Consider the following 72,089-nt stretch of genomic DNA (forward strand, 5'->3'; position numbering starts at 1 on the left):
AAATAGTGGTTTTAGATGGCGTTCTAGTTGCATTTTTCTATCTGAACTCTCTGATTGACATTATTTTGGTTCTCCTACCTTTTACGACCCTATAACTAATGCCCTTGGTGTGTATATTCATCGTAAACAAAATTTTCTCTTTTCTAACGAATTCGTTTTCATGTAAGTTTGTATTTTGTTGCTGGATAATATCTTTCATCAAACGGTCGTATTCTTTCTGTGGCACTTCGCTGCTTCTTTAGTTGTACTGTTTCTGTGGCACTTCGCTGCTTCTTTAGTTGTACTGGGTGAAATCCAGGTATCTATGTGTGTCATTACAATTTTTAAATACCTTAGTAATGATTGACCAGTGTTATTGTTAATCACAGTCATAACTTCTATTTTGTTAACTTCGTATTGCACAAAGCAAGGATCAGTCGTTTATGACTGAACTTGTGTGGAAACGAGGATATTTTGTTGTAGGCAGTTAGGAAAAATGTGAAAGGAAGAGCTTCTTTATTGAGACTGAAGTTTTGGGATGAATTGACAAAATAAATCAAATCATCATGAGGAACAGAAGTAGTTTATTTCCAATAGAATTGTGGAAATTAATATTCGTGCGAGTTATTTCTGCATGTGGTGCTGTTATTACTCGTATTATTGAAAGAGCGACAGATATCGTAGCAAATAATCTGCATTTATTAGTGAAGATGTTATCATTTATTACGGTGGTGAACAGCAACAGACCTGGAATTGTCAGTAGCCGTTGTACGTCAGTGAGGTTGTTGGTTGGTAAGAGCTCATCCACCTTCTTGCGTCGTGGTTTAGCCCCTAGATGGACGAAGCGTTGGACGCTAGAGAGGACAAGAAAAAGAGCTTGGTTATTACTTTGTTTCTATCATATCTCGAGCCATCATCACGTTCCACAATTAACTTCTTATATCAACGAATGTAGCATAAGAATTGCAGAGAATACACAAGGACCTGTATGTTACGTTTGCAGGAAGTGTCTCCTTAGCTATTTTGTTGCTGTGCACGTCTATAGCAGAGAGATAGGAACAGCAACAGACCGTCTGTACACTCGTAGTGCACAAATGTCAATCAGTATTTTATAAATGGGGTTGTTTGCTTCGTTCTCACCCATCGTTGTTGGCAAAGTGTATGAATACTGCATAGCTTTCAATTGCGAAAGGCGGCATACAGCAATAAACGTTTTTGACCAATGCATAGTCTTTTGATATCTCTTCTTAGTTTGACACAACAGAAAGTCTATGTGTCGAGGAGGCATCACAGAAAAACTATTACGGTTCAAGTAAGTGTTGTATTATCGTCGTGGGTGAAGAGTTAACAATTAACTATTTCAAACTGACAATAGGCAAAGATTCATGATTTACATTGTGGAAACGTCAAGAATTATGCCGCGATGGACATGGTACCGTTCCAGTGGTGCCGGATTTTAATTTATTATTATGTTCAAAAGCTTATTGTGTGATTTCTTTTCCTGTTTACCGTCTCTGAAGCTTATCTTATTGAGGAGTTGAATGACCGCGAGGTTGTTTTTGTACCAAGCAGTGGATTTTAATAAATATAGCGAAACCTAACACACACACACACACACACACACACACACACACACACACACACACACACACTATATATATATATATATATATATATATATATATATATATATATATATATATATATATATATAAAAAACCAACTCAGTACTACCACTACTACCACTCTCCTTGGTTGGGTTCTGTAGTGGCAGCGGTGTGTGGTTGAGAACACTATGTGCCTTATATTTTATAATAGCTTTACATTCTATTAATTCTATGTTTAAGATGTGTGGCCGGCGTTCTATTTGAAGTGGTCTGTTTCACCGTGTCTGCCTCAGAGCTGTTACGTTTAATGCTTCGAGGAAAGTAAAACTGAGTTCAGAATTAAAAATAAGTATGAATGTTACTATGTCGGAAGTTTAAATGAAGTGTTGTATCAACCGGCATTGCTGCCGACGTCGGGCGGGGAATGTATGACTACAGCCGTGTCTGTTACTGAAATGTCGTTTGTAGACAAGTTGACATTACTTTCATTCTTCGAAGAACTGGAACCGTCCTCCCTACAACTAAATTCCTCCGGCACCAACGGGGAAGGTGTACTTTACACCCATCTCTCGTAAGTACTATAATCTAGTCATGTACTTCATATTTAAAAATTTTGAAAAAAATGTATACTGGTTCCCAAGAATGCTTCTGCCATATTCTACAGTACTTTTAAACTTTTATCATTGAAAGTTAATTCAGAAATTTAAGTTGTAGTGATAAATGTAGTTGTAGTAGTAAACTAGTAGTCCAGGCGACTTGCTACAACGACAGTCATATTAAATATTTTCAACTTCTGAACGCTAGTTACACGTCATCTACACTCCTGGAAATGGAAAAAAGAACACATTGACACCGGTGTGTCAGACCCACCATACTTGCTCCGGACACTGCGAGAGGGCTGTACAAGCAATGATCACACGCACGGCACAGCTGACACACCAGGAACCGCGGTGTTGGCCGTCGAATGGCGCTAGCTGCGCAGCATTTGTGCACCGCCGCCGTCAGTGTCAGCCAGTTTGCCGTGGCATACGGAGCTCCATCGCAGTCTTTAACACTGGTAGCATGCCGCGACAGCGTGGACGTGAACCGTATGTGCAGTTGACGGACTTTGAGCGAGGGCGTATAGTGGGCATGCGGGAGGCCAGGTGGACGTACCGCCGAATTGCTCAACACGTGGGGCGTGAGGTCTCCACAGTACATCGATGTTGTCGCCAGTGGTCGGCGGAAGGTCCACGTGCCCGTCGACCTGGGACCGGACCCCAGCGACGCACGGATGCACGCCAAGATCGTAGGATCCTACGCAGTGCCGTAGGGGACCGCACCGCCACTTCCCAGCAAATTAGGGACACTGTTGCTCCTTGGGTATCGGCGAGGACCATTCGCAACCGTCTCCATGAAGCTGGGCTACGGTCCCGCACACCGTTAGGCCGTCTTCCGCTCACGCCCCAACATCGTGCAGCCCGCCTCCAGTGGTGTCGCGACAGGCGTGAATGGAGGGACGAATGGAGACGTGTCGTCTTCAGCGATGAGAGTCGCTTCTGCCTTGGTGCCAATGATGGTCGTATGCGTGTTTGGCGCCGTGCAGGTGGGCGCCACAATCAGGACTGCATACGACCGAGGCACACAGGGCCAACACCCGGCATCATGGTGTGGGGAGCGATCTCCTACACTGGCCGTACACCACTGGTGATCGTCGAGGGGACACTGAATAGTGCACGGTACATCCAAACCGTCATCGAACCCATCGTTCTACCATTCCTAGACCGGCAAGGGAACTTGCTGTTCCAACAGGACAATGCACGTCCGCATGTATCCCGTGCCACCCAACGTGCTCTAGAAGGTGTAAGTCAACTACCCTGGCCAGCAAGATCTCCGGATCTGTCCCCCATTGAGCATGTTTGGGACTGGATGAAGCGTCGTCTCACGCGGTCTGCACGTCCAGCACGAACGCTGGTCCAACTGAGGCGCCAGGTGGAAATGGCATGGCAAGCCGTTCCACAGGACTACATCCAGCATCTCTACGATCGTCTCCATGGGAGAATAGCAGCCTGCATTGCTGCGAAAGGTGGATATACACTGTACTAGTGCCGACATTGTGCATGCTCTGTTGCCTGTGTCTATGTGCCTGTGGTTCTGTCAGTGTGATCATGTGATGTATCTGACCCCAGGAATGTGTCAATAAAGTTCCCCCTTCCTGGGACAATGAATTCACGGTGTTCTTATTTCAATTTCCAGGAGTGTATTTAAAATGTAGGCTGTTAGTAAAAGTCCACAACAGCTAAGACTATCTGTACTTTTTTTTAACTTATTGTTTTCGTGGTGCTGTTGATGAACAAGATAGAATCGAGTTTAATAAGCTGTAGGTAGAGACAACATTGGGTAAGGGCGGTAATGAGAATTGAATTAGTGCAGAAATGTTTCGGGTGAGTGAGTACCAACCATGTTAAGTGAGTTTGCCAGTTGGTACGTAAGGGAAAATGTGCAATGTCTTAGTGACTAGCTGCACGGAACGGAAACTGTTTTAATTATTATGTCTGACATGTGCAGTAGGACAGCAGGATTTACTGCTACTGTTCCCTTCATTTGCGTTATATGCGGAAAAAAGCTGTGTATGCTTGGACTCACGCAGTTAAATTTCCCTAGTCAGCGAGAATTGTTACCGGAATAACGATTCAACTTGAAAAATTCCATCATTGGTTTCAGATGTGGGTACATGTAAGATGGAAAATTCGGACGAGATGTTATTACTAAGCGACTCCGATTAAATACCACTATTTAACTTCAAATTCCGCGTGAGAGGGGGACGTCATTTAGCAGTATCGCAAACTTTGGCTGTTATTTGATAAAACATTCGAGCCAGAGGGTAGCTTTACAAAGCACAAACATGTAAATTTTGTGAGCTTACGATATCATTGGTAATTCCGTTGGGGGCAAGGAAGACGTCGAGATCGATCACTTGTCAACCGAGGAGGCCATATACTTACTGGATTTCTTTCCTGACGTTCCCACTGATGACTTGGGAGCGACGAAACTGATGTCAGTTATAACGTGAAGAAAAGGTAACAGTCATACCGACTCTTACCCTCACGGATGACATAACCTTAGCCAATATCGGTTAGATGCTACGTGAAGGAATAATTAGACTTTGTGTCATCATTATATTGACTAATAATTTTAGTTCTGAAAAGATGAGGCGGGGTTTGGCCAGCAGCTGATTAAAGAGACCTGAATTACAAAGTAATCCTCCAGTCTATTTCACTACGAGACTTCCACTCATGTTTTCGTGCTACGATAAGTCAGAGATATTTATTACACTGGACCTAAACCAGGATTATATGAGATACCGTTTGCAGAAGCGTCTAAGACAATCACAGCCTTCATAATGCACTAAAACTTATATGAATTTAACTGAGTTTTGTTCAGGCCTTCAACAGGAGCTGCGGTGTTGTTACGTCTCCTGGGCAACATTTTTTGACACAGCTAGGTGTTGTGCCTGCATTTACCATAATGAAATCAAGTCAGAGTTACACAGATACGGTTCCAAGATTCCTTTATAAATAGCCTTTAAAACGCGATTACATTCACTTTATTGTGAATACGAGGAAGTCATTGTAACTAGAGACTGATAAACGATCTTAGTGATACACTTTATACATAACATATAATAACATAATTTTTTTTAGAGTCATTCCTGTCGCGATTTGCATATTTTTCAGCATCGATCAAGATCGATTCAAGAGTGTTTCACGTGCGCATTTCAAACATCGCTGTAATCATTTTCGTGACTACTAGATTTTTAAAAAAGAAGACACTATAGCCAATTTATGAAGCACATGCAGCGGTAGACCACTTCTGCGAGAAATGTTTCTCAGGTTTCACTTCAGCATATGCACTTACTGAGTCGTTTAAACAAAATAAGTCTTTAGAATTATTTCACAGTAAAGGTTCAGCCTCTTATTCATTTACACAGCATCACTTCTAGTCATTTCTTTCCCTGTTGCACTCGCAAATAGATCGAGGGCAAAACTACTGTCTACAAGCCTCCACACGAGACCCAGCTTCTGTTGCCTCATCTTCGTGGTCCTTGCACGAAACGTACGATGGCGGCAATAGAATAGTTCGGCTGTCAGCCTTAAAACCGAGTTCTCTAAATTTCTGGGATGGTGCCTCGAGGGAAGTGCGCCGTCTGCCCTCCGAGGTTGTCATTTGAGTCCACAAAGTATATTTCCCTGCTGATCGAACCATCCGGTAACAAATCTAACAGCACGAATCTGAATTATTGCGATGTTTTCCTTTAACGCGACCTGGTGAGTATCCCAAGCACATGAGCAGTACACAAGAAAGGGTCGCACCAGCGTTCTATATGCCACCTCCGTTATAAATGAGCTACATTTACCAAAAATCCTTCCAATAAACCGAAGTCGATCATTCGCCTTTCCTGCTAAAAACCTGACCTGATCGTTCCATTTCATATTGCTTTGTAAATTTTCGCCTAGATTTTGAATCGATGAGTGTGTTATGCAGCACACGACTAACTCTGTATTCTAAAGTTACAGGAATTGTTTTTTTCCTACTCGATCACATTATCTTATATCTTTCTAAATTTAAAGCACGTTGCAACTCATCACACCAACTAGAAATTCTGTTTACGTCATCTTGCGTCGTCCTACAGCCAGTCAACGTCGACACCTTGCCGTACATCACAGAATCATCAGCAGAAAGACGTAAATCTCTGTAGCCTGTCCGATCACTTACGTATATAGAGAATAAAAGCTGTGAAATCATGCTCCCCAAAGACATTCCTGACAATGCACTTGTCTCTGGTAAACGCTTGCCGACAAGGAAAACGTACTGGGTTGTATTACTCAAATAGTATTGGCTCAAATGGCTCTGAGCCTATGGGACTAAACATCTGATGTCATCAGTCCCCTAGAACTTAGAACCAGTTAAACCTAACTAACCTAAGGACATTGTAACGCCGGAAATGCATATCCTCCTATTTCCATCTGTTGTACTATTATTTTTTTTCCTTGTTTTGTTACCTCAAGATATGACATTTCTGTCTCTTTATATATTGTAATTGCTTTACTGTTTGGATATATATATATTTATGCACTTATGTCGATGTATAATTGGTTTGTTTCGTAAATATTATTTGTATTTTTACGCTGGGTCTTGCCTAGGGAAAACTGCTATCGAACGATTACATCGATAGGTCGTGTGAAGAATCAAAGTGTGTAGGATCTTTGGTAGTGTTAACTCTGCCGCGTGGGGCGCGGGCAGGGGGAGGGTCTGGCGGGAGTAGCGAGTGGAGCAGGTGTTGTGTGACGCTCCCGCGAGTTGCCGCGCTTTCGGGGTTTGGCAGCAAGTAATTGCGCTCGACTCGCGATGATAGTTTCTGACATGGTGTCGCGGACGGGAAGCATTAGCTGGCGCACATCAAGAGCCCGTTTCGCCTGGTGACCGTGCCGAGAAGAAGGCGCGCCAACCTCCAGCTTCTGCAACAGCGACGGCCGACAATGAGTGACTGTCGCCACCTCCTCGATCGACGGCTTCAAACCTTCAATCAACCAACAAGGAAGACTAAAATCACGTAAAGTTTCAGAACTGTATGGCAGACCTCAGCTTTTCAAATTGTTCCACTTGTCTCGCAAAATTACAGCAACTTAGCATGAACCTTTGTTGCTTATTGTCCCAATTGCATTGCCAAGCAGGGTCCCTTCCTTTTCCGAAATGAACCCGAGTGTCGTTGAAATTCAAACGCCAGCATTAAAGTAATATAGCTAACTCGTTTTCACTGCTTTAATTTCAAAGTTCAATTATGGCATTAATAGCTGGCTACAATAGTTAGATTACACAAGCACAAATTAAGAGTGCGAGTTTTGTTACCGTATTTTAGCTTACCTGTGACTGCAGCTCAGCTTGGTACGTACTAAATTTTACTATTGTTAATTGTTCAGAATCGTTTAATTCAAGTTCAAAGTTAAATCTCTTATTTCTAAATTGCGTAGATTCAAGTAGTTTTTTGAAATGATTGATGAGGTACTCCAAGACTAACCGTATTTTACTGGATTTCGATGTGCTTCAGAAAGAAAGCTCACTATTAACTTCAGTCACTAAATTAACTTTCGATTTTCCGGTTTTATTAATTCTTTTGCTAAATTAAGTCAGAGTGTAGCGAAATTTATTACTTCTGACAAACTTTCAGTTTTCACACTACACGTGTCAACCTTCAGTTGCCACGCTTCTAGTGTTAATTATGTGTAATAACCTTTCTTTTTCAGTTACTATAGTAATTGTCCTTAGGACTGGCGACCGTGATTTCCCCCAAATCTCAAATATCTAATTACGGCTAGTTAATTGTTAACGTAACGGCCGCACATTTACTTTCTTTATTAACTTTACCCCTTTTCAAAATTAATTTCCACCAGTTTCATTTGCATTTTTCCTTTCATTTAGATGTAACCCTTTCCTCCCTCTTTACCGACAGGTTAACTTCGGTGACGATTGCTTTTCCAAAACTCCCATTAGGTACACGCGGTTTCGTTTTTCACTGTCATTAAGGTCGGTAAGTGAGGGGGAGGTTACACGTGGCGACCTGGTGACAGGACAATTTTCGAATTTGAGGTTGTTCTGGACACGAATTTTGCATTGTGCAAATCTCGTAACAAAGTACTGGTTACGAAATGGTCGTTACGTCAGCGAGAATAAATAGTGTGAGGAATCCTAATTAGATTTGAGATTTGGTATTTATATTGAAAATTATTAAAATGAGTGAAGGCAACAATTACCAAAATTTGGTAGACTTGGATACGGAACAATCGGTCGAACAGTGGGAAACGCGCACGGCGGTTCCCATTGTTCAGGGGCAGGCGGCTAGCATGAAAGACGCGACCGCCGAAACGCAACAAAGAGCAGAAATGGAATTCCAAACTTTAGAAAATGTTTCGGAATCGGAAGCGAAAATCAAATCTGTACCCCTTGATGATGAATACGGGGGAACATGTATAGAGGAACCAGCTACGGAAGTAAAACCGGTAGTCTCCGGGAATTTAACTGATTTATTGAATGTTTTGATTAATGAAATCAAGAGTCAATCGGCAGAAATTATAGCTCTGTCTGCCAAGCAAGAAGCTCAGTCTGAAAAGATTGAACGAAAGCTAGACAATCAGAACAAAGCTATTAATGTTGTTAACAACAATGTTGGAGTTGTTAATACAAAAGTTGATAAAATCAAAGAAGATATTGTTGTAATTAATACCGAAATCGGTAATCTTAAACAGGAAATGATAGGCGTTCAGGCGGAAATTGCGAGCATAAATACTCGTTTTGATTCCGAAATTAGCAGAATCGAGAAAAGTGTAGGAGAAGCAGTTGCTCCGATCATCGAGAATAAGGTGACGGAACAAATTCAATTAGTGAAAAAAGAGGATCAACCGAAACTTTAAAGGCTTTAGTGTCCGAAGTAGACACTAAAGTGAGGGAGCAGGCTAATACCTGCGAAGAGAAAAAGAGGGAAGTGGAAACGCTTGCGACAACCACTTGCCAAGTAATTACGAGAGTGTCGGAATTAGAAAAGAAACTTGACGAAAAACAGAGCTATGTGCCAATCTGTGCACATAGTTCGGAATTGTTGACGAAAGAGGAGCGGTTCGACCCCTTGAAAAAAGGCGGTATACACGCGACGGATTTCATTAAAAATTGTGAAAGAGTTTTACCCAGATCTTGGACTAATGAGAGAAAAATTAATGCGGTTATTGATGTGCTGGCTGGTGATGCCAAGCGTTGGGGCTTAAACCTCGACATTACGAACCTGACTTTTGCCGAGTTTAAAAATTTGTTTCTGGCTGAATACTGGTCAGAGCAAAAACAGCAAAGTGTCTGGCGCGAATTTGTCGTATCGAGGCCTTTCGATGCGAATTCGCGCGGTTCGATGAGGGAGTTTTGTGAGGGCTGGATCCGCAAGTTGGAATATTTGCGTGATCGCCGCACGGAATCCGAAATAGTCTGGGAACTCTACAAGAAGCTTCCAGATGATACAAAACGCTACGTAGGAAGCAATTATAGGACAGTCAATGATTTCCTGGAAAGAGTTGAGGACGAGGACAATTGGCGCAATAATCGCGACAGTGGTAGAGGCCGTGGTAACAACAACGGGTACCACAGCAATCACAACAACGATAACTATGGGAATAATGCATACCGCAATCTTGGCAGCAATAACAAAAATGGTTCGGACCGTAATAACAATCGGTACAATGCAAATAATAACAGGAATGACGGAAACCAGTATCACACTAACGTGATACGGGCTTCACAGAATAGTAATAACGCCAGAGGGTGTGATCAGCCGCCTCAGCAGCATCCGGGGAGCGTATCTGCTGGGACGAGACAGGGAAACTATTAGCCGCGCCGGTGAGGGGCCGAGCGGGCGTGGAGAAATTTTGGCGGCCCAATAACAGGAGAAAACCCAGGTATCGTCATTATGAAAATTCCGTGTGGAATAATCAACGGCGGGAGAGTGTGCCAGTGTTAAGAGAAAAGAGTGCGCCCACAAGTAGTAGATCAGCTGTATACACGGCAGTAGAAAATACATTCGCTGTCAGTGAGAACAATTTAAGTAGTGTTCCGGAAATCGATCATAAAGTGGCAGCTGTAATACCCACAGCGGAACTGGAGATTGAGTTTAAGAATGATTCGCAATTGTTGAGAGAAAATCAGATGTCGGATAAAACGTCCGTCATTGAGCGAGGGGATGCAGAGAGGGATGAGGTCTGGTTAAGGCAGTTCGGTCGCTTATACGACGAACTAAGAGATTATAGGGGTCTGTATGGGAGAAGTGTTTATGGGGAGCGCGTGCAGTATTTGCCGCGTCTCGTCCCACAGGAAGATAGTATTTGTGAAATGATAGAAAGTTCTGGCCCTAACCGGCAGACTTTACCAGAAACAGTTGATGTTAATGGGGAGCACGATCAAGATGCGTCGGGTTTCGTCCCGCAGGAGTTGAATGTTGAAGTAGTAACGGAAAGTTCTGGCCCTAACCGGCAGACTTTAGCGAAAGTTGTAATGGTAGAAGTAGCCGACCCATCCGACGCGAACATCCAGTTTAAACATTGCGAGAGTATTAAGGAGAAAGATTACGAAAATTTTAGTGATAGCCGGACACGATTGGTAGAAAAGCACATAGATTACAGCTTGTATGAGGTTAGAGCTGACATTATACAGTCAGACGATAGCAGTGTGGGTTGCGCAGATCCAGAGGAAGTAATTTCAGATGCTACTGGGCACATTCCTCCAGGTAGATTGGCAGATGAGATCAATCTGACCAAAGTGGAATCAACGAAGGTGACAATTAGTGAAGTGATAGCAAAGCAGCACTCACTAGTTGACGAGTTACAGGAAAAGGTTTCGGCATTGGAGGCGAAGCTACAGACTAAGCCTCAGGACAGACGTGTTGAAATTAAAACTGTATGTGAACAGAGGCTGAAAAAGCCGCCAGATAAACCGGATTTGGGATCAAAGCCGGATGGTTTTTTCTGGAATGACCGGGATATAGACGAGGATTTACTGTGGGAAAATAAAGAAACAGTCGAGGACAAGTGTAGACAGATAGTAGTGTCTGTTAATATGCACGACCTACAACTAAACGTGTTGATTGACACCGGTGCAGAATTGAGTGCTGTATCTGGGAAAATATTTGAGTTACTGAAAGACAGTAACAGGAGTGAAAATTATCGGTGCTACTGGGAAGGCCAGTAAACCGGTCATAAAACAGATTTTTGTCAACTTCGAGATATGTGGGGCACGATTTGAACAAGAGTTTGTCGTCGTGCCAGACTTAACTACGGAAGTAATTATCGGGTTAGATTGGCTATTAAAGTACCGTGCAGTGATTAACTGCGAAAGCAAAACGTTGACATGTACGTCCCAAGATAAAGCAATAGTAGTTAGTTTTGACGAGGCAGGAGACGGTGTGCATAGGCAATACCAGCCTATACACATTGTTAACTGGCCGGATGGTATTGACGTAGGTATGAATCTGAACTGCTGTAATGTGAAGAATCTCGGCATTGACAATAATGTAGAAAGTGAATTGGAAAGTATTGTAGAAGGTGTGTCAAACGTAACACACGAACAAAGACGAGGCCGACTTTCCCGTACCTACTGCCATCACAACCATAGGGCATGGGGCAAATATGAAGCAGAATTTAAGAGAATTATGAACACCTTGAGACATGAATCTACGGGATTTTCTCCAGAGGAAATCCTGTTGGATGACAGAAGTAAAAGTTTAGTGGAAGTGATAATCAAATTCCCTCCACGGATTGACATTAGTATTGGTGTGAAAAAAGATCGTTTGCAAGAAGTAACGAAGCTAAAAGCTGATGCTCGCATACGTCGTCATGACGCTAAAGCGCGTTTTGCTAAGTTTGCAATCGGAGACTTAGTACTTGTAAAAGCTCATGAGAAATCGAGCGAGATAGACCATGAAATCTCTAAATTTAAGTTTCTTTATAAAGGACCATATAAAGTCATTGGTATACCTCACACAAATGCTTATTGCTTAGAGTATCCAAGCTCTGGAAAGCTATTAGGTATTCGAAATATAGTAGATTTGAAATTGTACCAACCTAGGATCGATTAATACCACACAATGGGTAATTTGTACAATATGTAAATATAGAGTGTAAGATTTAAGGTTTGCTAGATTGCCATGCTTTTGACTGACCAAGGTCATTAAAGAAGTTGTAATTAATAAGTAATTAATTTTGATTAATCAATTTAATTTTAATCAATTTAATCATGATCTAATCAACTGAAAAATCCAAGCTGCTAGTTTAAGTTTTCAGCTGAGTCACAGTAGATTAAGCAATGTAAATATGATTTTGTAACTAGCTGTAAGATTTCATGAATATGTGTTTTACTAGTCATTGCCGATGTACTTAGACGCTGTTTTAAGTTTCAGGCTTGTACATGTGTGATGATGGACAGTGTTGAGTTATCCACTGTGATAGTGTTTATGGACTCCTTGAGATTACTCGGGAGTGAGTTTTTCCGAAAGAATTCAGTGGAACGGACGTTCTGGAAACGCCGTCACAAGGGCGAGTGAGATCAAGCGTGCCGCACACGCGGGCGCAACAATACTGGCGAGGCGAGCCGCTGTCGGCTCTTGTGCCGCTGTTGGCTCTTGGGCCGCTGTCGGCATTCTTTGTACTTGCGAGTACGGAAGGCGGAATTGTTTTTCTTCCTGGACAGCTGAAAGAATTCTACTGTCAATATTTATGTTTTTTTCGATCTGATGTATATTATTTTCTTGTTTAGCGTTAATTGGACATGACGAGAAAATTAATTATGAAAAGGTTACAAAAAAATGTGTATTCTATGTAATTAATTATTAGTTTGCGTATTTTGATATACCTGTTTTTTATGACCATGCACTCTGATAAATTTTGCAAATAGTATTCCATTTCTTATAGTGTTACGAATTTTAATGATTTTAGAATAGCTAAACCATTTTCTATGTTTTCTATGAATTTTAATATGTTGTCAACCTGTTTTATTTTGTGCAAGATGACAGAGTGGAATAAGATTAGGAGTGTCTCCACTCAATTATTATGGTCTAAAAAAAAAATTGTTTATGCTTAATTAGACGAATGCTAAATTTTGTTGATGTTTTGAGCATATGCATTTCCGCTGTTTCTTTTTTGGGACATTTTCTGAGTCTGTTTACGTTACACGAACATCCTCAGCCTTACTTGTAAGAGGCGGATACGTTAAGAGTTAGTTTGGTTGTAGTTTGGTGAGTTTCCACTTTTACTAATACATAGCAACGATTACGATAAACCGGGCTCAGGTAATACCTGTTAAGTGTGCAACTTATTCGGCTATTGACGGTGTTAATTGTTACCTGTGATAACCATTTAACCCATGTTATAATCAATACCACGAGGCAGCTGTGTTTATTCGAAACAGCTTAGACCGATTTGTGGACACTAATAATTACCAACTATAAGATAAGTAACTGAAGTGTGTTGTTTGCCTTACTATTTGGTATTCTTTGATGTCAGAATTTTACTTTCTTGCAAATATAGTTTCACAAGTTAGTGTCAAAATTTTTTTCTAGGGCACTTCTTTCCGTTTTAAAGGTGCTGCAAATTTTATTTAATTAATAGTCGTGCTCAAACTGTAAGGACTGACATAAATTCATCGCTTGAAAATAAATTCGCTGATTAAAAGCAAAGTAACATATGTAATTTTTCATCATAAAAATATGACCTGGAAAATATATTTAAAACTTAGCAGTAAATGTTTTAAACTACCACAAGCACCAACAAATATCAGTACTTATTAATTGTATAAAAATAGCAACGAAGAATTGAAAAGAATATGAGCATAAAAATCGCATAGTTTTTGGAATACTCAATTAATTTTCAAAAATATTTCTTTTAGTATATTTTTCAGACATATGTAGTGCTAATATACAAACCAAACTGCTGTTCGTCTTCTGCAACCGGAGGCCCTCCTGCCAGCCCTCGGCACTCCTCGGGACATACCACCTGTGCAGAGATGGCTCCTGCGCAAAGGAATTGTTTTGTAGTTTTAATATGTTTCATACAACGCAATTGCACCAGTACATTCATCATTCACAACAGAAAATTGAACTTATTTAGATGAGAGACCTAAACAGATACTAAATGTTCACTTTACACATCAAAAGTCTCACAGTACTATATCTCGATGCTTTTCCTGTATTTACTATGGTCTACTGACCTCTGAGTTATGAGAAAACAGTTCCAGAATCTGTAATAATTTACCAAACTGTCATCCATTCAATGGGAATTACATTCACTTCTGTGTCTATAAGAGTAATTTAACTTAATTCGAGGCGTGAACAGAAACTTACTACGAGAGACTCTCTCCATAATATAGCTAAGAAGATTGTGTAGTCGCAACATTTTGAGATTGTTGCTGCTACACCCCACGCATCTCACTGCATGCAATAAACACTTACAGATGTAGAATGAGAATTTCACTCTGCAGCGGAGTGCGTGCTGATATGAAACTTCCTGACAGATTAAAACTGTGTGCCAGACCGAGACACGACATCGGGACCTTTGCCTTTCGCGGGCAAATGCTCGACCAGCTGAGCTATCCAAGCACTGCTCATGCCCCGTCCTCACAGCTTTAATTCTGCCAGTACCTCGTCTCCTACTTTCCAAACTTTACAGAAGCTCTCCTGCGAACCTTGCAGAGTGAAAATCTCATTCTGGAAACATCCCCCAGGTCGTGGCTAATCCATGTCTCCGCAATGTCCTTTCTTTCAGGAGTGCTAGTTCTGCAAGGTTCGCAAAAGAGCTTTCGTAAAGTTTAGAAAGTAGGAGACGAGGTACTGGCAGAAGTAAATCCGTGACGACGGGGCGTGAGTCGTGCTTGGGTAACTCAGATGAAAGAGCACTTGCCCGAGAAAGGCAGAGGTCCCGATCGAGTCTCGGTCAGGCACACAGTTTTAATCTGCCAGGAAGTTTGTTACAGAGGTAGCTGCAGCGAAAGTTTGACAGTGTAAAAGATATGGTAATACTTAAGCAACAGAACTCTGAGGGCATAATTTAATATCCATTGTCTACTCCACACAGCACAAATTTTGTCACACAACTTGGAGGAACGTTAGATATATCGATCGTGACAGTCCAAAGCGGACTTCCTACAGCATGGTTCACAAAGATATGCAAATATTTTAATATGTTACTCTGCAAGTACAAGTAAAGAAAAAAGTTCAAATGAAGATAGGTCCGCAAATGTTTATTTACGGCTAATAATAGCTTTTCCGTGTAATTTAGCAAGTTCGTTAATGTGAAACCGTAGCAATACCTTTTTTAGATTAAAGTAAGGCACGATTTCAGATTTTTGTTGTTGTCATTGGTCTCCTGAATCTAATAAAACATGTCCCAGACGTGCAGTAGTTTTCCAGAACATCCAACATGAATTCACAGGTGCTATTGTATTGATGAAAGTAGATTATCAGACATATTCACACAGTTTCATTTAACGTTATTACCCCGTTTTTTTTTTTAAATTAAGTTCTCTACTACTTCTGTTGAAAACGTTGTGCATAGTCTGGAATTTAAACAACGAATTAGGCCAAGTAGTTAATAAATTAAATTTTACGAAATTACGTCTTCACTTCTCTGGATGTTATGGAAAACTACTGCAGATAAACGTCTGGTACATGTTTTATTAGATCCACTTGATCAATAAAAACAAAATGAATGGAAATCACGCTTTGCTATAGCCTCGTACAGCCATGGCTTCATATTAGCGAAGTTGCTAAATTCCCGACAAAATATTTTACTAGCCACAACGCCGTAACTAAACATTTTCGGACGTGTGTTTATCTGCACTGTTTTTTTAGTTTCACTTATAGAATAACATAGGAAAATATTAGCATATCTTCGTGAATCACCCTGTGGAAATACAAAGGCTATAAATAAACAGTGCTTCCAAGAAAGTTGCTAAATTTTTGAGCTTCTGTTTCATGGCTCCATACAAAAAACATTCAATTCAGTATAACAATACGAGCCCTGCGTCCTGTTAAAGGAATTCTGTAGCTTTGGTAAAAGTCAGAAAAAATCAATAGCTGTATATCACATCATAGCTGATAAACTTGTACAACTTATACCGCAAATATCAGTCGGAATTAAGTAAGCACCCGGTACCAACTGATGACCTGAGATATGCCACTGACAAACGTGCGGCTACCATAACGACACTGCTTGAGTTCGGCAAAGTATTTGATGCACAAGAAATTGGTCCAGCGCGTGAGAAAAATAGACAATTACATACACATACTTCTGTAGCAACTCTGATTTCTCTTACTTTATTATGATGGTCATTTCTCTCTATGTAGGTAGGTGGCTCTAAAATAATATCACATTAAGGGAAAATATTGGTGACTGAAATTTCGTGAGAAGATCCCGTCGCAGTGAAATCGCCATTCGTTTAATGACTTGCAAAGAACGTATAAGGGTACTGTAAGCAGTCTCTTTAGTAGAAATTTTATACCTTCTAAGTCTTGGTGAAGTACAGTCCATGTGGTGTCTTCCCCATAACATTACCTATCTGGTTTTTCCAATTTAAATTGTCCTTAACGGTAATTCACAGATACTTAGTTCAACTGGAAGCTTTTAAATTTGTGTAATTTCTGGTGTAACCAAAATTTAATGGCTTTCTTTTCTTACTCATTTGGGTGACCTTATAGTTTATCTATTCTGAGACCATTGTCACTTTTCGCACAATGCTGATACAGTGTCGGTTTTGGAAATGGTTTGGATATTCTAAAGACTTCACTAGAGGGCAAACGATAGCTTCTTCTACAAACAGTCTAACAGGACTACCAAGATTGCCTCCTAAAATGTTTACATAGGTTAGGGAGGGCAGAAGACTATAACTCTTATTTTGGGAAAGCCAGATAATAGTTCTGTTTTATCGAAACCGGACGTGTTTATCTTCATAGAGTTACCACAATCGTCACTGAAGAAAAAGAACGAGATTGAATTGAAATAGTTCTATTTTACTCGATGATTTTCTGTAAATTACTACGAACTGTGACCTATTTGATAGGAACGCACAAGTCTAGTCACGTAACTGAGGTGATACTTCATAGACAAGCAATCGTTTAGAAGTCATTTATGAGGAACAGTGTTAAAAGCCTTCTGGAAGCCTAGAAATATGGAATCAATTTGAGATCCCTCGTCGACAGCACTCATTATTACTTGCGAATGAAGAGCTGGTTGTGTTTCACAAGAACGAATTTTCTGAAAACGCGCTGACAAAGCGTCAATGAATATCAGGCATATGAATATCGATCTTTCTTCAGTGTTCCAAAAACTACAACTTGGAGTACGTGTGTTGACGTCGCAGGTATTTTTTGTAACTGACCAGAAATTATTAACTTTCATGTTACACAAACTACTGATTTCGTTTCATCTTGACGGTATCCAAATACCATGTATCAGAAGATGGTAAAAATGAAGAGTGAAATTTCGCAGCGGCAGCTCAGCTGGACAGAAATGCTGTCGCCACATCCAAGAAGACGTACATTACGCAATGAGTTATTAGAACGAAACTGCCCTATTATGATGTAATCCATACCGGCACCAGTAGTTGTAATGCTAGATGATTAGAACTGACCATGAACGAATGTGTGTTACATCCAACTTGTCCTCAATATGAGCACGTCAGTGCTTCGCTGCCCTGTTAATGATTTCGTCTAAACAAGTTACGTGACTAACATAACCTTTGTCTACATCACCAGCTCCCCAGGGTGCAAGCACACTTTTTACCTCGTGTGACGTCGTGTGCTGTCAATACTACGCCACCTGAGTCCACATGTAAAATTTGGCGGTAGCCCATGTGACTACGCTGCAAATCTACGGCCGGCTTAGAGACACGCCCTCCTCAGCTCACGCCGCTAGTACCGCCACGAAACCGACTTAATAGACGACCCACCGCTCTCTAGAGTAGTCTAGTCTTTCTGTTGTTCCGCTCTCTCTGTCTAGTCTAAGCGTTGTCGTTCAGCCTTTGTTACTACTGCGGACATCGGACTCGACGTATCTCACCGACTTGTGTTGGATATTACGCCGGCCTTGCTGGGAATCACGTTCAGTTTAGAGATGTATCAAACACTACCTTATGAATCTCGTTATTTGTGTCCCTGTCACAGAAGCCACCACGTCCTTGACCTCCACAAGTTTTTGGTCAACCAGACATCTCACATGAGAGGCCACGCGTTGTCACTGAGGCGGAAAAGGTCATGGGATATCGTGCCGGATGTCCTGTTGCCCAGTGAAGTGCAGTAACTCGTTTTAGCATGGACTCAAAAAGTCGTTGGAAGTCTCAATTACGTGAAGAAATTAAGGCTTGTGCTAGTAAAAGTAGTGAAGAAATTAGATCTGTTGCCCAAGAATTAAGTAATATACCAGCAGCCACGACAGAATCACTTAGACACGAAATTAGTGCAGTCGCTAAACAATGCTCTGAAAACACTGCACATTTTCGCGAGGAGTTTAAATTAATGTCAGCAGAACTTTCGCGCACACTGGATGCAAAAGTAGATGCGAAATTCGACCTACAGAACAGTCAAATTGACGAACGTTTTAATCACCACCTACAAAACAGTGAAACGCGTTACCGTCAATTCATACAGGAACAAAATAAAGTAAAACGACAAGTCATGAAACAATTACCGCACAGAGACAGGAAGATAAACGTAAATTGTTTACGAAAGCAAAAACATACGTAGACAACAATATTGCTACAGTATCAGACGAAATTAATACTATCAAACAGTTGAACACCGAATTGCGTGATGAAATTTCCGATGTTAAAACAAAAACAGATACACATACAGTAGACTTTCAGACAGTGACCGACAGACTTGAACAATTAGAATTAAAACAGGATCCCGATGCCATCAAAGCAGACGTTAAAAACTTGAACGAAACCACACGTAAGATACAAAAACAAATTAATGCTTGTGACACTAAAAACGATGAACAGGTAAAAATACTGACTGAAAAATATGATGAATTGGCCAGTCGTATTGACGTTATTGAAAGTAATAATGACAGCAAATCAGACGATACTTCACCGATTTCGTTTAATCAAACACCTGGATTCCACACACCGTTCGGTGGCTTGCGGAGTATAAATGTAGATGTAGATGTACTACAGCAGGTCTGCGTGCGGAGACGAATGCAGAATAACAATAGCAGCAAGCGCTACATGCGGACACTGCGACAGCTAGACCAAACCACAACAGTGCACTACAGCCACACTCGTAAACACAGTTGTCATCGTAAACATGTCCCTGCAGTTGCTGCTCGTCGACCGTGGCACGTGTTTGTTACAACACGCAACTGAACGTCGGAGGTTTCAAGCGTCAACTTTAGGTTACAACATCTCCGGATGTAATTAACATTTTGCAATGCAACAAACGGCACTGATTACGTATTTGTTTATATGTTCAGATGTGCTAACAAAACTAACGAACGGGGTTCAATTAAGAAAACCCTAGGTTTGTGTTAAAAAACATACTTCCGTGCATTTTTGTATGGTTTGTATTAAACAGTTACACTAGCCCCTCTCCTCACGTTCGGTCTGTGGAATCGGTTCGTCAGTATTTGATGAGGTTTACGAAATATATCCAGCGGTAACGTTAGGTCACTCACCCTGTGTTATATGTGTGTGTGTGTGTGTGTGTGTGTGTGTGTGTGTGTGTGTGTGTGTGTGTGTGTTTATTAAGCTCCCATTAAACATAATGCTGTCATTTTATGGAATCCGCAATATTATATCTGATCTTCAGAATCCACGCACAATATTTTCATATCCTTTCGCTCGCTACGCACAACCTACTTTTCCTATAGAAACATTGAAGAGGAGTTTTTTGAAGGAAACTTGATATGGTTAAATTTTGTACTGGGATACGTTTCCTCATTATGGCATGGTTTCCGATATTCAAAAAAAAAAAAAAAAAAAGAAATACAAGACTGGTATTCAAATGCCCCTCCACCCTCACACTCAACAGTCACCGTTCAGGATTTCTAGTATATTGTTCGTGGCTCTCCCTCCTGCCACTGCAGACAAATTTCCGACTACTCGAACTATTTGCAATATTCGACCTTTGTTGGTCCCTATTGATTGGGCTATTACGCTACTAGCATCGCTAGCATCGCAGCTATTTCGTCAACATTATTAATTTAACCATGCCTTTGTGTGTAACTAAAGGAAATCGACTTTTGTAAAATTTACGCTAAAACTAATTACTTCGACAGTTCGATCGAGACATAACCCTTACAACGACAGTAGCTTAATTTTCAGAAGGCCTCACGAATACAACGATATAATTGTTCATTTTATGCTCCTAAAATTCACTAACCTCTTAGCTAAAATCTACACAGACGTTAATTTTATAATTTGTTATTGCTCCACTAAGCCGGTAGCGTAATAAGACCAGTCAATGAAGACCAGAGAAATCTGAATAATGAGGGATGAGTGGGGGTGTGAAGGGGCATTTGGAGGTCACGTTTGTACGTTTTTCTTCAATATCTTGCAAATCGAGGGCTCCAGCGAAAACGAATTCCGGTACAGCATTTAACTACATGAAGTTTCCTACAAAAAGGTCTCTTCATTTTTTTCTGTCAGACTGATACTTTCTGCACAGCGACCGATAAAATATCAAACCTCGTTCGTGGATTTTGAAGGCCAGTTCAGGTTGGCGGGCTGCATAAAACAGCAGCGGTTGGGGCAGCTGAGAATGAAGCTCACAAACTGATATTCCTAAAGCTATGGAGGAAAGTGCAAAACATTCGCTGCCGATTGATGAATATGTGATTTGTGACTTCACCGCACAGCTGGAAAAGGCACAGATAGTAAATGGGAAACATATCGACACCAGGACATGCAGTCTTTGGGAACTGCATTCCGGTACTCAGTTGGATAGGAAACATGCCTTACAGACAGGTGGGTGATGTATCAGGATTTGGGAGAGCAGGTGTAGTTGGGCTCAAAGAAGCTGGTTCGAGTAATCACAGAATCGCTCGAAATTTGAAGAGCAGCGATGCCACTAAATTACGATGTTGTTAGGAATGGGGAACCATGTCGAACACAGCATCAAGAAGGAAGCACTCGACTTGGAGAGACAACAGAACGTGAGGCACAAGAAATCGTCAGAGAGGCAAACAGTCCCGGTGTCATCATTATCATGGATCCGACGTGCAACTGGTGTTTCAGTAACCACAACGACTTGTAAAAGGTGGCTCACAGAAAGGGGGCTCAGCTCACCGCGACCCTTGTGCCAACAGCCATAGATAGCCCTCAGTTCACCAACAGCCCGTTTTCAGTGGTGTCGGGCAAATTCGACCTGTAATCTCACTGACTGGATTAGAAGTGTCTACAGTGATGAGTCCCACTACGAACTGACCCAGATGATCAGTGGAGACGTTCTTGCAGACACCCATTGATGGGTGTGCCATTTAATTTCATAGCAGATCCACTTTGAGTGTCATCCACGGCAACCGTACAGCACATTCTATGCCCGTTTTCTTGCCGTTTATGGCACGTCAACATGAGCTTACATGTCAGCTAGATAACGCCCTCCTGCACACGGCGAGACTTTCTGCTGCTTGCCTTCGTGCTTTCCTAAACATACCTTACCAAGCAAGGAGCATTATTGGAAAGACATCCTAGCAAGTCGGTATTTTGAAGATCTAAAGCGCAATTTGGACTGCATTTGCCAAGATGTCCCTCAGGAGGACATCCAACAATTCTGTCAAACAATGTCAAGACTAATAACTGCTCACGTAAGCGCCAGAGGTGGACCAAAGCGTAAACGACTTGCTCAATTTATGAAGCTTTTCCTCTTGAATAAACTATCAAATTTTTCCTGAAGCTGCAATCAGTTGTTTGGCTGTACACGCACATTACATCGATTGATATCCATCCCATCCCTTCGTGATAGATCCCTCTTTGTCTTAGAGTGTATTTGTGAAGTAATTCTGGCAAGGAGATTGTATGTTTTGAGAGTAGTAGCAGTCAATTTCATAACAAATAACCTTTTCGTTCTAAATCAAGGCGGGAGGAATGTAAGAATTTTTTATCTGCAAACGTGAGAACTAAAATTATTCGACTCAATGGAAGAGACACCAAAGATTTAAAGCCAGTATGGTAGTGCTGTTAGTACTCAGTAAAAAGCCCTCTCCGGTAAAGAAGCAGCACATGAGCCACACTGCGTCACGGATGACCGAATATGTGCAAAATGGCTTTAGCTTCCAAACTGACTGCCGCAGGAACGCCTGTAGACCTATGTGGCGAACGCTACGAACAATACCATACAGCTACCATAATCGCTCGTCGTCTCTTTGTGTCGCATTAAAATGGAACTAAATCTTCATTTAACGAAACTGGAATATAAACACACCCGTGTGAGCACAAAACGACAAAAATTCATATGTTCATTAAAGGTATTTACGAAATATCAAGGTAGTTCATTTACTGTTAAACTTGTGGGAATTTGTATGATACCTATGTCGTAACTGCTACTTTAAATCACCGCAATAAGTAATCCGTAGTATAGCCAATATGTCTTAGAAGAAAATTCTTTTCCATCGTCTTGTCATCGAAACGATATGTAAGCACAGCGTTCATTGCATATTGAGATTTAGTGACAACACTTCAAGGAACCGTCACTTAGATATTGGTCAAACGAACTCCCCTTAATCAAATATGCTACCACAGCTCAGAAAATGTGAACATAGCAACTTCATGCTCCATTTTATTCCAAACGGCTGCTGTTTTTGGAGCTTGCATTAACTGACTGGTATTATTAATCTCCTTTCCCAGAGTTTATTTCTAGGTAAATGGGTGCACATAGTCTGAATTTGCTGTACGCGACCCTTGCCTCATTTACCCATTACCTTTTCCTTTCTTTACACATCGGATATCATCAGAAAAAGTGAGGCCTATGGTTCCACCTGTAATATTTTGTGTCAAGCAGTATGATGCAGTTGAGTCCGACCTGTCAGTCAGTATACAAGAACAAATGAATAAAGGCTTATGTACTGATGAACGCATGGAGTGCAGTTCAGTGAAAGGTGATACATATAGAGAACGAATGGATGAACGGAGTGTCTCAAAGATTAGCATCAAGTAATAAGTTTCCAGATGTTCGCCTCTTCGAAACTTAGAGGTCAAACATCGTTATTGGTATATCTGTTTCAACTTAAAAATGCGTGTAAGAGTCAATTGTAAACGAAGTTACGTGGCTCTGTTCGGAGAACTGGCCTACCGACACAGGCGGCGACCACAATGACGACAAGGAGTGTCTTCTGCATGGCGAATAGTAGCCAGGAGTCAGAACCACCGCCTTTTATAGGCTAGTAAGTTCCCCTTGTTACGCAAAGCGAAAGTCGTCAGATAAAAGCTACCAGGCGGTTTGTACGTCACAGAAAATTATCCGTTGTTCACAAATGTGCGTCATAATAGCACTCCGAAAAGGAAAAGGGAAATGAATTTACATGACACTGTTTGAGGGACGCGTGGCTACGCGAAAGAGCCAGAAAACAAAACGTTTACGTTTTACGAGATACGAAGTATGGTTACGTAAAGTTTTTAGTTTTTAATTTATTTATTTATATGATGCTTTGAACTAAAAGAAACACTATCGACGGCTGTCGAGTAACATACAGCAAATAAATTAATACCTAATGCTACTGATCCGCCACGTTACACACTACATTTCGGAACACTGTTGCAGAAGCGACGAAAAAAGCATATCAAATTTGAAAGAACGCGAAACCTCCAAGAGTGGCGAAGTTTTACAGAAGCTAGAAATTAAGAACAACCACCTCTGGCCGTAATAACTAACGGCCTTGATACGCTTGGGCATTGATTGAAACAGAGCTTGGATGGCGTGTACAGGTACAGCTGCCCATGCAGCTCCAACACGATACCACAGTTCATCTTCAGTAGTGACTGACGTATGGTGACGAGACAGTTGCTCGGCCACCATTGACCAGACGTTTTCAGTTGGTGAGAGACCTGGACAATGTGCTGGCCAGGGCAGCAGTCGAACATTTTCTGTATCCGGAAAGGCCCGTACAGGACTTACAACATGCGATCGTGCCTTATCCTGCTGAAATGTAGGGTTTCCAGGGATCGAATGAAAGGTAGAGCCACGGTTCGTAACACATCTGAAATGTAGCGCCCACTGTTCAAAGTGCCGTCAATGCGAACAAGAGGTGACCGGGACGTGTAACCAATGGCACCCATACCATAACAATGGGTGATACGCCAGTAAGGCGATGACGAATAGACGCTTCCAATGTGCGTTCTCCGCGATGTCGCCAAACACGGATGCGACCATCATGATGCTGTAAAGAGAGCCTGAATTCATTCGACAAAATGACGTTTCGCCATTCGTCCACACAGGTTCGTCGCTGAGTACACAATCGCTGGCGCTCCTATCTGTGGTGAAGCGTCAATGGTAACTGCAGCCATTGTCTCCGGCCTGATAGTCCATGATGCTGCAAACGTCGTCGAACTGTTCGTGCAGATGGTTGTTGTCTTGCAAACGTCCCATCTGTTGACTCAGGGATCGAGACGTGGCTGGACGATCTGTTACAGCCATGCGGATAAGATGCCTGTCATTTCGACTGCTAGTGATACGAGGCCGTTGGGATCCAGCACGTCGTTCCGTATTAGCCTCCTGAACCTACCGATTCCATATTCTGCTAACAGTCATTGGATCTCAACCAACGCGAGCAGCAATGTCACGATATGGTAGACCGCAATCGCGATAGGCTGCAATCCGACCTTTGTCAACATCGGAAAAATTATGGTGCGCATTTCTCCTCCTTACACGAGGCATCACAACAACGTTTCACCAGGCAACGCAGTTCAACTGCTGTTTCTGTATGAGATATCTGTTGGAAACTTTCCTTATGTCAGCACGTTGTAGGTGTTGCCACTGGCGACAACCTTGTGTGAATGCTCTGAAAAGCTAATCATTTGCATATCACAGAATCTTCTTCTTTTCGGTTAAATTTATCATCTGTAGCACGTCAACTTCGTGGTGTAGCAATTTTAATGGCCAGTAGTGTATTATGCAAGTATAATTTCTGTGCGCATTGACCATGGCCACCTCCGCAAAACTGTCAGTAAATCAGATAGCTGAACTTCTGGAGTAGCAGATGTTGCAGCTCAGAGAAGTCATGATCAGACTGATCGCCGCGAAAGTAAACAAAACGGCGCACCACCGCCTGTTCCCGTACCGCCATTCCGACATTTGATTCTCAACAAGGGGAACGTTTAGAGTAGCACCCAGAGTTCGTCTCCCACTTCATGGCGCATCACAATGAAGGTCGAGACAGGCAACCATATTTTCTTGGAGCAGTTCGAGAGCCAGTATACCGATTATTAGCCTGCAATTCTTTTTCCAACGGCACCATGAAAGTCTTGCTTACGTGGAAGTAATTGCTGCAATAGTGCAGTACTAAGATAAACAATTTAATGTGGCAGGTATGCGATACAAATTGGTTTGCTGTCATCAGTAACACAAGTAGACACATAAGCATAAGGTAACTGACGTCAGTGCAAATTCAAGTGTGAATGTGAACAGTAGTGATGCCATGATAACTGATACCATAACCCCAAAAGGTCAAATCCTCGCATACTTGATCAGGTTCTTAAGCATCCTGACCCTATCTTAAAACAGATTTTCAAATTAGTAGAGCGTCATGTATCGTATGATAGCTCAGCAGTAGACTTTGATACTGCTCATATTTGTGCCGTTCAAACTAATGATAAACATGTTGTGGCCTTCGTTTGTGAGCTCCAGCACACGAAGTCTCGGCCAGGACAACACCGCAACCAAACCCACTGTTCAAGGTACCAGGTCATCGAAGTTAAATTCTGCCTACGGTGTTTCACGGCACCCAGTTACCAGGAGTGCCGCAACCTAAATGCTAAGTGCTGTCCCCTTGGCAAGTACAGCCACGTTGCCGGCCGCGGTGGTCTAGCGGTTCTGGCGCTGCAGTCCGGAACCGCGGAACTGCTACGGTCGCAGGTTCGAATCCTGCCTCAGGCATGGGTGTGTGTGATGTCCTTAGGTTAGTTAGGTTTAAGTAGTTCTAAGTTCTAGGGGACTTATGACCTAAGAAGTTGAGTCCCATAGTGCTCAGAGCCATTTGAACCATTTGAACAGCCACATTCAGTCTGTGTTATCCTACAATGCAGTACCCAAGTTAGTAGGTCCCCAGTTCAATACATACATACATACATACATACATACATACCGATGTTAGTTCGATGTCGTCTGTAATGTCCTTCAGACATACAAGAATCGTTTACTGCTGCGATCGTGAGCTGTATGAGATACAACAATTATACTGTCCAGTCCAACTAATGTGAGTACCCGTTTCAGCCTAGTGAGACATGCAGGAAGAGTGTCAACGGGGTTCTGAAATATACTGATAGGGATGTACCATGACCAGCGCGCCTGGTTTCTCAGATGAAGATCCAAAGCGGGCGTCGGCCATCGTGGCCGAGCGGTACTAAGCTCTTCAGTCTGGAGCTGCACAACCGCTACGGTCTCAGGTTCGAGTCCTGCCTTTGGGCATGGATGTGTGTGATGTCCTTAGGTTAGTTAGGTTTAAGTAGTTCTAAGTTCTAGATGACTGATGACCTCAATTGTGGAGTCCCATAGTGCTCTGAACCATATGAACCATCTAAAGAGCGAACAGCCCAATCATGGTAGGCCACAGATACTCGACTGGATTTTAATCGGCGAGTTTGGTTACCAGAGTGTTACAGTAAACTCATTCTTGAGCTCTTCGATCCACAAACATACACTGCTAAATGTGTCACACGTTGTATTGTCCTGCTGGTAGACGGCATACTACAAACAAAAACAATCTGCACGTGAGGGTTGGATATGGCCACCAAGGATAGAAGCGTAACTGTGTTAAGCCACTGTGCCTTGCTGAATGATGAGATCACCCAAGGATTTACACTAAATCCTTTCTCAGACCCTAATACTCTCTGCACTGGGTTAAACGTTTTGCCTCCAAACATTTCACGCCATACATGCCAATGGCCATCATTCTGATGGAACATAAAACGTGATTCATCTGAAAATGCCACTTCTCGCCGCCCAGTGGGAGTCCAGGTGTGCTTTGGCATGATGAAGAGCAGTCAGGATGCGTACATGAACCAGTCGCCTACTGTGGAGATCCTTAAGCAGCAAGATTTCCCCAACGTGCGTTGAGGAGACACTATTCGCAGCCCCTCAGTTCATCTGGACGGTCAGCTGCTGAACAGCTACATGTCTGTTGGCCTGTACACGTGTCTGCAGCTGTCGTTAACCCGTGTTGTCTATGGGCTGTTGCGAAACACAGGTGCTTCAACGCTTGCTTCGGGTAGCGCCATTGTGCCTCTCACACACGAACAATTAACAAACCTCGCGTTTTGGAAATGCCTCCGCACTTTGCCCGAAAGCCAATGGTCATGTCCTTTTAGACGTTAGATAAATCAGTCCATTTCCGCATTACGGCAAAGACTGCACAATCTTCCGTGTTCCCCCTCCATACACGAGGTTCTGACGTCAGTCTTTTGGATCAAAGGGTCACATGAAGTAGTGGTCTTGGACCCTGGACCGTAGATCACATCGGTAGAATTGGAGCAGCCTTCTGACGCCAATAGCATTAAGAATATGACTAGCACAGGGTTCCACCTTCAATCTATTGGGAAAGCCGAAAGCTTCATCAGGACTTTCAAGCAACACATGCACTTTTACACACTTCTCATATGTGAGGGCAGTTCGTAGTAATAGACGGAAAGTCATCGAGTGAAAGAGAAATAGTACCTGGCGTTCCCCTGGAAGTGTTATAGGCCCTCTGTTATTCTTCGTATACATGACCGATTTAGGAGACAATCTGAGTAGCACTCTTAGATTGTTGGAAGATGGAGCTGTCATTTATCGTCTTATAAAGTCATGCGCAAAACAAATTCCAGTACAATATAAACGAGATATCTGTATGGTGTGAAAATTGGCAGTTGACTCTAAATAAGTAAATATGTGACGTCGACCACATAAGTACTAAAAGAAATCGGCTAAGTTTCGGTTACACTACAAATAACACATGTATAAAGGATATAAACTCAGCTACATACTTACGGATTTCTTTTACGAATAACTGAAGTTGGCTCGATTACATAAATGAAGTGGGTAAAATAAACCGAAGACCACAATTTATTGACAAAACACTTAAAACGTGTGACGGGGCCTCCAAAGAGACTGCGTACACTACGCTTGTCCGTGCTCTTCCGGAGTAGTCCTGTGCGGTGTAGGAGCCGCATCATATTGGATCTACGGAGAACACTGAGAAAGTTCAGAGAAGGCACCTCGTTTTGTACTGTCACGAAAAAGCGAAGAGAGTGTCACGGATATGGTTCGCGAACTGGTCGGCAATCACTAAACGAAAGTCGTTTTCCATTGCGGCTGGATGTTGTCATGATCCGACAGATTGTTGCTAGGTTTGTGTACGTAGGCGGCTTTAGACTCTACGCACAGGTCACGTAATTTGCCTACATAACGGGACACTGACTTGCGCATGTTGCGATGACGCCCAATAGCGTCCCACACTTTTCCCGTAGGGTTTACATCAGGCGATTTTGGTGGCCGAGACATCAGCGTCAGTTTAATAGTGCTCCTCATACCACTGCACTGTTCTGGCTCTGAGATACGAAGAATTACACTGCTGAATGCATGAAACATGAAGGGGTGCAGGTGATTCCCTGCAGTCTTCCCATGCTAGCGCAGTTCAAAGTCTCCAACTGCACAATATTGCTCCCACCACCCTGTGTCCGTTGCTCGCTGTACGTTTGTCGAGACTGCCAGAGACCTAGTGCAGCAAAACTGTGATTCACCCGAAGAGCTGGTACGTTTCCATTGACCGACGGTCGAATCCCGATGGTCCCTTGCCCGTTTGCAGTTGTAACTGACGGTGGCGTTCGGCCAACATGTCACCACGTGGGGGTTGTCTGCTGCAGAGCTCCATGTTCGTCAACGTACAATGGACGGTGTCCTCCGTAGCACTTGTGCATGAACGAGCATTGTGCTCTCTCGATAGAGATGCCAAGGATGACCATCTATCCTGCTTTACAGAGTAGACAAGCTTTAGAACCCCACGTTCTGTGAAGAGTCGTAGATGACCAACCACATAGAACCTAGTGGTAGTTTCACTGTCCATCTACATCTCTCCATACATGCTCGCGACTGTATCACGTGAACATCCGACCAGCTTCACCGGTTTCGAGGTACTCGTTCACAGGCTTTGCATAATAATAACACTAGTCAGCATTTTAAACATTTTTGTAAGGTGATTAGTTGGGTTAGGTGCCCTTGAATCAATTTTTATGGAGATTTACAACTAAAATTCCGACTGTTCTTTGATCCAAGCACGTCCTGTATTTGCCATGCACCCTTTGAGATTGCAGCCCACCCCGTACTTTCCCGAAGCCTTCTAACCTAAAAAACCGCCCAGTCCACGCCACAAAGGCTCCGCTACCCGCATAGCCGCCAGATGAGTGTAGTGAACTCCTGACCTATTCAGCGGAACCCGAAACCCCTCCACCCTTTGGCGCAAGACAAGGAATCTGCAGCCAACACGGTCGCAAAACAGTATGAGCCTCGAATTCAGACCCTCCACCCGGCTCTGCAACATAGGTCCGCAGTCGGTTCTGTCAACGATGCTGCAGATGGTGAGCTCTGCTTTCATCTCGTAAGCAAGACAGGCAGCCTTCATCAAATCAGATAGTCGCTGTAATCCAGAGAGAATTTCCTCAGATCCAAAGCGACACACGTCATTAGTGCCGACATGTGCCACCACCTGCACCTGGCTGCACCCTGTGCACTTCATGGCATCCGGAAGGACCCTTTCCACATCAGGAATAACTCCACCCGGAATGCACACGGAGTGCACCCTGGATTTTCTCCCCACCTTAGCCACCATATCGCTTAGGGGCCCCATTACGCGCCTGACACTGTAGCTCCCAACTACCAACAAGCCCACCCTCTGCGATTGCCCAGACCTTGAAGGACGAGAATCATCCTCTGAAACAGGGCAGGCTGCTGCATCTAGCTCAGCTAGAGACAGCAACTGAAACCTGTTTGTCAGACGCATTGGGGAGGCTTTCTGATCAGCCTCTGGGGACGTCTTTCACTGCCTGCCACGCCTAGGAACGACCTCCCAATCAACCACAGGCGAGGGCTCAACCCCACTGCCGGCAGCAACCGGGGTAACGACAGCGGCAGACCGATATGGGGACAGAGGGGTCGAGGTTGACATCCCCGTGATACCCAAGTGCGGCTTCCCACAGTGGTGCCCATTGGCAACAGCCTCAAGCTGCATGACCGAAGTCAGCGCCGCCTGCAGCTGTGAGCGAAGGGATGCCAACTCAGCCCTGATCCGAACACAGCAATCACAGTCCCTGTCCATTCTAATCGCTGTTGAACAACAGATACTGAAACACGAGTCCGTACCTAGATAACGCAAGGGAAACGCGCAAAGAATGTATGAACTAACGTGTACACGGATTTAGAATCTACGCACAGGTCACGTAATTTACGTACATAACGGGACACTGCTTTGCGTACGCAGTGATGACGCCCAATAGAGACCCACACTTTTCCAATAGGGTTTACATCAGGCGATTTTGGCCGCCGAGACATCAACTAACGGTCCTCAAACCACTGTGACACGGTTCTGGCTCAGATATGTGAAGAATTACACTGCTGAAAGATGAATCGCCAACAGAATGCATCAATCATGAACGGGTGCAGGTGATTAGCAGCAGTCTTCCCATGCAAGCGTAGTTCAAAGTCTCCAACTGCATAATATTGCTCCCACCACCCTGTGCCTGTTGCTCGCTGCACGTTTAGAGCCACCGTTCATCTCGATGACGGTGTTTGTCGAGATTATCAGCAACCTAGTGTAACAATAATGTGATTCACCCGAAGAGCTGATACTTTTCCGTTGATCGACGGTCGAATCCCGATGACCCCATGTACTTTGCAGTTGTAACTGACAGTGGCGTTGGGTCAACATGTTAACACGTGAGGGTTGTCTGCTGCAGAGCAACATGTTCAACAACTTACTATGACTGGTGTCCTCCGTAACACTTGTGCATGAAGGAGCATTGTGCTTTCTCGATAGAGACGTCAAAGATCACCATCTATCCTGCTTTACAGAGCAGACACGCTTCAGAACCCCACGTTCTGTGAAGAGTCGTAGATGTCCAACCACATAGAACCTAGTGGTAATTTCACTGTCCATCTACATCTCTCCATACATGCTCACGACTGTATCACGTGAACATTCGACCAGCTTCACCGTTTTCGAGGTACTCGTTCACAGGCTCTGCATAATAATAACACTAGTCAGCATTTTAAACATCTTTTTAAGGTGATTAGTTGGTTGTAAGTGTCCTTGAATCAATTTTTTATGGATATTCTGGAAATAACTTCCGTTTTGGTCTATCACGTCAGTTATTTACACAAAATAAGATGAAATATTTTGACGATTTTTACTTTTGGACCCACAAATAGTTTCAAACACAATTTCACACAAGGTGAGATTTTAATCAAAACGCATTTAAAAAAAATACATTGAAGAAAAAGTGTACAGAATCCCCTAATGTCTTTCGTGACTGCCTTGACTAAAAACATGAAGGGAATAGCGTTTTATCAATATATTAACGTTCTTTTCTTTGACTTCCTCGCAGATCCTTGTATATGATGACTCTCCCTCTTTAACATCGAACAATATTCGGCCACAATAGTTCCTTTCCGGTTCCCCTGGTACCCACTCGCCATCTCCTTAATGTCTTGGTGGAAGGGTTTATCCTGCGCATCACTTCAAAGTTCCAGCTTTTCTGGAAAGTAGTCGGTAAGTGAGTGAAGGAAAGTGGAATTTCAAACTCATATTACATCCCATCTTCTCGAAATTTTGCTACATGTTTTCCGCAAATGTCTAGAAATTAGGATGTTTTTTATTCCCAGAACATTTTCAGTAACTGATCGGAAGGCGGGCCATTGGTTTATTTCTATCTTTTTCATTGTCTTGTCAAAATTTTCATCCTTTATCTGAGGATCAACAAAAATTGTCTCGTGTAATGAAAAGAAATATCTCTGTAAAGTTGCTTAAAGCAGAGCCTTTAAAAACTGTTACATCAAGCCTAATTATGTGAGCAGTGGTAGAATCAAGATTTTATTTCTTTGTGTGCTTCTACAAGCGGTCCGTGCAAAATATTACTAGTTTCAGGCACAAAATTTCTCCGTTATGGACAAACTCACTCACTCCAATATATTTTCCTTGCCCGTATCTCCCATTCGTGTACGTAACAAAGTATTTTTGTAAACCCTAATACTATTCAGATAATTTTGATGTCATCACAGATTAGCCATTTGTGTTTCTCATAGTGGGAAACTTGAAAACAGAATTTTAATGTTCTTATACGCCTCTTTCAGTTGAACTGAATGGGCCACAGGAATGGGCCCATACACTTTACCATAATGCAGTACCACGCCTTCAGGCTTCAGTTGGCGAGCGTAGAAAAGGTCCCCAATAGGCATGATCTTGTTCAATGCCATAGAAGTTCATTAAATCTCTTGGGTTACTGCAATAAATTAAGGATTCGCTGTGTGAGAATAAAGTAATGAGTAATGTGTTACTGGTTCCGGAAGATTCATAGGTTTTACCCGGGAGCCACGTAGTTCAGCAGATTCCTGAGGCAAATTTAAATCTCCTACTAGAACATTAAATTTACTCAGAGAGAATAATTGTGGAGTGAAGTCGGATTCAGGCTGGTAGACATCGCTATAATCTTCGATAAATGGGTCAGCTTCATTTTCGTCATCGTCTTCCGCCATTTTCTCTGAAAGAGCTGGAAGAAGAGGAGCAATCAGTTCTTCTCCATGTGCAACTGTCCTGATGGCTGAAAAAAGGCTTGGATACACAATGTGTTTGTTAGTTTCGGAATGTCTTCCCTGAACGTTAACTAAACAGAAGTATGAATCATTGAGGCGACTTTTAGGCCAGCTCCACACCACTGGAATCGCAAATATCATGCGTCATTTCTTTTCTCAATCCTCAACACAACAGCAGCAAACTGTCTTTGGCGCCCGTCATCTGCATCTACATCATACTCGGCAAGCCACCTGATGTTGTGTCGCGGAGGGTACTTTCGGTACCACTATCTGATCCCTCTAACCCTGTTCCATTCGCGAATAGTTCGTGGGCAGAAAGATTGTCGGCAAGCATCTGTATTGGCTCTAATTTCTCGACTTTTCTCCTCCTGGTCAATACACGAGATGTATGTGGGGGGAAGTAATATGGTTTGGACCATTTGTATCTCCTCTGTCATTCCTACCTGATGGGGATTCCAGACAGATGTACAACACTCAAGAATCGGACGAACAAGCGCCTTCTTTTGTGGATTAGTCACATTTCCTTTAGATTCTTCCTATGAATCTGAGTCTAGTGTCTGCTTTTCTTACTATCTGACGTATATGGTCATTCCACTTGAGGTCGTTCTGGAAAGTTATACCTAGATATATTACGGCAGACGCTGTCTCCAGCTGTTTGTCAATGATAGTGTAGCTGTACAGTAGTGTATATATTTCCCTGTGTATGCGCAGTATGTTACATTTACTTACGTTCAGTGTCTACTGCCTGAGACTGCACCATTCATGAATTGTCTGCAGGTCGTTCTGCAAATTCTTACTATCTACGTTGTTATAAGCAACTGCATCATCTGCGAATAGCCTTAAAGAACATCCGACTCTTTCTACTAGATCAGTTATATACTGGATGATCAAAAAGTCAGTATAAATTTGAGACCTTAATGAACCACGGAATAATGTAGATAGAGAGGTGCTTGGACTGACATGATGGGGTTCTATTAGAGCAAAAAAAAAAAAAAAAAAAAAAAAAAAAAAGATTTCACAAAATGTCCGACAGCTGGCGCTGGACAGCAAAACTGCGCATGACAGTCGTGTATAAAAGGAGCTGTAATGAGAGAGAGAATCTGAGGCGCCAGCTGTCGCAGCATGTTGGGTGCTAGTTCAGCGTTACGATCCTATCGCCATAGGAAGCGGACTCGAACGGGTAAAGGTCCGTTGACAAATGCAGATGTGGCGAGAATGATTTCGAAGTTCGAAGCCACGGATTGTTTAGACGATAGACCTCGTAGTGGCCGACCGAGCACAAGGTGTAATGCTGCTGAGACAGTTAAGGAAGAAATGGAGACTGTAGCGGGTTCGTCTATGCACGGGGAATTCAGTGCTCGTGCAGTCGCACGTCACACCGGAATTCCATACACTGTTTGGTTGGCACTTAAGTATACCCTCCGTTGCTATCCGTACAAAATCCATCGGCATCATGAACTGTTACCTGGCGATTTAGTGGCGGAGGGCATTTGCGCTGTGGGCGTTTCAAAACATGGCGGAAGATGACGATTGGTTGAGTAACGTGTTCTGGGCCGACGAAGCTCATTTCACTCTCCGAGGATCTGTCAACGCCCACAACTGCGAAATTTGGGCTACCGAAAATCCTAGAACTGTCGTGGAAACTCCATTGCACGACGAGAAAGTTACGGTATGGGTTGGATTTACCACATCTACCGTTATCGGGCCTTTCTTCTTCGAGGAAATGCGTGGTTCTGGTTTTGTAATTGCTACCGTGATGAGCAAGAGGCACGCCGATATGTTACAGAATCGCATCATCCCCAGCCTGTAACGTAGGATGTTTATGCAGGATGGAGCTCCACCCCATTGCTAGACGCGTGAAGTTTCTCTTGCGCGGGTCGTTCGATGATGATCGTGTGCTCAGCCGACACTTTCGTCATGATAAGCCTCCCAGGTCCCCAGACCTCAGTCCGTGAGATTATTAGCTTAGGGGATACCTGAATTCGCAAGTGTATCGTCATCGACCGACATCTCTAGGGATGCTGAAAGACAACATCCGACGCCAATGCCTCACCATAACTCCGGACATGCTTTACTGTGCTGTTCACAACATTATTCCTCGACTACAGCTATTGTTGAGGAATGATGGTGGACATATTGAGCATTTTCTGTGAAGAACATCATCTTTGCTTTGTCTTACTTTGTTATGCTAATTATTGCTGTTCTGATCAGATGAAGCGCCATCTATCGGACATTTTTTGAACTTTTGTATTTCTTCGGTTCTAATAAAACCCCATGTCATTCCAAGAATGTGTGTCAATTTTTACCTCTCTATCTACATTATTCCGTGATTTATTCGGTTTTCAAATTTATACTCACTTTTTGATCACCCGGTATATTGTGAACACCAACGGCCCTGTCACATTTTCCTGTGGTACTCCGAATATTACCTAAACATCTGTTACGTTAAGAGCGACGTGTTGAGGTCTATTTGCTACGAAAGTCTTGAATCCAATCGCAGGTCTGCTCCGATACTCAGTAAGCTCGTATAATTTCATTAAACGGCATTGTGGGACGGTGTCAAAAGTCTTACTGAAATCAAGGAACACGACATCAGCCTGAGCGCCGTTGTCCACTGCGCTGTGTATCTCATGGAGGAACAGAGCGACCTTAGTTTCGCAGGACCTCTGTTTGCGGAATCAGAGTCGATTTTTATAGAGGAGCTGTTCATTTTCCAAGTACGTCATAATGCATAATTCTAGTTCTGGTCACCACGTTCCATTTTAAAATAATAATGGCTAGCTTTTTTCACAAAGTCTGTTTTAACCCCTTTCTGCTTAGACATGGTATAATTTCCACAAACTCAACAGCAAACACTTGGGGGTCGTTCACGCACTTGAATGTTGACATTGTAGAAACTAGAAACAGTGGGCGAACTGTTTTATTCATAGTGTCTTAAATACACAGACTAATCAAATTATATCACTGGTAACGCATGCCCGTGAGATAAAAGCACTTTCAATGTCACACAATAACAACTTGCATCCACAGCTGTGGCAACCGAAAGGTATACAGTGCGAACTGACAAAATTTCTCTCCAACAATATGGATTACCTAGCACAGCAACATACATTTAAGCAGATTGCGCCCAAACTGTACGTTACAGGAAAAAACTGTCAACAGATTTAGAAAAAGAACAGAAAGTAGAAGTAATATCACATATTAGTTTTCAGTCACCTGGTACCATGCGGACTAGAATATGCCCTTTATCAAAATCGTTTATCTCAACTGATTTCCCCTTTTGCAACCCATATATTCTCTAGGGTGAGCCCACATACGAATCTGCTCCTCCTACAAACTGTTGTTACCGCGTCAAATGGCCGCAACGCCTCTGGGCGTCATCCAACGCCGCGGTGGGCAGCAGTCGTACTGCTTTGACTTACTAGTGTTTACAGGGTGTAGACAATGACATTCCAAGTTCAAAACGCATGTAGAATGAGAAGCATTCTTGAGAACTACCTCAAATTTTAACAGCATATTACTGACACGGGGGGAATGGTCAGTGGACAAAAAAAATGTCACAAAAATTTGACCAACAGATGGCGCTGTAAGAGTCAGACACACGACTGCATCACGGTTGCTGCCCTCCAAGACAGGGAGGTGGCGCCGCCCTTGGTCTTGGAGGGCAGCAATCGTAATGGGCGTCGCATGCGCCGTCTACTGAACGCTGGTCTATATAGCACGTCGATTTGCAGCCCGGCGTCAGCTCTCAGCGCGACGCATCAGCAGAAGCAGCATTTTCCTTAAGACGGCGACCAGTTGGATCGCCGAAATATCGAGTCAAGATGATTCTAGGATCGGGCTGCAAATCCGAAGAGACTTTCAAGACTTATAACGCTTGGAAAGCCTACGTAATAGAAGGGAGAACCGATACAGGTACTCAAGGTACCCTCCCCTACACACCGTGAGGTGGCTTGTGGAGTATGGATGTAGATGTAGATGTAGATCACATGTAGACTAGTTTCTTACTTGTAAATTGATGTGTTTTCCCCATATAAAATCAAAACCTTTGCCATTTTCACACAGGACAAATGAGTAGTTACGACTGTCTTGGTTATTTTACAAACTACATGAGGCTAGTTCCCACTGCCAGGATTTCCTACATCCGAAATATGGTTACATGCCGTGTTTCAAGGGATGGGATAATGGCGAGGAAGCTTGCCAAAGCACATAGCAACACACATGCGAACATGAATTTATAATTGTCACGTCCTTAATATGAACAAGCGGAGTAACTTCCATAGCAGTATTTTTTCATGTTGAGCAATTCATGACTCCATATAATTTAAAGCTTCCTCTTTCTTGACAGAAGCAGTTTCTGGTATAGCGTAAGTCCAAAGGATAGGAAATATTTGTAATATCTTCTCCACTCTTTTGAAAATTATCTCACATTGTTATAACTTTGAAGCCAGTGGACGGAGATACGTCGGTTATAGAGACCAAAGAGTTAAAAATGAAATTAAAAGAAAACAGCCCTCGGTCACTAATTTTTAACGAATTAACTGGGTTTCGACACTGCCAGGAGTGTCTTTCTCAGAAGTTAAACCAAAGAATGGTCTGTAACATGGTCTTAGAATTGTGACTAAAAACGTATGATACAAATTAAGAGTATGGAATTACCGTGAAAGACTGGCCGTACTTACATTTCATTTATAAAATAATAAATATGTCAAAAGCGCATTAGTCACAAGATGCCCTTTTGACCAATTTTTGACACTATGCATCACGGAATATTGAGTTCCAGAACGATTTCCGAAACGGAAAATCCCATGTGTCTAGCTCCTACCACCACTGCGCGTTGAAAGTCTGTTAACTCTTGTTGTGCGACCATCATAACGTCAGAAAGCTATTCAAATGAATCGCCAAAGTACAAATGACAACTCTGCCAACGTAGTGCCCTTTCATTCCATGTGTACGCGATACTACTGCCATTTGTATACGTGCATATAGCTAATTCATGATCTTCGCCACCTCAGTGTATTAAAAGAAACTATTGATAATCGGACGAGAGATTATAGCTCAGAAGTATAACCTTGGTACATATGGGTGGGGAGGATGAAACACAGTTACGTTAATAATTTGCCGATAAGACCAGTGACCACGTAAGTTGAATAGTTACATGTAGGAAGCACACAGAAACTTAGGAGTGAACACCATACGTTTGCCAAAACGCGCAGCGAGGGCAACAAGCTTGTTTCGTGGCCTTAAAATCCGCACTCGTCTGCTGAAGGAACTGAATGAACTTCGCGTCTGAAAGGCGACCAAGCGGGCAACGGAGATTCGTCTTACCAGGCGGGCAAAGAGCGAAAAAATCGGAAGACAGCACCAACAACTCGAGTGTCAGATTCAGCAGTCCATTTGTAATTAAAGATCAAGTGCTGAAATCCTTCCAACGGCAGCAAGGTTCAGATCATCAGTTACCTCTCCTGTCCTAGCCTGAAGCTGCAACTCTGCAGAAACCTGAAGTGAAGTGACAACTCTTCAGAAACCTAGAGCGAATTCATTACTCTGCTGAAATGTACAGGTGATCTCTTTTTGCTTCTCTTTGGATCTTCGCTGCATTTCGCCAGAGAAGAAATTCGTTGGACAATGGTGACGAAGATTGCAAATGCCGACCAGAAAAAGCCTAATGAAGGTGTTAAACGATCTCCTATTCTTGTAGATTTTTCTCATTTTTGACCCAATAGAGCTCTTAGGTGTTGAGGAAGGCAGAACAACTCCCCTACTACATGGTACAATTCTCAAAAGGGCCTGTCCAATGTTCCTCAAGTAGAAAGAACGAAAACGTGTGGGCATCCCAGAAATTAGTAGCATGACCGAGCCAGAAATCTACATTCTCTATGTTTAAACCGGACGTTATTATTAGACGTTGTATTGAAAATTTAGACGGCATGAGGGAAACCACACCCGGCTAGCGGTCTCTTATATGACTAAATGGCTTCTGCGGAGAATTCTATGATTCTTAGGACAAAAAAAAATGCTTCCTGGTCTGCCGGCGGAGGGAGAAAGAGGGGTAGGGTTGTTAGAGTGGTCATGAATACCTATCTGCCCACCTTAGGCCGCGCCTCTCACAAGGCTTAACATTTTTATGGTGGCCAATCCTCCTGACAGGACTGATATCTCGTGCAGCCAGCTAGAAAGCTTTCAGTTCTTGGAAACCTCTACTGTATTATCTAGCAAATGTAAAGAAACAAATAGTGAAATGAAAACAGCCACAGTCTTGGCTAACCCAAATCTGCTATTTCAGAGCCATAGAAATGAACGAGTATGTTTGGTTTCACAACTTAACAGCCACGCCCAAGTACCATCTAGCGGCATTTTGCAAACTGGTCAGGCTAGTCTGTCCAGTATAGTCTGCTACCTGTAGCGATGAATTGAAACGTTGTTTGTCCAGAATTAGACATGCTCGTCCCCTGTTCACCTAGATACTGGCGAACATCCGTTGAGGAGACACTGCAGCTAGCAGATGCGTGTCTCGACCAATCAACGACCGCAGCTCTTGCGGAATTTCTAATGTATTACTGAATACTATCTTGGTCACTTGTAAGACGATATGGAATAAAGTATTTTCATATCGCCCTCTGAAAAATGTTAGTGGCAACTTTCAGAGACTAATGCCCATGTTAGAGATGGAACAGTTCTTTAAAATGTCATTCCAAAAAAACTATAACCACTGTTGACAAAATTCAGAATTAGCATGGTAAATATGTCACACAAAAAACTATAGAATTTGCTGGCTAAGAGCAGGGGACAAAGCAGGGGACAAACCTTATGTACATTCTCGAGTGTGTACTCAGAGCACCAGCACAATACATTATACATACATACACACACACACACACAAACATATATATATATATATATATATATATATATATATATATATATATATATATATATGAGGGTGGTCCTTAAAACTACAAAGAACGAAGCTCGCCTAGCTTGAAGTGGGAAACGAGATGGAGCTATGGTTGGCCCGCTAGGTGGCGCTGCCATAGGTCAAACGTTATCAACTGTGTTTTTTTGAATAGGAACCTCCATTTTTATTATACATATATAAAAGCAGTACTTACGTTCAAAGAACCAAGGTGAATTTATTAGTTCACATGCAACACCATGATAAACACAATTTACTCACCTTTGGGCCATGCCGTGTGGCTCCCACAGGTGACAGCAACACCACAGGTCTGAGTCTGGCAAGCGAGATGTTAAAATTTGTAAATAGAGTCCTAGCATGAATGTGTTAATCCCAGAATGAATGCACTGAATAAAATCTTCTGCCAAGTCGCCAGGTACCTTCAATAGTGAATGCTGTATTCGCCTGATAAACATAGGCATGGAGAGTGTGCAGGTTGTGTGTGTCTACTTCAGACCTTCCTCAAAAGGTATCGGAGTCCAAGTGGTTTTGCCATGAGATTGGGCGCCGAGTGTCATTATGGTGCAGCTTCTAGCGACTCTCTTACATAAGCTGGCCTTGCAGTGTAGTTTGGATTTAAAACGGTTTAATTTACAAGACCTGCAATATCTTCTTCTCCCAAATCGCCAATTATCCTATCTCATATACTTTGTTGACAATGTTGTTTACCGTAATGTCGGATGATTTTTACAATACAGTACAGTAAATACCTTCCTACTTGACGATTTGTATTTCAGATTTGTTATGAGGAAGTTTCTGACTTTATGAAAATATGAGAAAGGAGTAGGGTTTCAGAGGACAGAAGAGAGATAGAGTGTGAATTAGGGCGTCGTCAGAGACTGGATCATCCGTTGCTAATAGCTACTATTAATTGTATACCGTCATTCTGATTATTTCCGATAATAGCAGCAGTCAGGGTTACATGGTTTCCCAAACTGACCTAGTACCAAACTGGGGCTTAGGTTTGATAGAAAACCCTATGTATTTAGTTTGAGGAGAAGGTCCCATGAGTGAAATTGCGATCTGTCAACTGAAATAGCACTTTAAGCGAATTAACAAGGCAAGGTGTGCTGCTATTTACGAAATAGTGATTTCAGATGGCGTTCTAGTTGCATTTTTCTATCTGAACTCTCTGATTGGCATTATTTTGGTTCTCCTACCTTTTACGACCCTATAACTAATGCCCTTGGTGTGTATATTCATCGTAAACAAAATTTTCTCTTTTCTAACATTCTTTCTCATGTAAGTTTGCATTTTGTTGCTGGATAATATCTTTCATCAAACGGTCGTATTCTTTCTGTGGCACTTCGCTGTTTCTTTAGTTGTACTGTTTCTGTGGCACTTCGCTGCTTCTTTAGTTGTACTGGGTGAAATCCAAGTATCTATGTGTGTCATTACAAATTTTTAATACCTTAGTAATGATTGACCAGTGTTGTTGTTTATCACAGTTATAACTTCTATTTTGTTAACTTCGTATTGCACAAAGCAAGGATCAGTCGTTTATGACTGAACTTGTGTGGAAACGAGGATATTTTGTTGTAGGCAGTTAGGAAAAATGTGAAAGGAAGAGCTTCTTTATTGAGACTGAAGTTTTGGGATGAACTGACAAAATAAATCAAATCATCATGAGGAAAAGAAGTAGTTTATTTCCAATAGAATTGTGGAACTTAATATTCGTGCGACTTATTTCTGCATATGGTGCTGTTATTACTCGTATTATTGAAAGAGCGACAGATATCGTAGCAAATAGTCTGCATTTATTAGTGAAGATGTTATCATTTATTACGGTGGTGAACAGCAACAGACCTGGAATGGTCAGTAGCCGTTGTACGTCAGTGAGGTTGTTGGTTGGTAAGAGCTCATCCACCTTCTTGCGTCGTGGTTTAGCCCCTAGATGGAGGAAGCGTTGGACGCTAGAGAGGAGGACAAGAAAAAGAACTTGGTTATTACTTTGTTTCTATCATATCTCGAGCCATCATCACGTTCCACAATTAACTTCTTGTATCAACGAATGTAGCATAAGAATTGCAGAGAATACACAAGGACCTGTATGTTACGTTTGCAGGAAGTGTCTCCTTAGCTATTTTGTTGCTGTGCACGTCTATAGCAGAGAGATAGGAACAGCAACAGACCGTCTGTACACTCATCGTGCACAAATGTCAATCAGTATTTTATAAATGGGGTTGTTTGCTTCGTTCTCACCCATCGTTGTTGGCAAAGTGTATGAATACTGCATAGCTTTCAATTGCGAAAGGCGGCGTATATCAGTAAACGTTTTTGACCAAGGCATAGTCTTTTAATATCTCTTCTTAGTTTGACACAACAGAAAGTCTATGTGTCGAGGAGGCATCACAGGAAAACTATTACGGTTCAAGTAAGTGTTGTATTATCGTCGTGGTTGAAGAGTTAACAATTAACTATTTCAAACTGACAATAGGCAAAGATTCATGATTTACATTGTGGAAACGTCAAGAATTATGCCGCGATGGACATGGTACCGTTCCAGTGGTGCCGGATTTTAATTTATTATTATGTTCAAAAGCTTATTGTGTGATTTCTTTTCCTGTTTACCGTCTCTGAAGCTTATCTTATTGAGGAGTTGAATGACTGCGAGGTTGTTTTTATACCAAGCAGTGGATTTTAATAAATAAAGCGAAAACTAAAACACACACACACACACACACACACACACACACACATATATATATATATATATATATATATATAAAACCAACTCAGTACTACCACTACTACCACTCTCCTTGGTTGAGTTCTGTAGTGGCAGCGGAGTGTGGTTGAGAACACTATGTGCCTTATATTTTATAATAGCTTTACATTCTATTAATTCTATTTTTAAGATGCGTGGCCGGCGTTCTATTTGAAGTGGTCTGTTTCACCGTGTCTGCCTCAGAGCTGTTACGTTTAATGCTTCGAGGAAAGTAAAACTGAGTTCAGAATTAAAAATAAGTATGAATGTTACTATGTCGGAAGTTTAAATGAAGTGTTGTATCAACCGGCATTGCTGCCGACGTCGGACGGGGAATGTATGACTACAGCCGTGTCTGTTACTGAAATGACGTTTGTAGACAAGTTGACATTACTTTCATTCTTCGAAGAACTGGAACCGTCCTCCCTACAACTAAATTCCTCCGGCACCAACGGGGAAGGTGTACTTTACACCCATCTCTCGTTAGTACTATAATCTAGTCATGTACTTCATATTTAAAAATTTTGAAAAAAATGTATGCTGGTTCCGAAGAATGCTTCTGCCATATTCTAAGGTACTTTTAAACTTTTATCATTATAAGTTAATTCAGAAATTTAAGTTGTAGTGATAAATGTAGTTGTAGTAGTATATTAGTAGTCCAGACGACTTGCTACAACGACAGTCATATTAAATATTTTCAACTTCTGAACGCTAGTTACACGTCATCTATTTAAAATGTAGGCTGTTAGTAAAAGTCCACAACAGCTAAGATTATCTGTACTGTTTTTTAACTTTTTGTTTTCGTGGTGCTGTTGATGAACAAGATAGAATCGAGTTTAATAAGCTGTAGGTAGAGACAACATTGGGTAAGGGCGGTAATGAGAATAGAATTAGTGCAGAAATGTTTCGGGTGAATGAGTACCAACCATGTTAAGTGAGTTTGCCAGTTGGTACGTAAGGGAAAATGTGCAATGTCTTAGTGATTAGCTGCACGGAACGGAAACTGTTTTAATTATTATGTCTGACATGTGCAGCAGGACAGCAGGATTTACTGCTACTGTTCCTTTCATTTGCGTTATATGCGGAAAAAAGCTGTGTATGCTTTGACTCACGCAGTTAAATTTCCCTAGTCAGCGAGAATTGTTACCGGAATAACGATTAAACTTGAAAAATTCCATCATTGGTTTCAGATGTGCGTACATGTAAGATGGAAAATTCGGACGAGATGTTATTACTAAGCGACTCCGATTAAATACCACTATTTAACTTCAAATTCCGCGTGAGAGTGGGAAGTCATTTAGCAGTATCGCAAACTTTGGGCTGTTATTTGATAAAACATTCGAGCCAGAGGGTAGCTTTACAAAGCACAAACATGTAAATTTTGTGAGCTTGCGATACCATTGGTAATTCCGTTGGGGGCAAGGAAGACGTCGAGATCGATCACTTGTCAACCGAGGAGGCCATATACTTACTGGATTTCTTTCCTGACGTTCACACTGATGACTTGGGAGCGACGAAACTGATGTCAGTTATAACGTGAAGAAAAGGTAACAGTCATACCGACTCTTACCCTCACGGATGACACAACCTTAGCCAATATCGGTTAGTTGATACGTGAAGGAATAATTAGACTTTGTGTCATCATTATATTGACTAATATTTTTAGTTCTGAAAAGATGAGGCGGGGTTTGGCCAGCAGCTGATTACAGAGACCTGAATTACAAAGTAATCCTCCAGTCTATTACACTACGAGACTTCCATTCATGTTTTCGTGCTACGATAAGTCAGAGATATTTATTACACTGGACCTAAACCAGGCTTATATCAGATACCGCTTGCAGAAGCGTCTAAGGCATTCACAGCCTTCACAGTGCTCTAAAACTTATATGAATGTAACTGAGTTTTGTTCAGGCCTTCAGCTGCGGTGTTGTGCCTGCATTTACCATAATGAAATGAAGTCAGAGTTACACAGATACGGTTACAGGATTCCTTTATAAATAGCCTTTCAAACGCGATTACATTCACTTTATTGAGAATACGAGGAAGTCATTGTAACTAGACTGATAAACGATCTTAGTGATACACTTTATGCATAACATATTATAACTTAATTTTTTTTCGAGTAATTCCTGTCGCGATTTGCATATTTTTCAGCATCGATCAAGATCGATTCAAGAGAGTTTCACGTGCGCATTTCAAACATCGCTGTAATCATTTTCGTGACTACTATATTTTTAAAAAAGAAGACACTATAGCCAATTTATGAAGCACATGCAGCGATAGACCACTTCTGCGAGAAATGTTTCTCAGGTTTCACTTCAGCATATGCACTTACTGAGTCGTTTAAACAAAATAAGTCTTGACAATTATTTCACAGTAAAGGTTCAGCCTCTTATTCATTTACACAGCATCTCTTCTAGTCATTTCCTTCCCTGTTGCACTCGCAAATAGAGCGAGGGCAAAACTACTGTCTACAAGCCTCCACACTAGACCCAGCTTCTGTTGTCTCATCTTCGTGGTCCTTGCACGAAACGTACGATGGCGGCAATAGAATAGTTCTGCTGTCAGCCTTAAAACCGAGTTCTCTAAATTTCTGGGATGGTGCCTCGAGGGAAGTGCGCCGTCTGCCCTCCGAGGTTCTCATTTGAGTCCACAAAGTATATTTCCCTGCTGATCGAACCATCCGGTAACAAATCTAACAGCACGAATTTGAATTATTGCGATGTTTTCCTTTAACCCGACCTGGTGAGTATCCCAAGCACATGAGCAGTACACAAGAAAGGGTCGCACCAGCGTTCTATATGCCGCCTCCGTTATAAATGAGCTACATTTACCCAAAATCCTTCCAATAAATCGAAGTCGATCATTCGCTTTTCCTGCTAAAAACCTGACCTGATCGTTCCATTTCATATTGCTTTGTAAATTTTCGCCTAGATCTTGAATCGATGAGTGTGTTATGCAGCACACGACTAACTCTGTATTCTAAAGTTACAGGAATTGTTTTTTTCCTACTCGATCACATTATCTTATATCTTTCTAAATTTAAAGCACGTTGCAACTCATCACACCAACTAGAAATTCTGTTTACGTCATCTTGCGTCGTCCTACAGCCAGTCAACGTCGACACCTTGCCGTACATCACAGAATCATCAGCAGAAAGACGTAAATCTCTGTAGCCTGTCCGATCACTTACGTATATAGAGAATAAAAGCTGTGAAATCATGCTCCCCAGAGACATTCCAGACAATGCACTTGTCTCTGGTAAACGCTTGCCGACAAGGAAAACGCACTGGGTTGTATTACTCAAATAGTATTGGCTCAAATGGCTCTGAGCCTATGGGACTAAACATCAGATGTCATCAGTCCCCTAGAACTTAGAACCAGTTAAACCTAACTAACCTAAGGACATTACACACATCCATGCCCGAGGGAGAATTCGAACCTGCGACCGTGGCGGTCACGCAGTTCCAGACTGTAGCGCCTAGAACCGCTCGGGCACCTGTGGCCGGCCACGCAGCTTATGGGAACATTAATCATATCGACCGTGGATCTCTGGAGCGTAGTTCTCATAAACGCTGTAACATCAAATAATCAGTGAACCAACAACTGAGCAAAGATCCAGAAACTTATTAATAAGTTCATGGCTCATATACGAATAATACAAAACTTTCAGTTATGTCAAATATTCATCCACAGGTATGATGCTGGCTGGTGCTACGAAGGATACAGAAAATTGCTCAACCGGGGAAAGCAATAAGTCTGCAATGCAAAAATATGGCATACCTTAGGTGGCACTGTACGAGAGCTTAGATTACGTGGAAGAATCTCCGTAGCTTGGGTGAAGGACAGAAAAAGCCAGCTGACAAGGTGAACAAGTTCTTTCAGCTTTAATCAGCCCAAAGGCTAATAGGAACTACTTTCTGAAAGAAAATTAAGGCTAAATGACCCTGATCCTTACTACTTAAACCACGTTACAGCACGTGAAATTAGAAAAGCTGTAATGAGAATCCCTTCTGAAGCAATAGGTATCGACACTATTAGGCGTACCATTTTCCAAAATATACCACACGGCATCGTGCGAGCCTCGGCTAACCTTCACTGGCGGAAAAAGTCGCAACACCAAGAAATAGTTGTGAGACATCAGAGCTACTCTAAATACACGCTGTAGCAGCCGTGAGCACTAGTTACTTTTGATAGTGGACACGGTGTGCTGCTGTTAGTCAAGAACGCGTTTATGGTGACTAGGATTGAACGAGGACGTGTAATATAGTACTAGAAGCTGGATGCTCCGTCTCCGATACTGTAGAAAGACTTGGCAGGAACGTAGCCACTCTGCGCTACCGCTGAAATCGGTCGTCACGAGATTAAACAGTCGCAAGAAGATCGGTCTCCGGATGGCTACGTGGCACTACGAAGACCATCCGTTCGGCGTGTAGTTCTGGGGCATATTTCAGCAGCGGTTGACATCATAGCGCCATAGAAAGCTGTTATAAATTTGTTACTTCAAGGACAGCTCTGAGCCAGACGCCTTGTGGCGTGCATTCCACTGTGCCCAAACCATTGGACAGCGCGGTGGCAGTCTGTCGTGTTTTCTGGTGAAAGCAGGTTCTGTCTCTTTGCCAGTGACGGCTGTGTGTTGGTTACTGGGACATCATTTGAGGGCCTGCGGCCAAACCTGTCTACTTTCTAGACGCAATGGACCTATACGTAGACTTATGGTCTGCGATGCGATTTCCTATATCAGATGGAGTACTCGTATAGCTATCCAACGCCCTCTGACAGCAAATCTGTACGTCAACCTGTAGATTGAACCTATTGTGTTGCCATTCATGAACAGCGTTCCAGGGTGTATTTCCCACATACAGTTGTTTTCACTCAACATGCTCTACAAAGTGTCGACATGTTGCCCCAGCCAGCTCTATCATCACATCTGTCTCCAATCGAACCCATATGGAGCATCATCACACAACAGCTCCACCGTCCTCCACATTAATTATTCTTGGTGTTGTGACATTTTTTCCGTCAGGGTATTTAAATTTGCCTTCGAGTTTGGGACACAACGCCTTCAATGAGTAAGAAGTAAAGTTCAGACTACTCCTAAAAGAAACCACATGCACTTAGTGATAAACTAATTACCAGATAATACCAAAACGCTGGATTATACACTTCGCTAACGTTGTTTTCCAGGGGTATCGGCTTGCTATTTGCTCTGGTCGCTGAGGCGGGATGTGGCGCTCGTAGACTTTGACGGGGCAGGTCCCTCCCATCGCGTCCTGTGCAGGAAAGTTGAGTTAGTTACTGCAGCGTATTTTCCTGGAAGTAAAAGTGTTTACAATCGCTTCTTTCAGCTACCCGATGACGTGGTAATCCACTTACGGATGCTGAAAGCAGGAGCTACAATCAGCTACATTCTACCAGCTCTACTTTAGTGTTCGTTTCTGGTGCAGGCAACAACACGCCGAAATCTACATCTTTTACTGTGAGTTTTGTGCGCGTCGGTGCGTTTCCGTCAATTAAGGAAAGTGCGTTCTGATTAGCTTACGATGTTACTGCAATGAGATGTAATTTGTGGTTCGGGACGTTTACCTTTCTTTTCTGCATGCAAATTGCCCGGAGTATAAGTTATCATTAGTTTGTCTGTCTGGTGTTTTTTACTATCAATTGTGCATTGAGATCTCTGGATTTGCGGAATTTGCCTGATAGCTTGTACTGATAGCCTATATCAGGGATTGCACGATTAGTTGAGAGAGTGTACTGACGGGGAATCAATTACGCACATCACTCTGTGGTTCTGTTTAAACGGTTAAGAAACCGGGACTGAGCAAGGATGTACTATTTTTTGGAAATTTGTGGTAAGTTCCTATATGACCAAACTGCTGACATCGGTTCCTAGGCTTACACACTACTGAATATAATTTAAAATAAGTTACGAAATAAGTTACGGTAAGGACTACACATACACCCATTCCCAAGGGAGGACGCGAACCTCGGACGGAGAGAGTCGCGCGTACCTCACTCGATCAAGTTTGTATCTGTTTGGATTCACCGAGAACTCGAGTTAACGATATCCATGTCCGAGCGAGCACTGAGTTTCACTGTATGTGTTTTATCAAGTTTCCTAAACGCCGTTAAGTGTGTGCGTATTTAAGTGTTACCTTTTGTTGGCAAGAGTACGATAAGAACTGCATTGTGTTTTCGCATTGCACGTTATTTACTGTCAAATACTGAAATGTGGCAATAAGGAAAAACGTATGTTGGTCACTGCGGTTCAGCTGGATAAGGTAAGGTTAGTGCCGTCTTTGGGTAAATGGGTTTTTGTACGACAAACGGCCTTACTTGTAAGAGGCGGATACGTTAAGAGTTAGTTTGGTTGTAGTTTGGTGAGTTTCCACTATTACTAATTCATAGCAACGATTACGACAAACCGGGCTCAGGTAATACCTGTTAAGTGTGCAACTTGTTCGGCTATTGACGGTGTTAATTGTTACCTGTGATAACCATTTAACCCATGTTATAATCAATACCACGAGGCAGCTGTGTTTGTTCGAAACAGCTTAGACCGATTTGCGGACACTAATAATTACCAACTATAAGATAAGTAATTGAAGTGTGTTGTCTGCCTTACTTTTTGGTATTCTTTGATGTCAGAATTTTACTTTCTTGCAAATATAGTTTCACATGTTAGTGTCAAAATTTTTTTCTAGGGCACTTCTTTACGTTTTAAAGGTGCTGCAAATTTTATTTAATTAATAGTCGTGCTCAAACTGTAAGGACTGACATAAATTCATCGCTTGAAAATAAAATCGCTGATTAAAAGCAAAGTAACATATGTAATTTTTCATCATAAAAATATGACCTTGAAAATATATTTAAAACTTAGCAGTAAATATTTTAAACTACCACAAGCACCAACAAATATCAGTACTTATTATTTGTATAAAAATGGCAACGAAGAATTGAAAAGAATATGAGCATAAAAATCGCATAATTTTAGGAATACTCAATTTTAAAAAATATTTCTTTTAGTATATTTTTCAGACACATGTAGTGCTAATATACAAACCAGACTGCAGTTTGTCTTCTGCAACCGGAGGCCCTCCTGCCAGCCCTAGGCACTCCTCGGGACATACCACCTGTGCAGAGATGGCTCCTACGCAAAGGAATTGTTTTGTAGTTTTAATATGTTTCATACAACGCAATTGCACCAGTACATTCATCATTCACAACAGAAAATTGAACTTATTTAGATGAGAGACCTAAACAGATACTAAATGTTCACTTTACACATCAAAAGTCTCACAGTACTATATCTCGATGCTTTTCCTGTATTTACTATGGTCAACTCACCTCTGAGTTATGAGAAAACAGTTCCAGAATCTGTAATAATTTACCAAACTGTCATCCATTCAATGGGAATTACATTCACTTCTGTGTCTATAAGAGTAATATAACTTAATTCGAGGCGTGAACAGAAACTTACTAGGAGAAACTCTTTCCACAATATAGCTAAGAAGATTGTGTAGTCGCAACATTTTGAGATTGTTGCTGCTACACCCCACGCATCTCACTGCATGCAATAAACACTTACAGATGTAGAATGAGAATTTCACTCTGCAGCGAAGTGCGTGCTGATACGAAACTTCCTGACAGATTAAAACTGTGTGCCAGACCGAGACACGAAATCGGGACATTTGCCTTTCGCGGGCAAGTGCTCGACCAGCTGAGCTATCCAAGCACTGCTCATGCCCCGTCCTCACAGCTTTAATTCTGCCAGTACCTCGTCTCCTACTTTCCAAACTTTACAGAAGCTCTCCTGCGAACCTTGCAGAGTGAAAATCTCATTCTGGAAACATCCCCCAGGTCGTGGCTAATCCATGTCTCCGCAATGTCCTTTCTTTCAGGAGTGCTAGTTCTGCAAGGTTCGCAAAAGAGCTTTCGTAAAGTTTAGAAAGTAGGAGACGAGGTACTGGCAGAAGTAAATCCGTGACGACGGGGCGTGAGTCGTGCTTGGGTAAGTCAGATGGTAGAGCACTTGCCCGAGAAAGGCAGAGGTCCCGATCGAGTCTCGGTCAGGCACACAGTTTTAATCTGCCAGGAAGTTTGTTACAGAGGTAGCTGCAGCGAAAGTTTGACAGTGTAAAAGATATGGTAATACTTAAGCAACAGAACTCTGCGGGCATAATTTAATATCCATTGTCTACTCCACACAGCACAAATTTTGTCACACAACTTGGAGGAACGTTAGATATATCGATCGTGACAGTCCAAAGCGGACTGCCTACAGCATGGTTCACAAAGATATGCAAATATTTTAATATGTTACTCTGCAAGTACAAGTAAAGAAAAAAATTCACAGGTGCTATTGTATTGATGAAAGTAGATTATCAGACATATTCACACAGTTTCATTTAACGTTATTACCCCGTTTTTTTTTAAATTGAGTTCTCTACTACTTCTGTTGAAAACGTTGTGCATAGTCTGGAATTTAAACAACGAATTAGGCCAAGTAGTTAATAAATTAAAATTTTACGAAATTACGTCTTTACTACTCTGGATGTTATGGAAAACTACTGCAGATACACGTCTGGTACATGGTTTATTAGATCCGCTTGATCAATAAAAACAAAACGAATGGAAATCACGCTTTGCTTTAACCTCGTACAGTCATGGCTTCAAATTAGCGAAGTTGCTAAATTCCTGACAAAATATTTTACTAGCCACAACGCCGTAACTAAACATTTTCGGACGTGAGTTTATCTGCACTGTTTTCTTTAGTTTTACTTATGGAATAACATAGGAAAATATTAGCATATCTTCGTGAATCACCCTGTAGAAATACAAAGGCTCCAAATAAACAGCGCTTCCAAGAAAGTTGCTTAATTTTTGAGCTTCTGTTTCATGGCTCCATACAATAAACATTCAATTCAGTATAACAATACGAGCCCTGCGTCCTGTTAAAGGATTTCTGTAGCTTTGGTAAAAGTCTGAAAAAATCAATAGCTGTATATCACATCATAGCTGATAAACTTGCACAACTTATACCGCAAATATCAGTCGGAATTAAGTAAGCACCCGGTACCAACTGATGACCTGAGATATGCCACTGACAAACGTGCGGCTACCATAACGACACTGCTTGAGTTCGGCAAAGTATTTGATGCACAAGAAATTGGTCCAGCGCGTGAGAATAATAGACAATTACATACACATACTTCTGTAGCTACTCTGATATCTCTTACTGTATTAAGATGGTCATTTCTCTCTATGTAGGTAGGTGACTCTAAAATAATTTCACACTAAGGGAAAATATTGGTGACTGAAATTTCGTGAGAAGATCCCGTCGCAGTGAAATCGCCATTCGTTTAATGACTTGCAAAGGACGTATAAGGGTACTGTAAGCAGTCTCTTTAGTAGAAACGTTATACCTTCTAAGTCTTGGTGAAGTACAGTCCATGTGGTGTCTTCCCCATAACATTACCTATCTGGTTTTTCCAATTTAAATTGTCCTTAACAGTAATTCACAGATACTTAGTTCAACTGGAAGCTTTTAAATTTGTGTAATTTCTGGTGTAACCAAAATTTAATGGCTTTCTTTTCTTACTCATTTGGGTGACCTTATAGTTTATCTATTCTGAGACCATTGTCACTTTTCGCACAATGCAGATACAGTGTCGGTTTTGGAAATGGTTTGGATATTCTAAAGACTTCACTAGAGGGCAAACGATAGCTTCTTCTACAAACAGTCTAACAGGGCTACCAAGATTGCCTCCTAAAATGTTTACATAGGTTAGGGAGGGCAGAAGACTATAACTCTTATTTTGGGAAAGCCAGATAATAGTTCTGTTTTATCGAAACCGGACGTGTTTATCTTCATAGAGTTACCACAATCGTCACTGAAGAAAAAGAACGAGATTGAACTGAAATAGTTCTATTTTACTCGATGATTTTCTGTAGATTACTACGAACTGTGACCTATTTGATAGGAACGCACAAGTCTAGTCACGTAACTGAGGTGATACTTCATAGACAAGCAATTGATTAGAAGTCTTTTATGAGGAACAGTGTTAAAAGCCTTCTGGAAGCCTAGAAATATGGAATCAATTTGAGATCCCTCGTCGACAGCACTCATTATTACTTGCGAATGAAGAGCTGGTTGCGTTTCACAAGAACGAATTTTCTGAAAACACGCTGACAATGCGTCAATGGATATCAGGCATATGAATATCGATCTTTCTTCAGTGTTGCAAAAACTACGACTTAGAGTACGTGTGTTGACGTCGCAGGTATTATTTGTAACTGACCAGAAATTATTAACTTTCATGTTACACAAACTACTGATTTCGTTTCATCTTGACGGTATCCAAATACCATGTATCAGAAGATGGTAAAAATGAAGAGTGAAATTTCGCAGCGGCAGCTCAGCTGGACAGAAATGCTGTCGCCTCATCCAAGAAGACGTACATTACGCAATGAGTTATTAGAACGAAACTGCCGTATTATGATGTAATCCATACCGGCACCAGTAGTTGTAATGCTAGATGATTAGAACTGACCATGAACGAATGTGTGTTACATCCAACTTGTCCCCAATATGAGCATGTCAGTGCTTCGCTGCCTGTTAATGATTTCGTCTAAACAAGTTACGTGACTAACATAACAATGTCTACATCACCAAATCCCCAGGGTGCAAGCACACTTTTTACCTCGTGTGACGTCGTGTGCTGTCAATACTACGCCACCTGAGTCCACATGTAGAATTTGGCGGTAGCCCATGTGACTACGCTGCAAATCTACGGCCGGCTTAGAGACACGACCTCCTCAGCCCACGCCGCTAGTACCGCCACGAAAGCGACTTAATAGACGACCCACCGCTCTCTAGAGTACTCTAGTCTAGTCCTTCTGTTGTTCCGCTCTCTAGTCTAAGCGTTGTCGTTCAGCCTTTGTTACTACTGCGGACATCGGACTCGACGTATCTCACCGACTTGTGTCGGATATTACGCCGGACTTGCTGGGAATCACGTTCAGTTTAGAGATGTATCAAACACTACCTTATGAATCTCGTTATTTGTGTCCCTGTCACAGAAGCCACCACGTCCTTGATCTCCACAAGTTTTTGGTCAACGAAACATCTCACATGAGAGGCCACGCGTTGTCACTGAGGCGGAAAAAGTCATGGGATATCGTGCTGGATGTCCTGTTGCCCAGTGAAGTGCAGTAACTCGTTTTAGCATGGACTCAAAAAGTCGTTGGAAGTCTCATGCAGTAAAATAGACCCATACTACGTATATAGCCGTGCACAACTGCAAAAACGTTGAGAGTGCTGGATTTTGTGCTCGAAGTGAGCCCTTGATTATGTCCCATAAGCGCCTGACTGTAATCGTGTGGGACGATCTAGGTGACCAATCTATTCGTAGAATGTTCTTCATATCAAACTAGAACAATGGCACATGGCGCATTGTCATCCATAATGATTCCACGACTGAATGACTGCAAATGGACTTCTGTTAGCCGAATATAACAATTGCAAACATCCAACTTTCAATTTCAATCATGACTATAGTAAAAATATGGCAAAGGTAATGTTGAATCATATCACTCGGAGCAGTTGTGATCTAAATAAGAATAGATTTATTTATTCTTAACATCACAAGACAAAAAATGACTAAAGAAACGACACACACATTTTTTATTTGGACAAACGCTATCAATGATATGCGGCCTAAGGTGAACAAAGTGATCACCTGGGGATCAACACACGACACAAACCAGAACACTAAACGCTTTACCTGACTTCATACATGTGAATCCGCGGTATTGCCCAAAAACTACGCTACAGTCAAGCATGGTGCTGAGAAGAATATATTGGAGCCCTACGCCATAGCAACGAACACTTTACCCTCCTGCTCGACAGGGCGGCACCCCGCGATGCGCTCGGCGACCCGAGTCATGGACGGCAGTAAACTGTTATTAATGTCGCGCGTCCGAAAGATGCAAGTAGGCGGTCTCGCGTTTGGCTAATTCGGAGCCTCTCAAACCCCGGTGGGTTCTAGTGTGCAGGTGGACCGGTTTGCTGTTGTGCCAAACCGATTTGACTCCATGCCACAACTATGAATGACGGAATATGTCAAACGTTTAGACGGATGACTCAAAACAAATAAGTGCACCCACGCAGCACTCGTTGTGTGCGTGATGCTAAAAGCAGTACGTCTGACAGTTCAGATGAAAACTGGCACAGGCTCTCCCTTGCTCTGCATACACAGATTTGACCAATTAGTGACTTTAAGAATTAATCGGGAGAAAAGGAGATACAGACTCAGATTATAGGCCTCTTTCTCCCACGTTTACGCTGTGACGTTTGCTAAAAGCATGAACTCGATGGAACCACAGTCTTACATACAAAGATTGCTGTGTACCCTGTAGCGTCCATCTCGAACTTTCCAAAGAATGGCCATAAACTCTCTAAACCCTTGTGCCTTCACAAATATGTCTTGAAGAAGACTCTTAACATATGGGCACCCTGGTCATGGAAATTCGCAGAAACGCACAGTCGTCTCATTGCCTTCCTGCCTAACAAGGGCCCATCCTCTGATTTATTTGCTGATCATCAATGCTCTGCCCATAGCTAGTTGGCCGATGTGAACGCGTCCGCCGGCCGACTGGCGCCATCCAACGAGTCTGCACAATGAGACTGATTAGCAGCACGTTTTCACCCTGCAGAAAAAACGTCCCCTCGGCTCTGAGCCACCGTACGCTTTCACTGCAGTCGTTTAAATCGGCACCCTCTTCCTTTAGATGCAGGCAAAGCTTACCGCAATTCCTTCAGTAGAGCACACAAGCAAGAGCGTAACTACTGCCAACCATTTCATGATATGAATGAAGTCAGATAATTTCCAGCTATAGCAACCATGTAATACAGATCAACTTCCCTAGGAATACAACACCGTATCAGAACTGACTGTGCCCTGCAATCTCTCACCATCGCCAGTCAATGAGAGGTTCAGATGAACTAGACTACCCAGTCCATTGAATCGAAACACAGCTCTCACCATTATTGAACCACCACCAACTTACACTGTGTCTTGTTGAAAACTTGGTTTTGTGGATAAGTGGGGTGTGTGACACACTCAAAAACTAGCATGAGCTCTTACGAACTGAAATAGGCACTCGTCTGACATGACCACCGTTTCCCTGTCATTTAGGGTCCACCCGATATGGTCATCGGCTCAGGAGAGGCACTGCAAGTGATGTCATGCTGTTAGCAAAGGCAATCAGGTCGGTCGTCTGCTGCCATAGCCCGTTAACGACATCTTTCGCAGCACAGCCGTAACAGATACGTTAGTCGTACGTTTCACACTGATTACTACGGCTATTTCACGTATTGTTATTGCCTGTTAGTACTGACCAATCTAATTCAGTTGCTGTCGGTCCTTAAGTGAATTCCATCAACCACTGCATTCTCCGCCTGAAACGTCATATTCTCGGCACACTCTGAATTCCCAAACGATCTCCAGAATGTACTTACCCAATCGTCTCGCTCCAAATGCCTTTCCGCGTTCAAAGTATGCTAATTACCTTGTTGAGGCCATAATTAACTTGGTAAATTATTGTACATGAATCACATCTACATCTACATCATACTCCGCAAGCCACCTAATGGTGAGTGGCGGAGCGTACTTTTGGTACAACTATCTGATCCCCACAACCATGTTCCACTCGCAAATAGTGCGCGCAAAGAATGATTGCCACTAACCACCGGATCACAAATGCAAGCTCCGCCGACGCACTGCCGTTTTACGCCTTGTGTACCCGATACTGCCGACACCTGCATGTGTGTATGTCGTTATCCCATCACTTTTGTTACCTTAGAGTTATGTTTCGTACATGAACCAGTCGCCTGCTGTGGAGGCGACCCTTGAACCGACATCCATTGACCTCTGTACAACAACAGGTCCATTATCAGTGGTGCCGGGCATATTCGACTTGTAATCTCGGTCCATTATCAGTGGTGCCGGGCATATTCGACTTGTAATCTCACTAACTGGAGTAGAGGTGTTTACAGTGATGAGTCCCGCTTCAAACTGAGCCCCGATGACCAGTGGAGACGTACTTGCAGACACGCATGGATGGGTGTGCCATATCATATCATAGCAGGACCCCTTTGAGTGTCATCCACGCAACTTTACAGCATGTTCTAAGCCCGTTTTATTGCCCTTTATGGCAAGGCATTATGGGCTTACATCTCAGCTAGATAACGCCCTCCTGCACACGGCGACACTTTCAGCTGCTTGCCTTCGTGCTTTCCAAAACATACGTTACACAGTAAGGTCACCTTATCTCACCCCAGTTGAAAAAGTTTAGAGCATTATTGGAAAGACCCTCCAAGCAACTCGGCATTTTGAAGATCTAAAGAGCAACTGGGACTGCATGTACCAAGGTATCCTTCAGGAGGACATCCAACCATTCTATCAAACAATGTCAATACTAATAACTGCTTACATAGCGCCAAAGGTGGACCAAAGCGTAAACGACTTCCTCAACTTATGAAGCTTTTCCTCTTGAATTAACTATCGAATTTTTTCTTAAGTTGCAATCATTTGTTGACTGTACACGCACATTACATCAACCGAGTTCCGTCCCAGCCCTTCGTGATGCATCACTTTTTGTCTTAGAGTATATTCGTAAAGTAATTCTGGCGCAAGGATTGTCCTTTTTAGGAGCAGTAGTGGTCAATTTCACAACAAATAACCTTTTCGTTCCAAATCAAGGCGGGAGGAATATGGGAATCTTTTATCTGCATACGTGAGAACGAAAATTATTCGACACAATGGAAGAGACACCAAAGATTTAGACCTTGTATCGTAAAGCTGTTAATACTCAGTAAAAAGCCCTGTCCGGTTAAGAAGCAGCACATGAGCCACGCTGCCTCACGGATGACCCAATATGTGCAAAATGGGTTTAGCTTTAGAACTGACTCCCGCAGGATCGCCTGTCGAGCTATGTGACGAACGCTACGAACAATACCATACAGTTACCATAATCTTTGCATCCCATTAAAATGGAACTAACTCTTAATTAAACGAAACTGGAATGTAAACGCAGCCATGGAGCACAAAACGACAAAAATTCATATAATCATTAAAGTTATTTACGAAATATCAAGGTAGTTAATTTACTGTTTAGCTTGTGGAAATTTGTATGATATCTATGTCGTAACTGCTTCTTTAAATTATCGCAATAAATAATCCGTAGTATAGCCCGTATATTTTGGAAGAAAATTCATTTCTATAGTCTTGTCATCGCAACGATATGTAAGCACAGCGTCCATTGAATTATTGAAATTTAGGAAACGTCTGTTAGATATTGGTCAAACGAACTCCACTTACTTAAACATCTAAACGGGAATGCTATCACAGCTCTGAATATGTGAACATAGCAACTTCATGCTGCATTTTGTTCCAAATGGGTGCTGTTTTTAGAGCTAACAGTTACTGACTGGTAACATTAATCTTCTTTCTCAGAGTTTATTTCTAGGTAATTAAGTGCACATAGTCTCACTCTGCTGTACGCGACGATTGCCTCATTTATCCTTTACGTTTCCCTTACTTCACATATCAGATATTACTAGATAAAGTTATGCCTATGGTTCCACCATTAATATTTTCTGTCAAGCAATATGAGGTGAGAGCAAAAACTATGACGCTGTTGAGTCCGTCCCGTCAGTCAGTGTACAAGAACAAATGAATAAAGGCTTGTATACTGGTGAACGCATACAGTGCAGTTCGATGAAAGGGGATGCATATAAGGAACGAATGGATGAACGGAGTGTCTCAAAGATTAGCAGCAAGTAATTCGTTTCCAGCTGTTCGCCTCTTCGAAACGTAGTTAGAGGTCAAACATCGTTATTGGTATATCTGTTACAAATTGAAAATGCGTCTAAGAGTCAATTACAAACGAAGTTACGTGGCTCTGTTCGGCGAATTGACTTACCGAGACAGGCGGCGACCACGACGATGACAATGAGTGTCTTCTGCATGGCGAATAGTAGCCAGGAGTTAGGAACATCGCCTTTTATAAGCTAGTAAGCTTCCGTTGTTACGTAAAGCGAACGTCATCAGTTAAGTGCGAATTGTAGTGATAAAAGCTACCAGGTGTTTTGTACTTCACAGAAAATTATCCGTTGTTCCCTCCTGTGGATGTTAATAGCAGTCGAACAAGGAAAAGGGAAATGAATTTACATGTCACTGGCTGAGGGAGGCGTGGCCACTCGAACGAGCCAGATAACAAAACGTTTACGAGATACGAAGTCTGCTTACGTAAAGTTTCTGAGTTCATAAGTTCCCTAGAACTTGGAACTACTTAAACCTGGCTAATCTACGGGCATCACACACATCCCTGCCCGAAGCAGTATTCGAATCAGCGACCGTAACAGCCGCGCGGTTCCATACTGTAGCGTGTTATAGGCCCTCTGTTGTTCCTCGTCTACATGACCGATTTAGGAGACAATCTGAGTAGCACTCGTAGATTGTGGGAAGATGGAGCTGTCATTTATGGTCTTATAAAGTCATCAGATGCTCAAAACAAATTCCACTACAATTTAAACGAGGTATCTGTATGGTGCGAATAGTGGCAATTGACTCTAAATAATTAAACAGGTGAAGTCGAAAACATGAGTACTAAAAGAAATCGACTAAATTTCGGTTACACTAAAAAATCACACAAATATAAAGGCTATAAACTCAACTACATACTTATGGATATCTATTACGAATAACTTCACTTGGTTCTATGACATTTCATGTTGTGGGTAAAATGAACCGAAAACCCCAATTTATTTACAAAACACTTAAAACGTGTGACGGGGCCTCTAAAGAGACTGCGTACACTACGCTTGTCCGTGCTCTTCCGGAGTAGTCCTGTGCGGTGTAGGAGACGCATCATATTGGATCTACGGAGGACACTGAAAAAGTTCAGAGAAGGGCACCTCGTCTTGTTCTGTCACGAAATAGCGAAGAGAGTGTCACGGATATGGTACGTGAACTGGTGCGGCAATCACTAAACGGAAGTCGTTTTCCTTTGTGGCTGGATGTTGTCACGAAATTTCAATCACAATTTTTTTCCTCAGAGTGTGGAGATTTGGGATTATGCCCACCTACATAGGGCGCAATGATCATCGTAATGAAAGATGAGAAATCAGAGCACTCACGGACAGATGTTCTCGTATGTATTTGTGTTTCCCGCGGGCTGTAACAAAGTGGTGCGTTAGAGAAAAAGAATGACGGTGATTCGGTGAACCCTGTGTCAGGCACTTCATTGTGTATTGCAGAGTAATGAAGCAAATGTGGATGTATTTTCACAGATCATAAGTGACTACCTGGACCAACAGAGTGAACTGGACAGAAAAAAAAGCTGTAAGCTACCCGTGGTCTAGGGGTAGCGTCTTTGATTGATAATCAAAACTTCTTCGGTCCCGGGTTCGATCGCCGCCACTGCCTAAGTTTTGATAAATAATCAGCATTGGTGGCCGAAAACTTCCGGCATAGAAGTCAGCCTCATTCTGCCAACGGCCTTGTCAAAGAGGGCGGAGGAGCGGATAGAGGTTCAAGGCACTCTCTTGTCCTAGGGGTGGGAAATTGCCCCTAAAGGCGGAAGAATGAGCAATGATCAACGACATGAGGATGCAGAAGGCAATGGAAACCACTACATTAAAGACACGTAACGTGTATCCACAGGACATGTGGCCTGTATTAGAAGAAGTGTCATGATGATCTCTCCATTGGCAAAAGATTCCGGAATAGTCCCCCATTCGGATCTCCGGTAGGGGACTGCCAAGGGGGAGGTTACCATGAGAAAAAGATTGAATAATCATCGAAAGGATAGCGTTCTACGAGTCGGGGCGTGGAGTGTCAGGAGCTTGAACGTGGTAGGGAAACTAGAAAATCTGAAAAGGGAAATGCAAGGCTCAATCTCGATATAGTAGGGGTCAGTGAAGTGAAGGAAGCTAAGGATTTCTGGTCAGATGAGTATCGGGTAGTATCAACAGCAGCAGAAAATGGTATAACAGGTGTAGGATTCGTTATGAATAGGAAAATAGGGCAGAGGGTGTGTTACTGTGAACAGTTCAGTGACCGGGTTGTTCTAATCAGATTCGACAGCAGACCAACACCGGCAACAATAGTTCAGGTATACATGCCGACGTCGCAAGCTGAAGACGAATAGATAGAGAAAGTTTATGAGGATATTGAAAGGGTAATGCAGTAAGTAAAGGGGGACGAAAATCTAATAGTCATGGGCAACTGGAATGCAGCAGTAGGGGAAGGAGTAGAAGAAAAGGTTACGGGAGAATATGGGCATGGGACAAGGAATGAAAGAGGAGAAAGACTAATTGAGTTCTGTATCAAGTTTCAGCTAGTAATAGCGAATACCCTGTTCAAGAATCACAAGAGGAGGAGGTATACTTGGAAAAGGCGGGAGATACGGGTAGATTTCAATTAGATTACATCATGGTTAGACAGAGATTCCGAAATCAGATACTGGATTGTAAGGCGTTCCCAGGAGCAGATATAAGATACTGGATTGTAAGGCGTTCCCAGGAGCAGATATAGACTCAGATCACAATATAGTAGTGATGAAGAGTAGGCTGAAGTTCAAGACATTAGTCAGGAAGAATCAATCCGCAAAGAAGTGGGATACGGAAGTACTAAGGAATGACGAGATACGTTTGAAGTTCTCTAACGCTATAGATACAGCAATAAGGAATAGCGCAGTAGGCAGTACAGTTGAAGAGGAATGGACATCTCTAAGAAAAGGCCATCACAGAATTTGGGAAGGAAAACATAGGTACAAAGAAGGTAGCTGCGAAGAAACCATGGGTAACAAAAGAAATACTTCAGTTGATTGATGAAAGAAGGAAGTACAAACATGTTCCGGGAAAATCAGGAATACAGAAATACAAGTCGCTGAGGAATGAAATCAATAGGAAGTGCAGGGAAGGCTCTGAGCACTATGGGACTTAACATCTATGGTCATCAGTCCCCTAGAACTTAGAACTACTTAAACCTAACTAACCTAAGGACATCACACAACACCCAGTCATCACGAGGCAGAGAAAATCCCTGACCTCACCGGGAATCGAACCCGGGAACCCGGGCGTGGGAAGCGAGAGAGCTACCGCACGACCACGAGCTGCGGACGAAGTGCAGGGAAGCTAAGACGAAATTGCTGCAGGAAAAATGTGAAGACATCGAAAAAGATATGATTGTCGAAAGGACAGACTCAGCATACAGGAAAGTCAAAACAACCTTTGGTGACATTAAGAGCAACAGTAGTCACATTATGAGTGCAACGGGAATTCCACTGTTAAATGCAGAGGAGAGAGCAGACAGGTGTAAAGAATACATCGATAGCCTCTATGACGGTGAAGATCTGTCTGATGTGACGGAAGAAGAAACATGAGTCGATTTAGAAGAGATAGGGGATCCAGTATTGGAATCGGAATTTAAAAGAGCTTTGGAGGACTTACGGTCAAATAAGGCAGAAGGGATAGATAACATTGCATCAGAATTTCTAAAATCATTGCGGGAAGTGGCAAAAAACGACTGTTCACGTTGGTGTGTAGAATATATGAGTCTGGCGATATAACATCTGATTTTCGGAAAAGCATCATCCACACAATTACGAAGACGGCAAGAGCTGACAAGTGCGAGAATTATCGCACAATCAGCTTAACTGCTCATGCATCGAAGCTGCTTACAAGATTAATATACAGAAGAATGGAAAAGAAAATTGCGAATGCGCTAGGTGACGATCAGTTTGGCTTTAGGAAACGTAAAGGGACGAGAGAGGCAATTCTGACGTTACGGCTAATAATGGAAGCAAGGCTAAAGAAAAATCAAGGCACTTTCATAGGATTTGTCGACCTGGAAAAAGCGTTCGACAATATAAAATGCTGCAAGCTGTTCGAGATTCTGAAATAAGTAGGGGTAAGCTATAGGGAGAGACAAGTCTTATACAATATGTACAACAACCAAGAGGGAATAATAAGAGTGGACGATCAAGAACGAAGTGCTCGTATTAAAAAGGGTGTAAGACAAGGCTGGAGCCTTTCACCCCTACTCTTCAATCTGTACATCGAGGAAGCAATGATGGAAATAAAAGGATGATTTAGGAATGGAATTAAAATACAAGGTGAAAGGATATCAATGATACAATGCGCTGATGACATTGCTATCCTGCGTGAAAGTGAAGAAGAAATAAATTATCTGCTGAACGGAATGAACAGTCTAATGAACACACAGTATGGTTTGAGAGTAAATCGGAGAAAGACGAAGGTAGTGACAAGTAGTAGAAATGAGAACAGCGAGAAACTTAACATCAGGATTGATGGTCACGAAGTCAATGAAGTTAAGGACTTCTGTTACCTAGGCAGTAAAATAACCGATGACGGACGGAGCAAGGCGGACATCAGAAGCAGACTCGCTATGGCAAAAAAGGCATTTCTGGCCAAGAGAAGGCTACTAATATCAAATACCGGCCTTAATTTGAGGAAGAAATTTCTGAGGATGTGCGTCTGGAGTACAGCATTGTATGGTAGTGAATCATGGGCTATGAGAAAACCGGAACAGAAGAGAATCGAAGCATTTGAGATGTGGTGATATAGACGAATGTTGAAAATTAGGTGGACTGATAAGGTAAGGAATGAGGAGGTTCTACGCAGAATCGGAGAGGAAAGGTAAATCTGGAAAACACTGATAAGGAGAAGGGACAGGAGGATAGGACATCTGCCAAGACATGAGGGAATGACTTCCATGGTACTAGAGGGAGCTGTTGAGGGCGAAAACTGTAGAGGAAGACAGAGATTGGAATACGTCAAGCAAATAATTGAGGAAGTAGGTTGCAAGTGCTACTCTGAGATGAAGAGGTTAGCGCAGGAAAGGAATTCGTGGCGGGCCGCATCAAAGCAGTCAGTAGACTGATGACCAAAAAAAAAAAAATTAAAAAGCCCAGTTTACTCTAAACACCGGATTTGAAAGTATTTCTTCGTTTAATAAAGGCTAAACGTATAAATACCGTCGAAGTGCTTCACTGGCTTCTTTTTTGTTACAAGCTCAGTAATAAGTATTATGCTAATGGGGAGATACTCACTTTACTGGTAAGCTTCGTTATTGATTTGTTGGTAAGGTTATATATCTCGCCTTCATACAAGAGCCGGTTAATTAATCTTCTCCTCTAATTGAAAACACTAGGAAGAACATGAGATCATATCATTAACCTCGATGCGAATTATATCATCGGTCAGCATTTATCAGGTTTTTTTAATGTCCGCAAAACACGGAAATGCACAGTCCTCAAGGTAGTACTTAAAGAAATTCTTTTCAAATAATAATATAAACCCTTTAGTTGCCAAGAAAGCCATATGCATTCTAAAATTTTTCACAAACCTCGCTGTTTACTTAAAACACTACCTCCACTTATCTTTTGCGTTTCCATCGTAACAGTGTGAGTCCGACGTAACAGAGTGACTCTCACGGAAAGTAAATGGGCCACTGACTTGTTTTTAACACCACACACTGAAAAGTATTGTACTAATCAGCCTCACTAATGTGGCGTTCGCTGTGTTATTCAGTGATTTGGTATTTAACTAATTTGTAAATGGAAATGACAATCTTATTTTATTACATTGGGTAATTACTAAATAACATTTCTCCCGGCTGAAGATTTGATCAAGTTGCTAAAGATCTCCAAGTTAACGTCGTGTTAAAGTGTTGTCTGTAAGTTGTGTGCCACTAAATCACAGTTCATACAACAGATTCAATACAACTATGGATTGCGATGGAAACAGTTATCTTCAGCAAAATGATCATTAAAACCATCGAATATCCGCTGCGCATAACACTGACGTATGTTACCTGAACCAATATTCTTCGCAACTCGTGCGTAATTAATTTCGGCTCCATACATCAGCTAGAAAAATTTCTTATAAGGATCGTGCAATGAGCACTGTTTTTAAAGAACCAATCTTATTCGAATCATTTTCATATAAAATGAGTTCGGAACCACCAGTGCACATTTATTTTTACACATTTGTATTACGTTCGGCATTTATGTCTGCAGAGTTGCGTGATTTAAATTTGTATTTGCCGCTGAGATAATTGTTGAGATGGCGGCAGACAATTGATAGAGACTTTCTATTCTTAGAGCGAATAAGTAAATATTTAAAATGCTTATTGAACGCTATAAAATCTATTTTCGTATTGTGCACTATTTAGACTTCATCAAGCAAACATTCGATTTGTTTCTGAGGAAAACACAGACAAAAGTGCGATACAAATCGCTATCATCAATGGCTGCGCTCCTTTCAGCAGAAAGAAATAATTAACACAGATAATGCTTACTGAGAGAGGAATTACAGTTACAAATAATTATTCACTCATGTTCATAATAATAATGAACTCTATTTTCAAGTAATAATTAACAAATAATTACAATTTCTTAACAGACCTCAGTTTGATATGCGTCTTGCGTGCTGAACCTACAAAAGCCATCCAACAAAAGGTAAAAACAAAGGAAGACAAACGCAGATTTACAAATATCATTGTCTTTGTATTGTACACATCGATATGTCCAATTATATCATAGAATATTATGTAAATAACTAATATTTAAAAATTTTCACCGTTTTTTCATACGTCGAATAGATAATGTTTGTAACTGTTAGAGGAATAATTTCCTCTCGTCGCACTGTAGGCAAAATTTTATCACGTGAATGTTACACTAACCACTGACATTATGTTTTTCGCCCCCCTGTCCTGCATGGTACTGGGAAGCTGTTTTACAGACTCCACGAAGGTCCTAGAGGTTTTCACGAATTATCGACTGCAGAGAAAATCGTGAGTAACTTTCATCCACACACAAATTCTGCAGCATCATTAACTTCTATCCGAGATATGAACACTGCTATAGCTACACAGACTCTTGAGCAAACTATACGTCTCAGAAGCTATTAACTCAGAGCACAACACACTTACGCGACACATAGGCGACCATAGAATTACCTAAAATATGAAGTCTTTTTTCAAAAAAGCTTTCCTAAAGTCATGTGTTTTCCGATTATGAGTTTCCACCCTTCGCATCTGGAATATGCACACAGAGGTGAGCATTCGAGAGCACACACTGGTGGCCTGTATCTCTCCCGCAAGCAGCCTTTTCTTCTTTGTGACAGAAAAATCCCACAGCTGTAGAAGTCTGCGTTTAAATCGAGTACACTCTCTTCCCGAAACAGCTTTTGATCGGTTAATTTACCATTATGGAATTTCAATACAGACTGAAGATGATATGAATCACAATTACTTATCAGTGTTATCGGATAATTTATTGGTTCACAAATTACAGGAGACAAAGAATTTGGAAGAAAAAGTAATCACTAAATCTTTAGTTATACAAAGGGAGTACAGGAATTATTATTAGCAAATACAAACTGTGATGTAGCGCAATAACGGGTAAACGCAGGTGGGTGACTTCGACTGAGCCGTTACCACGCACAGGGGGCACGGTCGAACAGTTGAAAAGATCGATTAATATGTTTCTCGTAATGGATGTCGAGAACATGCGCTTGTAAATTAACTGTTGGCTTTTCCGGTCTCTGCCTGGCCAGCACTCGAGACATCCTGACAGGTAGCCGTGTCTTGGTACTTGGAGTGAGAAGGTGATTGGAAAAAGACGTCCACTACAGATTCAGCTGACTCTATGACCGGAAACTACGGCCCATAGCTCACCCTTTATAGGTTTTCAGAGTGACTGTTTTTCCACTCGAATGTAGTTGTCCATGACCCTCCTCGTTATTTTTCTCGGTCATTGCATCTACGCATCTAGTAACCACAATTAGAACATGGCTTTTTCCTGTCATGAGTTTTTTTCTCTATCCTCGACTCATTTGATGGGTTGACAAGTTACATCCATGTGCTGTACCCATGACAGGCAAGCAGATCACTTCTGGGAGGATGTATCTACATCTACATCTACGTGATTACTCTACTAGTCACAATAAAGTGTCTGTCAGAGGGTTCAATGAACCACCTTTAAGAAGTTCCTACCGTTCCACTCTCGAACGGCGCGCGGATAATTTAATCACTTATATTTTTCTGTGCGACCCCTGATTTCTCTTTTTACATCGTGATGAAATTTCTCCTATTTAGGTGGGTGCCAACAGAATGTTTTCGCAATCTGAGGAGAAAACTGGTGACTCAAATTTTTTGCGAAGATCCCGTCCCAACGAAAAACACTTTCGTTTTAATTATTTCCACTCCATTTCACTTATAATGTCTGTGGCATTATCTCCCCCTATTTACAGCCTTGAGATATATGTGACTTATCGCGTAATCGAAATGCAGCGGATTTCTTGTAGTACACATTTGAATAACTTCACACTTTTCTTTATTCTGGGTCAATTGCCACTTTTGGCACCATACGGATAACTTATCTAAATCACTTTGGAATTCGTTTTGGTCATCTGATGACTTTACAAGAGGGTAAATGACACCATCATCTGCAAACAAGCTTATAGCGCCACTCAGATTGTCTCCTCTGTAGTTAATATAGATCGGGAATAACAGAGGTCTATAGCACTTCCTTGGGGAACGCCGGATATTTATTCTGTTTTACCCGATGATTTTCCGTGTACTACTATGAACTGTGATGTTTCTGACAGGAAATCACGAATCCAGTCGCACAACTGAGGCGATATTCCATAGGCACACAGTTTGGTTATAAGACGCTTGTGAGGAACGGTGGCGAAAGCGATCTGGAAACCTAAAAATATGGAACCAATTTGACATCCCCTGTCAATAGCACTCACCACTTTCTCAGTATAAAGAGCTTGTTCTGTTTCACAAGAACTATGTTTCCTGAATCCGTTCTATATGTCAATAAATCGTTTTCTTCGAGGTACTTCACAATGTTCGAATACAGTATATGTTCCTAAACCCTCTTGCAAATTGACGTTAGTTATATGGGCCTGTAATTCAGCGGATTACTCCTATTTCCATTTTGGGTATTGGTGTGCTTGAACAATTTTCCAGTCTTTAGGTACGAAACTTTCTGTGAGCGAGCAGATGTATATAACTGCTATATATGGAGCTATTGTATCAGCGTAATCTGAAAGGAACCTGACTGGTATAAAATCTGGACCGGAGGCTTGCCTTTATTAAGTGAAATAAGCTGATTTACTACACCGGGGTTATCTACTCCTATGTTTCACATTTTCGTAGTTGTTCTTTATTGGAATTGAGGAATGTTTACTTCGTCTTCTTTGGTGCAGGAGTTTCGGAAAGCCGTGTTTAATAACTCTCCTTTAGTGGTACTGGCATTAGTGGCTTCACCGTTGTTATTGCGCAGTGAAGGTATTGACTGCGTCTTGCCACTGATGTGCTTTATGTGTGACCAGAATATCTTTGGGTTTTCTGCCAGATCCCGAGGCAGAGTTTCGTTGTGGAAATTATTAAAAGCATCTCGCACTGAAGTACGGGCTATATTTTGAAGTTCTGCAAAACATTGCCAATCTTGGGGATTTTGTGTTCTTTTAAATTTGGAGTATTTTTTTCGTTGCTCCTGCAACAGCGATCTCACCCGTTTTGTGTATCATGGAGGTCCCCTACCATTACTTATTACTTTATGAGGTACATATCTCTCAACAGCCTTCGATACTATCTCTTTGAAATCAATCCACATCTTTTTTACGCTAACATGATCCGATCGGAAGGAGTGGAGACTGCCTCTTAAAGAGGCATGAAGAGCGTTTTTATCAGCTTTTATAAACAAATGTACTTTGCGTTTCCTTTTGATGGTTGTGGGTGTTACGGTATTCAGCCTAGCAGAAACCGCCTTCTGGTCGCTAATCCCTGTATTCGTCATTATACTCCCAATTGGTACGGGATTATTTGCTTCTAAGAGGTCAAGTATGCTTTCGCAACCATTTATGCATCGAGTTGGCTCATGAACTACATGTTGAAAACAATTTTCAATACAATTTCGGATGACGTTGTATGCCTGTCACCGGCTTTATATGTATAATTTTTCCAGAATATCGATGGTAGATTTAAGTCACCACCGACTACAATTGCATGATTGGCGTACCTATTGAAATGAGACTCAAGTTTTCATTGAATTGTTCAGCAATAAATGTTCTGAGTCGGGTGGTCGGTAAAACGATCCAATTAATAGTTTAGTCCGACATATTACTTCACAGGAAATATCTAGTTCAATTTCACTACAAGGTAAACAACTTCTGACATCAATAATTACGCCATCACAAGAATATTTAATATATCCTTTCTGATCACTGTTAAATAATTTGAAATAATTTCTGCTAAACTTATTTCCGGCTTTATCCAGCTTTTCGAACTTATAACTATTTGAGCTTCAGTCCTTCCTATTAGGGCTTGGAACTCTGGTTCTTTCCCAACACAGTTATGACAATTCACATTTACAACACCAATCGTTTCTGCAACTACCTTTCTGTGTTTTAACCTGCCCCCATTTAGACGGACGCCATTTCTGTGGTATCCTGAGACCCTCTAACCTAAAAATTTGCTTCGGAAGGTGTTCTCGTTTAAAATTACTCTGCTTTGCTCCGTTCTTGTTTCTCGTGCTCCGCACACCCATTGGCGTCTTCGAAGAAGCCCCAGTGCAACAGCCCCATTTATTTTCTCACTTTTAACTAAAATAGTCCCGGTCCTGACAGCTCCCCGCAGAAATACATTAAAGGGCCCTACACAGAGTAGGAGTAGCACAATAAAAGTTGTACATGGATTGTTTATATGATCCTGAGAGAACGCAGCTACATTTTGTTCACTATCGTCAGTTTCTTGGGATCACTCTGTCATCTGTTTCTCTACAAAGTCTTTCTTACGTCACTATTTTGTCATTTGTCCTCCTGCTCACAATGGTAATTCGATTTCTCTGATGAACTCACTACAGTCGTCCTCTTAGAAAGAGAAAACAATAGTCACCACCTCAAATATCATCAAATAAATTCTTATACAAATGTTGCAACAATCACATTCGGAACAACGCAAAGATACAACATCTATTATAACTAAGGTTGTACTTATGATATAAGCAATGGGACATTTTTAGACCCTTTCTTGGCTTTCCATTTCGATCTACTCCTTACCTATGGTTTTTTAAATTTTCTCTACTCTTTTGACGGGTTTTCTTAAATCAACAGATTCGATGTTACATATTTCAAAGTCAAATATAATCGTACCTGTCAGGCAGTAATGTTTGTTTCCAGGCCCTCACAACATCCGTGCTCAAAGCCACATTTGGTATTACTTCTTTCCAATTATAATTTGTTGTACCACTTTGTCCAACTGAATATATGAGGACCCTACCTTTCACCATTCATCCAGATTTCATTTACTTCAACAGCTTGAAATGAACACATATTACAAAATATGGTATTATCTTCCTCACTAGAAACTACATACAACCATTTGTTGGCACATAAATGTGTCCATTAACTTTTAGCTAATGAATTAGTTTTTATTTAATACAATTATTAGGATAATGCCTGTCTCATTGTAAGGTCTTTTCACTTTTCTCGGTCATAAATCGTAGTTTCCACTAAAGTTTCATTATAAATTTTCTTCCTTTCGTCTCTCTCCTTACATAATTTCTGTTCCTTACCTGCTGTTGTAACAAATGGTCAACATAAAATTTTAATTGGCTAGAATTCTCACTTAAGGGAATATCAATTAAATATCCTTAAACATCAAGATCCATGACATTCAATAGACTATACCCATAAAATCTACAATTAGATATAATAGAAACCTTACATCTCTCTCCAGCTTGGATTAACCTTAGGTATTCTCTAGTGAATTTACTACATGTGGTGCAGGTGGTCTTTCTGTGTGTGAACTACAGCACTCACTAACTGTTCATATTCTATACTTATCTCGCTCAATGAGGTGTAGTTCTTTTCAGAGTCACGTCTGTAGGTCTCAGACAGTACGTGTGAACTGTTCCATTTCTGTCATACTAATCTTAAGCAACTTCCCATTTCTGCCGATCGAATTTACCATCCAGTTCAGACCAGACAAGGGGAATTAATTACAGTCACTTGCTCTTTGATAATTTCCACAGTTGTTCTGATCTAGATTCGATCATATGCATGTGCATTTTGTAATAAGCGACATTCTCCTCGTCCAAGGTTCCGAACAATATTTTGCTAAATTCTCATACAAAGTTAAGGATTCTTTAATTTATGATTTTATGGATCTTGTTACTTGCAACCTTTCCACATTGTGTGTGACCCCATTATTCAACATATTACAATTCGTTTTACTAATATTTAGCTGCTATTGTTTATCCTTGTCTTGTTGAACAACCTTCAAATCAGCTCTCTTTGTGCTACTAAGTTTTCATGAATAGTTCTAAGATTTACTTACGTTACCAACTTTCAGGTGATACTGATAACTTTGACGATCCTTGATGATGGTAATATAATCCTGAGGAAACCCGTGCACTTGAACATCCCAGGCATAATAACTTCAAGTAATGATCCAGAGCCAAGTCATCACTGCGCATGCTAACATGATGATTTGGTATTCAATAGGAGGACATCTCACCAAAATTTAGTTGAAAGTTTATGCCATACACTTCTGTTTTAATAGTATGTCTTCTGCCTATTGACGTGTACCTCCAATTTTGCTTTCTCTTTGTCTCCTTTACTACATTAGTCAGTGCAACCCTTAGTACGAGGGTGATATGCCCATTTTATACCATTCACAGATCCTAAGGTAAGGATGGGAAGGTTTCCTGCTGCTAAGCGTCGGATAACATGATGTAAGGCAAACGAATGATGTCTTCACTGAATCATCTGGATCGGTACTCCAAGAAGTGCGAAGATCTCCTGGAGCTCAAAAAAAAAAAAAAAAAAAAATCTGTTGAGAGCCATCGGTCAGGAAAGTGATGTTAGCGGCCTTCTGGGCTGCCATCAGACGAAGGCGTCGAGGGATATAAAATGTGGACAAATTGATTCTCATCCACGACAATCTGATGCCACATGTGGTATTCAGAACTGCCGACAAACTACGAGGCTAAGGTTTTCCAGTCGTCTAGGGTCCAGGCGATAAGATAACGAGCCAAGGAGAGGTGCTGCAAGTGATGGCGTGTCGTGGCCATAAACGCGAACTTTCGGCGCTTTGTGCTAACGGATACGTTCGTTGGACGTCCCACACTGATTTCAGGGTCTCTTTCATGCAATGTTGCTTGTCTGTTAGCACTGACAACTATTGCAAACGC

General features: G+C 41.8%; 1 long non-coding RNA gene across 1 annotated transcript; it reads right to left on the reverse strand.

The window, feature by feature from the left end:
- Positions 1 to 726: 726 nt before the first annotated feature.
- Positions 727 to 58,819, reverse strand: LOC124711131. Its single transcript, XR_007005413.1, has 4 exons — positions 58,776 to 58,819; positions 49,852 to 49,938; positions 47,925 to 48,061; positions 727 to 833 (listed from the first exon to the last, which is right to left on the reverse strand). It is a non-coding gene; the product is annotated as an uncharacterized LOC124711131 (long non-coding RNA).
- Positions 58,820 to 72,089: the final 13,270 nt, after the last annotated feature.

Source organism: Schistocerca piceifrons, chromosome 8 (assembly GCF_021461385.2).
Source record: "Schistocerca piceifrons isolate TAMUIC-IGC-003096 chromosome 8, iqSchPice1.1, whole genome shotgun sequence".
Lineage (NCBI taxonomy): Eukaryota > Metazoa > Arthropoda > Insecta > Orthoptera > Acrididae > Schistocerca > Schistocerca piceifrons.